Source organism: Lotus japonicus, chromosome 1, assembly GCF_012489685.1.
Source record: "Lotus japonicus ecotype B-129 chromosome 1, LjGifu_v1.2".
Lineage (NCBI taxonomy): Eukaryota > Viridiplantae > Streptophyta > Magnoliopsida > Fabales > Fabaceae > Lotus > Lotus japonicus.
Genome location: NC_080041.1, coordinates 122,218,507 through 122,289,603, shown reverse-complemented (window position 1 = coordinate 122,289,603; position 71,097 = coordinate 122,218,507). Strand labels below are relative to the sequence as shown.

General features: G+C 35.8%; 6 protein-coding genes, 1 non-coding gene and 1 pseudogene across 9 annotated transcripts; 6 read left to right on the top strand and 2 right to left on the bottom strand.

Annotated features, from left to right (window-relative positions):
- The first annotated feature begins 3,319 nt into the window (after window positions 1-3,319).
- LOC130730062 (protein PSK SIMULATOR 1-like) lies at window positions 3,320-6,101 on the top strand. Its single transcript, XM_057581947.1, has 2 exons — window positions 3,320-3,604; window positions 4,388-6,101. Exon 2 carries the CDS (start codon window positions 4,442-4,444, stop codon window positions 5,795-5,797), a length of 1,356 nt encoding a protein of 451 aa, XP_057437930.1. The 5' UTR covers window positions 3,320-3,604; window positions 4,388-4,441; the 3' UTR covers window positions 5,798-6,101.
- A 2,429-nt stretch (window positions 6,102-8,530) lies between these two features.
- Window positions 8,531-12,868, top strand: LOC130730061 (protein ARV 2-like). Its single transcript, XM_057581946.1, has 9 exons — window positions 8,531-8,922; window positions 9,015-9,062; window positions 9,163-9,252; window positions 10,213-10,258; window positions 10,366-10,448; window positions 10,549-10,643; window positions 11,536-11,602; window positions 11,724-11,799; window positions 12,493-12,868. The coding sequence occupies exons 1-9, from the start codon at window positions 8,836-8,838 to the stop codon at window positions 12,648-12,650; spliced, it is 750 nt and encodes a 249-aa protein (XP_057437929.1). The 5' UTR covers window positions 8,531-8,835; the 3' UTR covers window positions 12,651-12,868.
- A 2,681-nt stretch (window positions 12,869-15,549) lies between these two features.
- Window positions 15,550-20,512, top strand: LOC130730060 (general transcription factor IIH subunit 2). The gene is made up of 5 exons (XM_057581945.1): window positions 15,550-16,057; window positions 17,034-17,323; window positions 17,893-18,354; window positions 18,565-18,940; window positions 19,967-20,512. The coding sequence occupies exons 2-5, from the start codon at window positions 17,039-17,041 to the stop codon at window positions 20,110-20,112; spliced, it is 1,269 nt and encodes a 422-aa protein (XP_057437928.1). The 5' UTR covers window positions 15,550-16,057; window positions 17,034-17,038; the 3' UTR covers window positions 20,113-20,512.
- A 12,057-nt stretch (window positions 20,513-32,569) lies between these two features.
- LOC130730059 (transcription factor bHLH106) lies at window positions 32,570-34,640 on the bottom strand. Its single transcript, XM_057581944.1, has 2 exons — window positions 34,199-34,640; window positions 32,570-33,352 (listed from the first exon to the last, which is right to left on the bottom strand). The coding sequence occupies exons 1-2, from the start codon at window positions 34,502-34,504 to the stop codon at window positions 32,930-32,932; spliced, it is 729 nt and encodes a 242-aa protein (XP_057437927.1). The 5' UTR covers window positions 34,505-34,640; the 3' UTR covers window positions 32,570-32,929.
- Window positions 34,641-36,684: 2,044 nt separating this feature from the next.
- Window positions 36,685-36,757, top strand: TRNAA-AGC (transfer RNA alanine (anticodon AGC)). The gene has a single exon. It is a non-coding gene; the product is annotated as a tRNA-Ala (tRNA).
- A 9,093-nt stretch (window positions 36,758-45,850) lies between these two features.
- On the bottom strand, window positions 45,851-48,818 carry LOC130730058 (probable auxin efflux carrier component 1b). Its single transcript, XM_057581943.1, has 6 exons — window positions 47,476-48,818; window positions 46,912-47,185; window positions 46,739-46,824; window positions 46,492-46,649; window positions 46,301-46,377; window positions 45,851-46,155 (listed from the first exon to the last, which is right to left on the bottom strand). Exons 1-6 carry the CDS (start codon window positions 48,590-48,592, stop codon window positions 46,089-46,091), a joined length of 1,779 nt encoding a protein of 592 aa, XP_057437926.1. The 5' UTR covers window positions 48,593-48,818; the 3' UTR covers window positions 45,851-46,088.
- A 10,324-nt stretch (window positions 48,819-59,142) lies between these two features.
- On the top strand, window positions 59,143-62,543 carry LOC130730057 (uncharacterized). 3 transcript variants are annotated; one of them, XM_057581941.1, is made up of 5 exons: window positions 59,143-59,333; window positions 59,665-59,703; window positions 59,911-61,334; window positions 61,408-61,804; window positions 61,894-62,543. In XM_057581941.1, the coding sequence occupies exons 3-5, from the start codon at window positions 59,917-59,919 to the stop codon at window positions 62,284-62,286; spliced, it is 2,208 nt and encodes a 735-aa protein (XP_057437924.1). In that variant the 5' UTR covers window positions 59,143-59,333; window positions 59,665-59,703; window positions 59,911-59,916; the 3' UTR covers window positions 62,287-62,543. The 3 variants fall into 3 exon arrangements, with proteins under 3 accessions (XP_057437924.1, XP_057437925.1, XP_057437923.1); XM_057581942.1 differs by having other exon boundaries at window positions 59,143-59,569; XM_057581940.1 differs by having other exon boundaries at window positions 59,143-59,703; window positions 61,894-62,542.
- A 3,478-nt stretch (window positions 62,544-66,021) lies between these two features.
- On the top strand, window positions 66,022-68,903 carry LOC130730056 (uncharacterized; annotated as a pseudogene).
- The last annotated feature ends 2,194 nt before the right edge of the window (window positions 68,904-71,097 follow it).

Here is a 71,097-nt window from a genome sequence, read left to right as displayed (position 1 = left end):
CTCTAAGCTGGCTAGCAAACTTCCAAATGGGGTGTGAAAAGTTGAGTACCATTCCATTTTTTAGTGAAAAAATAATTGGGTTGTTTTCTTCTGGCCGTGGGTTTGTTGTGGAGGATGCAGACAATGCCTAGTGTTACTTAAATGGAGTATATTATAGTATTAATCAATTTGGGTTATCTACTTTAAGGTGTGTATTGTCAGTGCATATATTATTGATATTGATTAGGACGTTGAAACTTGAAGCCTCAAATTTACTTTGATTAGCTTTTAGTACAGAAATACCATAATAGCACTTCAGTGAGAATGGATTTTGGGAGGCTTGGCCCCACTTTATCTTCATCATGGTGTATCAAGTAGGTGACCCACCATAAGAGAGTTCTCATGTTACACCAAAAATACTTGGAATTGCTCTGACCACTGACCACTGAATTAGAGAAGAATAGAGGGAAATGGAAGAAAGGGACACCCATTTGGTTGTTTTTGATCATTGAGGAAGACCAAGGCATTAGGTTGTTTCTTTTCCCCACTCTCTTATTACTCTTTTCTCTTCTATTAGTTGCATGAGTTTAACAACTATGTATTGTCTCTATAATGTCAAAAATATACGGAAAATAAAATTCAATTAAATGTCGACTCAATTGGTAAGAATATATCACTTTTACTCATAAAATTGTGTGTTCAATTCTCATTATTGATGTGAATGTTGTATTAATGAACAATTTATAAATATCTTTGTAAGTTTTTTTTATAGGCTTACGTTAGTTGTTAATTGTTAGTAAATTATTTTCTTCGCCAGGATTCGAACCCTGACCATTCACAATGCAAATCCCTTCATTCCCTTAGCTTACCAAGCGAGCTACCCTTTCCTCCCAAATATCTTTGTAAGTGATTTGTGATCTCCGAAAATACGTCCTAACCCATGGTGATGACAAGTACCGAATGTACCCAAATTTTTATAACCCTAAAGACATAAAACACATATAATACTAATTGAATTAGTTTAAGTGAGTGATGATCGGCAAACACATGTCAAAGATTGGTGATTGGAATCTCTGACAATTTCTGGGGCAAAAGATTGTGCTTTACAGAACTTTATTAGGGATTGGAGAATCTCTGGCAATACCTTCTTCCCAAAGTGAAACTTTGATGTTCTCTTTTATTTTGATACTATTCTTCTATCCTTTTCTTGCTAGTCTTGTTCCGGATAAATTACTATACCACTTAGTAATGTGGACCCACGAACCCAATGGGGAGGCCCAGCCCAATACCAATACGGGCCCATTTACGATTCTTAGCTTTGCTTTAGTGCTGAAGGTTGGGTTAATTCGTTTCTTTGTCTACACAAAAGTGACGGTTATTGACCCAAAAAAAAGTGACGTTTGACTTTTGCAAAACGGAGAGTGGCTAGGAACGGTTAAAACTTTGCTGTTGCTTGATGTGATTCCAATGAGTTGTGATAGGTAGACAATTTTAGTAATAAATCTTAGATCTTAGACACCTAAAACATGCGGAGAAATGAATGATGAAGAGAGACTTAAATCACATCATACCTTCTTAACTAATGTCGAGACTTAAGACCTGTAATTAAATAATGTCGAGATTTCTCTGGGGTGGTTTAGATGAGGTGAGAAAAATTCATTGGGTCAGTTGGGAGCAAGTGTGCAGACCAAGAGCGGAGGGTGGACTTGATGTGAAAATTTTGGAGGTTTTCAATAAAGCTTTGCTAGGAAAATGGAGATGGAGAATGCTTCATGAAAAGGACCAGCTTTGGCGTAAAATACTATTTGCCAAATATGAGAACAATCAGAGGTCAAATACTTCTATTTGGTGGAAGGATTTAAATGATATATGTGTTGGAGCTACTGCTGGTTTCTGGTTTGAGAACTGTTTGAATCGTAGGCTAGGGGAGGGAGATGATACTCTTTTCTGGGTGGATGAATGGTTGGGAGTAGGTACTTTTAAAGTTAAATTCCCTGCATTGTTTGCATTGTCTACTCAGCAAGATAAGAAGGTAATTGAGATGGGTTCGTGGGGTGACAATGGTTGGGTTTGGACTTTTAGTTGGTCTGGAAATTTGCAGGGAGAAACTCAATGCCAGTTTGAAGCCTTGAATAAAATCATTTCAAGTTTTAATCCGGTGAGGGGAAGGAGGGATGCTTGGGTATGGGTTAAAGAGAGTGAAGGCCGATTTTCAGTGAGTTCAGCGTATGAGGCTATTATTGATCATCATCCAGAATTGGAGGAGGAGGCTTTTAAATGTTTGTGGAAGATTTCAGCTCCCTCTAATGCTATTGCCTTGGGATGACGCGTTTTACTTGATAAGATTGCATCAAAAACTAATTTATTCAAGAGGAATGTTCTTGTTGGTGAGGTGCTTTGTTCTTTATGCTCTAGTGCTGCTGAATCTACCTTCCATCTATTTTTTTTCTTGTGCATGCTCTTCGCAGGTCTGGTCCCTCGTGTTGAAATGGCTGGGTTTTAAATTTGTTTTCCCTGGCTCTTCGCTGGATCACTTCAATCAATTTGTGGGTGCTATGTGTTGTTCAAATAAAACAGGTCTTGCATTAATCTGGCTGGCAGTGATTTTCCAGATTTGGAATGGAAGAAATGGTGCAATTTTCAGGGGAGTTTCCTTTGATTCTACTGCTGTCTTTGATATGATTCAACATAAGGCTTGGGAATGGTTAAGAGCTAAAAATAGGATGTTCCTTCATGCCTATTCAGAGTGGCTCTTGGAGCCTTTGGCTTGTCTTTCTGATATGTAACTACTTGATTTGGGCTGCTGGTTTTGAGTATGTGGTTGCTGGTATTGTATTTTGATTGAGGAGGTGGATGGGGTGCTGTGTTGATTTATGAAGGAATTTTCCTTAGGTGCTGGAGTTTTGACTTTTTCGAGTATCTATGTTGGTTATCCTTGTCCACAGCTTGGTCTTGGTGCTCTTGTTTTGGGTGGGTTTCTTGTATTTGCTCTTCATGGAATTCCCTTTGATCTTAGAAAATAGTACTCTTTTTCCTTCACTAGGTTTTTCCAAGGGGGTTTTTCCTAGTAAGGTTTTAATGAGGCTATTTTCTTTGATCTTTTCCATGTAGTTGTAGGGGTGAGTTTTTGTGTGTGTGACTTGAGGCTTTGTAGGCACTATTTTATTATCTCTACACTTTGCTAGTTTTCTCCTTTTCTTCCTCTTTATGTATTGGGATTGAAGTACCACTTGTACTTTCTTTCAATATATTTTTCATTGCTTATCAAAAAAAAAAATACCTTCTTAACTAGACTCATTATTGGATCGTTGTCAACATTGAGCAAAATACTTAATTTGATTATCTTTACGATTTTAGGGACCTAAATCATATTTAAGCAAAAAAAAATTTAGAAAAAAAGGAAACCCCAGCGAAAATGCGGAGGATGCTAGGAGTTGGAGTCTTCGGTCTTCACCCGTTTGGATGTCGTTGGTACTTGGTTTCACTCGTTTTTTTTTTTTGCTTGTGTTTCTCTGCAGCTTCTCTCTTTTCTCTTTCCTTCACATTTTCCTCATCTTCCACTATTATATGTTCGTTGCTCCAACCTTTTATTACATTCTTCAGCTGCTTCTGCCTTTTCTGATCGGTGAGTTTCTCTGTTCTTCCATTCAGCTGTACTTCATCACCATGTTCTACTGTTTGGGTTTTTTTTTTTTTTGGGTTGCCACAATCATTTCATTCTGTTAAGATTTTAGCTTTGACTGGTAAATTTGCTTGCCCACATGAGCAAACAGGTTGATGAAGTGATTTAAAGCATGTTCGTTGGCAACATGAGTGTACATTTTTTTATAAGCCAATAAGTAATAGAACTCATTTTTGGGTTTATGCCATGTAGCTTTCTTTCTTTGTTAATTATTTATTCTTCAGCAATAGTTACCAGAAACAAATACTATTATTCCCTTGTTGCTTCTCAACTAAGCATTTCTATGCATCAGAAAGTAGAAAGCCTAGGACACAATCCAAAAAGAGTAACAAGGGGGAATATAATTTATAACTATGAACATTCTTTCTAGGAATTAATACATCTGTTAGAGTTGTATGCGTAGGAAAAGCATGTAAAACAAAGAATATTTCCTTTCTTGTTTGATTTATAAAACTAAGCCTTCTATAACATAATGTTTTTGTCTATGGACTCTTTTCAACTAAAATTTGAACTCATAATTAAGAACATCTAGAGCATTTGAAAGCATATTTCGTTTCCTTTCATCAGTTCATGCAAGTAGTGTGTATATTGTTTCTGAATTATCCTTAGATATTTACATTGACCATCTGAAAACATTTGATAAGGTTGAAATTCATCTGAAATCTATATGATATATTTAACAACCATCTTAACAATCTTTTCATGTTTATTTGCTGGGTATTACAGAGCTATGATGAAGGACTTGTCTTAAAGAGCGTAGTCTTTTGCTGTTCATAAGCAATGGTTGCAGAATCATGGTTCCACAGACTGTGGAGGATTCCTCAGAAGTTTGGTGCTGATTCCCCGAGAATTTCAATATCCTCATTTGAAATAGGAAGCTTGATGTTGAAGGTGGTTAATTTATGGCAATCATTGAGTGATAAACAGATTTTTAAATTGAGAAAGGAGATCACCAATTCATTTGGCATAAGAAAGCTTGTTTCTGGTGATGAGTATTTCATTAACCGTTTGATCTGTGCAGAGTTACATGAGAATTTGGCACATGTGGCTGACTCTGTGGCTTGGCATGGGAAGAAATGCAGCGATCCGATTTTGAAAGGTTTTGAGAAGGCCTTTAAAAAATTTATCACTATGGGTGATGATCAATATGGGTGGGAATTCCATGGCGAGGTGATGGAGAAAAATATTAAAAAGATGGAAGGATTTATATCAAGTAATGGAAGTCTGTTTGAAGCGTTAGTGGAGCAAAATCCTATAAGATTGACGGATAATGGTGAGTCAGGTGTGTTAAAATCAATTGCGTATCAGAAGATCTATAGATGGAAGAGACAAGAGGTGAAGCGCTTGAAGAATATTTCTCTGTGGACCAGGACATATGATTACACAATAAATCTTTTAGCAAGATCGTTATTCACAATATACCGAAAGATTAACCATGTATTCGGAATTCACGAGATGGTACATCTTGGTGGAAGTGTCTTAAATTCAGATTTAACTTACAGAAGTCAATCGATTTCTGCATTATTGCAATCTTTATCCCACCCACTACAAAATATACTTCCACCGAAAACCCTTGGTGCTGCTGCTTTAGCACTGCACTATGCAAATATCATCATAGTGATTGAGAAGCTGTCAGCTTCTCCGCACTCGATCAGTCTTGAGGCAAGGGAAGACCTGTACAACATGTTACCAAGATGCTTGAGAGCTTCCCTTAAGGCCAAGTTGAAGCCATGTACCAAGACCATGGCCTCTTCATCACTCTATGACCCAAGTCTAGAAGAATGGACTCAAGAACTGTCAGGCATATTGGAATGGTTGGCACCACTTGCTCATCACATGATAAGCTGGCACTCTGAGAAGAGTTTCAACCAGCAGATATTTGTTTCCCAGAGGAACGTGTTGCTGGTGCAGACCCTTTACTTTGCAGACCAAGAAAAGACAGAAAAAGTAATCACGGAGCTTCTTGTGTGTCTGAACTATGTCTGTAAATATGGTAGGGAGCTCAATGCAAAAGCTCTGGCAGAGTGTGGCAGCTTTAAGGTAGACAATGAATATCCTAATCTGAATGGATACACAAGTTCTCTTAAGGACCTGGCCAAGGAGTGTAGTTCCATAAACTGGGATGAGGAATTGTAGAAACACCGGTCTCCTTCAGATCAACCAACGTGAATGAAATGGTAGTTATGGGAAAATTATCTATATGCTCAGTATTTTAGAAATTTAGTATCTGAATGCTTTCTTGGTGAGAATTTTTTGGAACATTTGTAGTTAGTTTTCTTTGATTAGTTCCAAGCTGCTAGAACTTGGATGGCTGGTCTCTTTTTTGCAGTGTTGGCCTTCTTTCCACCTTTTCTCTTTAAAGAGTTTTGATATCCTTGTTAGTCCTGTTTTGGAGTTAAACCCTTAAGATTCAATCACAGTAAGTTAAATACGAGTTTTATTGTCCTCTAATGAGATAAGTAATACTCCCTCCGGTCCTATTTATAAGCAACAAAAAAAAAATTCACATAGTTTAAGAAATGTAGTTAAACTAGATAAAATGCATTAAATTTGTCTTAAATTAAAATGAACTTCCAAAATTGCCCTTTGTTATTAGTGTTGGAAAGTGAAAAAGAGAGAGAATAATTAATGAGACACATTTTACAAGTTAGAATTAATAAGGGCATCATTGGAAAAAATTAATTAATATAGCTCAAACTTTCATTTGGTTCTTATAAAAAGGACCAAGATTTTTCTTCTCTTTCATGCTTATAAATAGGACCGGAGGGAGTACTTATTAACTTGATATTATACCCGTGCGTTACACGAGTTTACTTATAAATTTTTTTAACATTATATAAAAATTATTATAGTTTAACTAAACAAAAAATAAAATATGTTTTAATTATATAAAAATATAAAAAATTGTGTTAAGACATTTCAATATATGTTATTATAGTTATTTTTGTATAAATAATTAATATTACTCAAATTTAATTATTAGCATAGAAATAATTTTAACAATTAAATTTTTTATTTATTTAATAATACGAAAAATTATTAAGTTAATTTGAAATATTTAAATTACGTAAAAAATGTTAAGTAATAGAGTTTAATGGATATGCACTGACAGTGTAAAATAGTTTTACACAGTCATCCAATCAAAACATGCCACATAGGAGAGATAATTACATTTGACTTTAATTTTAATTAAAAGAATAATATATTTTCTGATTTGGTGGAATTCAATTGGATGTCTGTGTAAAACTATTTTACACTGTCAGTGCATATCCATTAAACTCTAAGTAATAAGTGTTTAATGTCATGAAATAAGTTTTAATATCATTTTTTATACTTTTTACCCAGAAAGTCATTTGTTGTAACATGTCAAGACCAAGAAGAATAAATTAATATTAAATTTTTGAATTATAATAAGTGATAACTTAAATAGTCTTTTGACAAAAAAAATAGCCTAAAATAGCCTTTCAAATTATTTGGTTTGCGAATGTTTTCTCACAACCGATAACCATGAGAGATTGCCCCCATTCCGGCGAGCTTTGGCTGAGGATGGGTGCGACTTCTTGGAGACACTTTACGAGCGCTAATTTGGAAGCCTGGGTGTCTTCGTTAGCTAGAGGTCCTTATGCTACGGCCTTCCTAGCAGGAGTTTGGAGCGTGTGGAAATGGAGGAATAACATGTGCTTGGAAGAGAGTCCCTGGACAATTGACGAGGCTTGGAGGAGATTATGCCATGACCATGATGAGATAAAACAAGTGCTTCATGACTGGGTTCCGGGGGATACTGCTGGGTTACTTAGCATGAGATGGTCTCCCCCTAATCCAGATTGGCTCAAGCTTAATGTAGATGGGAGCTACTTGGAGGAGGCGGATCGCATGGGGACTGGGGGTCTGCTTCGTGACCATTCAGGCCTCTGGGTCCAAGGTTTCACGTGGGCTGAGGAAGGTGGCAGTGCAGTTTTCACTGAGTTACATGCACTTCGTCTCGGGTTGGAGATGGCCTAGAACTTAGGCTACAGGAAAGTTGTTTGTGAGAGTGATTGTGCCAACGCTTTGCAGCTCATTGGGGATCCCAACAACTTCCAACTGATTCCGTTAGCCATGGAGGTAGCTCATTGGAGAGACCGTGACTGGGAGGTGGAGATCAGGAAGATTCCTCGTGAGTGTAATAGTGTTGCGGATTGCATGGCCCGATTTGCTTCCAGGAGCTCTAGCCAGGGATTCAAAATCTGGGATAAACCATTCCACGATCTCGAGACCATGATCCTTAGGGATTTGTTAGATTGTTAGTTAGTGGTGCCTTAGGTTTCTTGTAATCTTCCGAAGAAGCAAAAAAAAAAAAAAAAAAACAATGCAACACTTGAGTTTTACTTATTATTTAATGCTAAAACTCAAGTGTGCTTTATATAAATATATAGATTGCACCAAATGAGAGGTGTCTTTTGTGTTTGTAACATTAACACACCTCTCATTTAATCATGTGAAATTACTAAATACAATACACATAACATTATTATCATGTTTTATTATATTCTACCATGTTTCATTACCAAACGCCACCAAAGAATATTTGGGACAAGATGTTATATTTCCAAGGTTGGATTAAAAGTAAAATAAAATCAAAGAGTTACTTTGCTCACATTCACATATAAACTTGCACTGCTTGAGATGTGTCTTCATTTCATGCAAAAATTGATAATTTTATAATAGATGTAATATAGGAATAAAAAACTTATAGTGTGTTTTCATTTCCTCCACTATTCAAAAATGTAGTGATAAATTAATATATTGCATCATAAAATGTCCAATCAATAAAAATTTATTTTAATTCTATTCTTTTGTGTTCCATTCTGTCCTAGCTTCATGAAGAAAAAAAAGTCCCAATAGCAAAGCCCACAACAGTTTGTACATCAAAAAAAAAATCCCCATTTCATCTTCTTCTTCCCAAGAAAGCTATTACAGACCAAATCACCCATTAACCCTAGACCTCAATTTCTCAATTTCCATGTCCAGTTTCTTATTCACCATTCAAAATTGAGCTGCTTTTCTCTCTGTTTGTAGTAGTAATTCAAAGTTCTCCAGGTTCATGAAATGCCATTGGCCATTGCTGACAACTAACAAACTGCAATTCTGAACAAAAGCTTGGTTTTTTCCGGATTGCAATTCCATTACCAATAATGGGTTACACATGCATTCAGTGCGGGTTTCCCATCAAAACACTTTACATTCAGTATTCACCAGGCAACATTCGCTTGTTGAAATGCGTAAGCTCACATGAATCATGATCACTCTTTCCATTTTTTCTGAAATTGTTCAACAAATTGTGAATTGATTTTTCAGAATCTTTTGACTGTAGGAGAATTGCAAGGCTGTGGCAGATGAATACATAGAATGTGAAATCATGGTGGTGTCTAGTTACCCTTTATGCTTATGGTTTAAAAGCTGAAATCTTTTGTGTTTTTTTATTTATTCTGAGATTATGTTTTTCAACTTCCCTTTTGTAGATTCTTGTGATAGATTTATTGCTTCATAAGCCCAAGGCCTATAGACATCTCCTTTACAATGTCATCAATCAAGAAACCTTGAAGTTTCAGGTATGAGTTTCTCCATAACTCACCCTCACATTCATATTGTATAAAATCACTTTATTGTGTGAGTCTAGTTTTCTTTAGTTCTTATTTATGTGTGTTCAATCAATCCCAAATTGTCTTCTATAGTTTTGATTGCTGCAATGATGATATTCCTTCTAAAACAATTAGGAATCTCATTAGTTTTAGTTAGCATCATTGCTGACAGCTGTGTTGTTTTATTTGACGGTAATGAGAGCTGCTACATGTCTGGTAGCATTTGGAATTTTGAACTGGATAATTAGATTCTCAAAAATGTTAAGTTGATACTTTTGAGAAGTTCAAAATGTTATAAGAAAACGTGAATCTTCATTTTCGTCCGCAACCTGAAGTCCTTACTGTAATGATGAAATTCCTTCTAAAAATAATTAGGAATCTCATTATCTTCAGTTACCATTATTTCTGAATTCTGACAGTAGTGCTATTTGATGGTAATGGGCAGCTATTATATGTCTGGTAATGACAAAGCATTTGAATTTCAAAATGGATAATTAGAATCTCAAATATGTTAATACTTTTGAGAAGTCCAAAATGTTATAAGAAAGGTTAAACATGTCCTCAATCTTGGCATGTGTTGTCATATATGTATACAGTTTCTTGACTTTGACAAAAAAATGTCCTTAACTAGTTTTCTGTCATCCCAATAGAAGCATAGTTGAAGATCCTTTCGTGTTTCTTTAGTAGTACTTTCTTGAATAATATGCATTGTTGTTTGAGAGAGAATGCATTTTGTAAACAACTATTCACAAAAGAAATTCAAGAATACATCACTTGCTAATAAAATTCATTTTAACACAAGGCATACATAGTGCTCAGAATAAGAGTTCCAATTTATCTACCTGATGTTTTACTTGTACTTCATATTGGTTTCATCAGTCACCTTTTCCAATACTAGCAAGTGATTCATACTCTTTTGTAATTTTGCAGGGACTACTCTGGAAATCAGCTATCACTTTTCTTCTTTTTGATGCTTGTATCCATTCTTATGAGGATTTTATTCTTGGTAATATAGGAACATAAAGTATTATATTCTAGCTTTTACTTTACAAAACCATATGAGGGCCTTACAGTTTGTTGAAGACAAATGTTTGATCTTGGAAAACAGCAAGGGAAAAATGAGTTCATCAATGAGCTTCTCTTCGTTGATTTCAATATGGTGCAAGGTTCAGATAACTGCAATTATTAAAATCACCCATTTCTTCTAATAACTTTGGATTGAATTTCCATGCTAATTTAGATTAGTGTTTTATGGTTAACTGGCAGATTTTGATAGATGTCTTCTTCGGAAACTTTATGTTTATCTTAGCTTTCTTCTTCATGATCAAGATGTTTCTCCACACATCAATCAGCATCTCCAGGTATATATACTTCTGATGTATTTTCCATATCTCAAACTTTTACGGGCCCAACCTCCAGGCCCAAAATTACCGGTCTATGTAAGACAGAAGAAAGATGCAGTGCACTGAATCATTCCTTCAAGAGTGACGAGGGAGAGGATTAATTAATTTCCTGCTGTGGTGGCAGTGGGAGGGATCTGTGGGACCCGTGGGTCTGTTATGCATGAGAAGTAGAACGAGTAATGACTATAAGCATGTGAGGGAGTGCGTATTCAGAGAGTATAGTCACTCTTCAATTTGCCTATTATCATTTCTTGCTGTAAACTCTCTTACTGATTCTGCCATTCTGGTTTCTATCAGGATCTGACATGAATAATCCAGTCATACATCTTAATTCTGTTACTGATTTGGATACCTAGCACATACTTGAAATGAAGGAGGAACAGTTACTTAATATCCATTTAATTTTGCAGAAAACAGGAACAATACGTTTGTTATTTTATCCTTTTGAAGAATGATTAATAAATTGTCCGTTAGGAATCTCATGAATCTATCACCATTGAATTCTATAGTTTTTCTTTTTGGTTTGAAGTATAGAATAGGAGATGTGGAGAATAGTTTCTCGAGTCTTGTCTATCATGAATATGAGTTATGGCTATACTGTTTAAGTTGTGAATAAATTGTATATTATAAGTTATGGACTTATGGTTTATATGAGAATTTCAATTCGATCAACTGATGTAGTTCAGATGCACAAGTAGGCAAGTAGCCAAATAGGAATTGACATAGAAATTATTGCCGCCAATTTTAATATTATGAAAGCATTATTAAGTTTTTTATACTTTTATCCATATCAATTTCGGGTTTATAGGCCATCAAGATTACTTCAACTCAAATGTATTCATCTATGCAGGTGCAATGACCTTTTGCTTGTACTTATGATTTCATGTTATTTCAAGATCTTTCTTGTTGCCATGATGGTAATGTTTGCAATGAAGCAATCCAAGTTGGTTCTTTCAGTTTTTTGTTGACCACTTCTTGACTATGATGTGTTTGTTAACAGCAACATGTCTCTTTAATGTTCAAGTATGTATCCTGTAGGTCTGGGAGTTTCCATCATCTGCGATCTTCATCATTGAATTATTTTGTTTATCGTCTAATGCAGTGGCATTAAAAGGTTAGTGATTGACATTGAATCCTTGGAAAAACCTGTAATTATACTTACCTAAACTGGGAGCACAACTCTTCTGATGCTTCACCATAATTTGGCATTATCAGTTTTGGGATTCACAGAAATTTCATTATTATGTTTTATGTATTATCCTGCAATGCCGTATATTCCATCTCCAACTTTGTTTAAGACTATAAGCCATTTTTCCTGTGGAGGTTATTCCACAATGCACATAAATGGTAGGGTGTTATTTGTGGTTTAGTTTGAATAGTCATAATATTTTATTGAACTAACATGCGCTGCAATGTGTGGGTGTGTCATTACTGAAGGGAATAAAAATGAAATTAAACTATTGTAGTGTTTCATCTAACACGTAATGGTTGTATCGTGTTTATATTACTGTCATTCTGTCAATCCAACTATTGTTTCAGTCGATTGATTTCACCTAGTAGTATAAATATAGCTTTTATTATGCAAATAAACATAGTTTCTTTTCCTATATCTATGATCTGAATGTATGTCTACATGATCAAAACCATATTTGCTTATATTTTCATTTGGATAAAAAGTGCTAACATGCTTAGCTGCATTTTGGCACTCTTATGAAAGATTGTCTCTTGGTCTTGGATGAATTATTGTATTTAAATTATGACCACCATGCTTACCATTCGACTCTGACTAACGTTTCTTGTCAACTAGTGATGACTGAATCAACGATGAGCCGATGTGTTTGTACCTGCCTCTGCGCATATGCTACAAAGTTTTTGGTCACTTGTGTACCGGAGCTCATGTTGTTGGGGGAATTAATTCAAGGATGGAGTCATATGCCCTCCTCATTGTCTTTAAAGCCTTCTTGATTTAGCTTTTGATTTTGTCATGCGAATTGTTAGTAGCAGAGTTGTGTGGCGGATGGCAATGGCGTTTCTGAACTGTATATATGATCCTTCACATTTTTTATTTTCTTTCTTAAATTTGATATGAAGCTCAAATTATTAGTGTTCATTGGCATTCTTTTTATGATGCCTGTTTGTATCCAGATTATGATTTTAAATTGAACTGCATAGCATAACACTTGTATTCATTCATTTTTTTTTCGACACTTTTTAGCTATTTTGTCCAGACATTCAGCGTGTTATCAGAAGCAACATTTTACTTGTAATGGCAATGAAATGCAAAAAGAAAAATGTAAGAGGGATAAAACTTATGCGTCATTATACAATTGTGGAAAAAGATCATTGAGTATAGACTAAGAGAAGAGACTAGGATGATAGAAAATCATTTTGATTTTATGTTCGAATGCCTAAAATATTCTACCTCGGGCTTCTACGAAGCTAATAAAAAGGTACTTCAGTAAAAAAAAATTGCATATGGTATTTTATTGATTTGAAAAAAGCATATGATCTTTGTATCAAGATAAATGTAGTGGAGTGGAAAGCTATGAAAAAGAAAGTGTTTGCATGACTTATACGCGAGCTATTAAAGAAACGCAAAAGAGGGTAACTATTACACTATATTTGGTAGGGTAGAGAGAAATAGAGAAGAGAGTAGAGAAGAGAGAGTTTGAGTAGAGAGAAATAGGTGAGAAGTAGAGTAGATTTAAGAGGTTGTTTGGTATGATAGAAATAAAGTAGAGAAAGATGAGAAATAATGAGGTGGAAGAGAGAGAAAAAATTAACTTTTGATTAAAATAATATTTTTATAAAAAAAAAGTAAGATAGTGGCGGTTAAAAACCGCCACTAAATAGGCCACATGCAGAAAAAAAAATTAAAAAACACAGCCCTGTTCCTCTTCTCTTCAAATTGGAGAGACCCAAAAAAGGGCTGGGTTCCACCTCTGCAGCCCCCCCCTCCCTCTCTCTTCTCTCCCACCAAACAAGGTAACTTACCTCATCTCTCTCCTATCTCTCTCTTGCATCTCTCTCTCTTCTAACTCTCTCCTAACAAACAAAGTGTTAGTGTGAGAACTCCTTGAGGCGTCTAGAGATAGAATTACACTTCATCAATAGGGGTGATCTCCCCCCTCAATGATTTTTTTTTTTTTAACTTGGACCCTGTATGAGAGAAAAGTCATTATTATTAGAATGAAATTGTATCTGCCTTTACTGCCATTTATCCTTAGAACATCTAAATCGTGAAAGTGTTTTAGCCCTAGTGAAACTTGAAAGTATATGTAACTTCTGCGCAATAAGCTCATAACCACAAGTAAACACTTTTAAACTACATTTTAACCTTTTACAAGTGATACAAAATAACCTAAACTCCTCAATTTTTTGTTACATCGAAAAATTATCTGAACTCCTCAAAAGTTAACAAAGATATAACTATAACTCAAACTCAAACCTCTTTTTAAAATTTTGTTTAAATCGCTCTTGAGAGTAATATAACTTCATCCTATATTTAAAATAAGTAAATTAAAAATTTCATAATTTATTTATGGGTTAAATATGTTTTCCGTCCCTAGACTTTTAGCGAGTGCTGGTTTCCGTCCCTCGCCGGAGTAAAAGCTGACTTTAGCCCTTGAACATAAGGAAAATAGCTGGTTTTCATCCCTGCTGGAGTGGTGGCGCTGACCACCGTGGCCACATGTCACGAGAAGCCTATGTGGCATTGCCACATCAGTTAATGAACATAGCTGGATTTTTTTTTCTTTTTTTTTTTTCTTAATCTCAAATCACTAATAAGTAATAACGATAACTAAATCTTATCTAATCTAATTCTTAAATTATTTAATCTTATTGTTTTTTGTAATGATGAACTTTTACATAAAAATTGTTCAAATTTTTTATCTCTTCCTCTTCAACCTCGTCTGCATCTCATCTTCTTTCTTCTTCTTCTTCTTCTTCTTCTTTTTTATTCTTCTTCTTCCCACCACCCCCCATCTCCCACACTCTCCGTCACCCCAACCCCAGCCCTAATCCTTTTCCCTTCCAGAAATTGAAAACCATCAACCCAAAATCACAAAACTAAAAAACAACCTTAACCCATAACACCCAAAAACCCAAAAAACACTATCTATATCATGTATGATGGAACAACCCAAAATTACCACCCAACCCCAACGTGCACCGCAACCCCCACCCCTTATTCCCCAAAACCCCAATCCTCACCCAATAGCAACCCCAATCCCTAACCCAGACAAAAGTTATGAAACCCAAAAATCCCAGAATCCAGCAAAAGGGGAAGAAGAGACGAAAAATCAAAAATCAGATCTTGATGATGGGTAATTGGAGAAGAAGAAGAGGAGAAGAAGATGAACCATAAGCCCTGCTGTAACACCCCCCACCTAGAACCAACAACCACCGCCCTCCACCAGAAACCGAGCCCCCACCGCTAAAAAACGCAACCACCACCGCCCAAAACGCAACCACCACCACTGCTCATATACCATCAGATCGGCACCACCTTTACCCAGATTCGAAACCCAAATCCAACTAAAGTTCCTTCCTTTTTACAGAAACCAATCATCATCTCCCAAACTTCTTGTATGTTGGCATTCAGATCTGAAAGGGAAATAAACTGAGGTTAGGGATTTGGTGTGTTGTTAAAGATGAAGATGTTGATGATGATGGATGAGGTAGATGTTGATGGTGGGGGAAGATGCTGATGGTGATGGGTGATGAAGATGTTGATGGTGGTTATGAAGATTAGGAAGATGTTAAGCGTTGAAATGAAGATTTTATTTTAAGATGTTGAAGGGTTTTATGTTATAATTATTTTGTTATTTTTATTTAATATTTTTCATAATTTAATAATTAGTTAATTTAATGTGGAATTAAAAAAAATAAAAATCCAATTAGACCTCATTAACTGATGTGGATGTGCCACGAAGGATGGCCGATACATGTGGAGACGGTGGTCAGCGCCACCACTCCGGCGGGGACGAAAACCAGCTATTTTCCTTATGTTCAAGGGTTAAAGTCGGCTTTTACTCCGGCGAGGGACGGAAACCAGCACTCGCTAAAAGTCTAGGGACGGAAAACATATTTTACCCTTTATTTATTTACTTTTATCGATAATTCTATTGGTTCACTAGGATGGGTTAAGTTATCCTGATGAATCAAGATTAATTTAGACAAGCCATTCTAAAACCTTGGTGCCCTAACCTCCCACCCAGTGTCTTCTCTGCACTGCATCTCGTCCCTCTACTCCTCTGTGCCAGAACCGCTGTTCGGTGGACGAAGTCACGTGCTCCACACTCCTCTCATCGCCTTTGCACGTGTCTGGGCTTCACCGTGTTCACTTCTTCAAGCAAATCCCCAGATTCGTATGTGGTTTTGGTTTATGCACTATGATTAATTGAAATTTCTGTGTGTGTATTTGAATTCCATTTGTTCTCTGTTTTCTTATTATTGGTGGGTAATGTGCTATCATCATGTTTGGGTGTGTATCTGGGCAAGTGAGAAATGATTCATGTTTAAATCTTTATGTTAGTATTAGTATAAATATGAGCAATGAGTCTATATGTTGGTTCTCTTAGAGCTTAGCAATTCAACTAGTAGTAGTAGTAGTTATTTATTTATTATTTATTTACTTACTAATGCTCTATATTGTTGAAATCACAAATTGAAGCACAATATTGCTTGATTCAATGACCATTTTGTAAGTTGAGCAATCATGATCCTAGCGCGCGCTTGACTCATTCTGTTGTGGTCACAAGATTGGCCAATCAATGAAGTTGTACACGCCTGTAGAGAAACCCTCATTTCTTATGAGATTTCTTTTTGCACCTCCATCCGGGGCATCTTCTGATTCTAGACTTTCAGGAGCATATTTGTCACACCTATTATCATAATGGAGTTTACTCCTTGTGAGGGACTTCCAAATTCATAATAATTCTTAAAAGCATAATATGTGTGGAGTAAAGGTTGTATTGTACATGGTTCAAATATTACTGTGTTTTTCAAGTATAAATGTCTTGTATGTCGTGCGATGCTAACTGAATGAAAGAAAGATGACTCGAAAGAGGGTCTTATATCATTGCTAACGTGTGTGTGGAATGTGGATTAAGTATTTCACTGACAACTACAATGGAATATTTATCACATGCCTTCTATGTATGGATTAAACATTCTGTGCCAATCATTCTGTTGCTTTCCTAGCTCCTTTTGTTGTGTGTGAATGGTTCATTTCTGTACGTGTCATTGCACCAAAAGGTCTCTTTCAAGTCCTGATATTTCAGTGTGTTCCATGATTTATCATTGCTGCCCTTGGTTCACTAACTGTATTATTTTTTGGTGTAGAAATTATGAATAATATTTCTGGAAGACCACTTAATGGAGAAGTAGAAGATGATGATGAAGATGAAGCTAATGGTGGAGGCCTTGAAGCCTGGGAGAGAACTTATGCTGAAGATAGATCATGGGAGTCTTTGCAAGAGGATGAATCTGGACTTCTTCGCCCCATAGATAATACAGCCATTCACCATGCCCAGTATCGCAGGCGCCTTCGTGCCCTTGCATCCAAGGCAGCTACTGCACGAATTCAGAAGGGTCTTATACGATACCTTTACATTGTTGTAGACCTGTCCAAGGTATTTGATTGATTACTTTAGGGTTTCTGTGGTTGCTTCTGAGTTCCCTTTGACATGGAGCTTTGCTTTGATTGCTTGAAATTTGGATTCCAATTGAGGATGGGGCGTATGTGTTAAAACTCTTCATGAATAAACTTGTGAAAGTTGAATTGACTTAGTTTTCTCGGATGGCTTTTCTACCAATATCTGTAATTCCTTTCATGGGCCCAAGAAACCTTTACTTTTTAGATTTTCATCTTTTTCCTTTACTAATGCATTCATATTTGTTCAATAAATTAGCACTTAAAACTTCAAATCAACTAGATTGTTCAGAAGCACACATCAATGTCAAACTGGTATTTCCATGCTGAACAGTTCTTATCCTGAAAAAGATATTAGGAATTTCTTATGGCCCTACAACTACAAGTATCTTATTCATCTTGTGATTGAGATAATGTTTATATTAGAAATGAAGTTACTGGGAGAAATATATAAATATGGACTACAAAAATGTTGAATCTTGCAGTTTGATCTATATCCTGTTAATCTTTTTCCCTTGTATTTATAACTCTTTCTGTCATCATGTTAAGGCAGCTGCTGAGACGGACTTTCGACCAAGTAGGATGGCTGTGATAGGGAGACTGGTTGAGACATTTATCAGGGAGTTCTTTGATCAGAATCCACTTAGTCATGTTGGCCTGGTTACCATAAAAGATGGGGTTGCTCATTGCTTAACAGATCTTGGTGGCAGTCCTGAGTCCCACATCAAAGCTTTGACGGGTAAACTGGAGTGCTCAGGTGACGCATCCCTACAAAACGCACTAGAGCTTGTTGTTGGCTATCTAAATCAAATCCCATCATATGGTCATCGTGAAGTTCTGATCTTATACTCGGCTCTAAGTACATGTGATCCTGGTGATCTCATGGAAACCATCCAGAAATGCAGAAAGAGTAAAATAAGGTGCTCTGTCATTGGTCTTGCTGCTGAAATGTTTATATGCAAACATATCTGCCAAGAAACAGGAGGAACTTATTCTGTTGCACTAGATGAGGTTAGTTTTTTGATTATGATTGAAACCATGTAGATGCAGTACAAATTCAAATTATCCGTGTCTGTAAAAGGGATTTGAGTTTTTACAATCATGCAACCTTAATCTGAATATACTTTTAGAATATTGTTGATCAACTCTAAATGTGTTTGTTCCAAATGCTTGTAAATTTATGAATCTATACATTGATACAGATATTTACTTCCCATGCAGTCCCACTTTAAAGAGTTAGTTCTAGAGCATGCTCCACCACCTCCAGCAATAGCAGAGTATGCTACTGCTAACTTAATTAAGATGGGTTTCCCACAAAGAGCAGCTGAGGGTTCAGTTGCAATTTGTACTTGTCATGAAGAGGCTAAGACCGGAGGGGGATACACTTGTCCAAGATGCAAAGTTCGTGTCTGTGAGCTTCCTACTGAATGTCGCGTCTGTGGATTAACCCTTATTTCTTCACCCCATTTGGCAAGGTCATATCATCATCTCTTTCCTATAGTGCCATTTGATGAAATCTCTCCATCGTCTCGAAATGATCCAAGCCACAGTTTCTCCAATACTTGTTTTGGTTGTCAACAAAGTCTTCTTAGTCAGGGTAAGTTTGTGCAGAAAAGTTGTCAAGGTTGAATTCCTTCATACATTTATGATTTAGCAATTTGCAATTTTATCATGTTGACCAACATGCTATGTCAAACATAGATGGGTTAGTTTAAGGTTGAAATATTATTAAAAATAGTGAATGGTCTAATTTCAGAAGTTATTCCCTGAGATTTTATCCTTAAAGCCTTATAAAAAATCATAAATGGGTTAATTTCAGTGTCTTATTGCCTATCAATATTTATACGTTTGAGATGTTATGTTAAGTTTTTTGTTGTTGTTTGAGATGTTATGTTAGCTGTAGTCAAAGAGATTAGCAATAGTCCTATTGAGATTTGAGAGATGGGCGGGCTTTCATTTTGTAAATACATATCTTGGTCTTGGTAACTTAATACAACTTCCATTGGGAAGCTTAAGCATTAAAAAGAGAGGCGCTAATGTCGCATCTGTGATTAGCATCCCTGTTAACCACTTTGAACGTGGTGGCGTACCATTACATATGAAGTACATACTATGGTTTTTATTAGCAATCAAACTATTATGCAAAATGCTAATCATATAGTGTCTTACTGCTAGTATCTTGTCTATCAACTGTGATATCACGTACATGATAATAGGGAATAGTTTTTGCCAGACATAATTGCCTTAGCTTTCTTGTCATCATGATGATGATGCATCTATACTTTCAAGCTAGAGTTGATGGTAAAGTTATGCAATTGATCCCAAATTTGAGGAATATAAAACTATGGCTGCTTAAGTAACATGTGGACAATGGTGGATTCGGATTACGGTGTGTATGCTTCAATCATACTGATTACAATTGTCAAATAATTTTAAGTTTTTGAAGGAACATGATTTTAAATGACTGGCTGTGGTCATATTTCCGTGAATATACGGCAGATGGCTCCTTTGGGTTAAGGGTATCTATTTTTTATGTGATTAGTTTTTTCCTATATGTAGTATAGCATATATAATATGTTCTTGCTTTATTTTCCTACAACCCCATTGACTGGTTGTGGAACAGGAAACGTGCCTGGAATTTCGGTTACTTGCCCAAAATGCAAACAACAATTCTGCCTTGATTGCGACATCTACATTCATGAGAGCTTACATAATTGCCCAGGCTGTGAGAGTTTCAGGCATTCTACGTCAGTAACTGCTGCCCAATGATTGCATACCTTCTGCCCTGAAAAAGTTGCCATCTAAATGGTGTTAATATACTGTCTCTCATTGCTATATTACATCCACCTACCTGACTCATGAATGAGTTCTGGTGCAAAGTGACTGACTAACATTATCATCAATGATCACAATGATTTGGGCTTGATGCAAGTTCTTAGAGAGTCAACGCTTCACAGGCAGGAAAACATTAGTGATATTATTTATACAAGGGTGACATTTTTCTCTTATCATTTTAAATTCTTATCTTCCTTTTCCTTCTTTTGTTCTTTGCTGGAAGTTGAGGCACATGTGAGAATACCTTTTATTTTACTCCATGTTAAAGTTGAGCATGAATATCTCCATCAGCAGTTTTTTTATCAATGGGCTGACACCACCTTTCTTGCTAGCAGATTAATTTTGATCATTAAATTGTCATTGCTAAATTTGTATGAGATATTTATGTGTTTTTCTTTTAGCAATCATTTTTGTGAACATCTATCCTTAGCTAACATTTCATTGATGTTGTATGGTCATAGAAAATTTGGCCTGTGAAATACCTTCAGGGAACATATATATGATAGAATGCCATTTGATTTGAGAGTTATGGCTTCTAACAGAACTCAAAGAGGAAGAAAACTTATTGCATACTGTACTTGGTGATATGGGCCAAATCACTTATGAGGTTCAAATTGGATTCAAGCCAACACGGCTCAACTGAGAAGAAAAAAGCAAACCAAAAATTATCCTAACATCTTTTTATCTTAGGTTTTGGCTAGTCGAGCTTCAGAAAATTATTCCAAGTTTGGATATCCATTGAAACATGTGCAAATTAACATTAGCATACACTTTAAGGTAGCGTTTGGTAACGGAACGGGACAGGACGGAACGAGATGGAACGGAACGTAACAGGACAATAATGTTCTGTGCATTGTGTTTGGTAAACAAAGCATAGAACGGTACCATTAGATCAATACCATAAGATTAATTACATATATACCAAAATTCAAAATTTTGTAAATAATTAATTAAATCATAATAAAAAAAACACATTGTCCCTTTAACAGGAAAAAATTGCAGATGCCAAACCCAGAAAATTTCTACGCATCTTTTGTTGTGAGATCAAACAAATTCTAAATTTCTTATATCTCCAAATTCGTAAAATTTTTAAGAAAACACGTTCTCACCATGAACAGTTGTCCCCAAATGCACAATCCAAAAAAATTCTAAGTTCTTTAACCCTAATTCTTCTCTGCAATTATTGTTCCCCTATTTTTGCAACAGTGCCTGTAGAAGCCGCCTCCATCCATCACTGTTTGAAAGGTATTGAATAGAAAATGAATTGGACTTCGCTGGAAAAAAAAAGAGTTACGTGAATTACTTAATAGTTTGTGTTGCTAGATCATAGAGAAAATGATGCACACTTGCATATGGGAGAAAGGTTCAACGACGAGGACAAGATTGAAGGGTACGAATTAGGAAAAATATAGGATAAACCTAGGGATAAATTTGTCAATACAAATATTTTTAAAAAGTGTTCCGTCCCGTTCCCTTCCGTTCCACCCTTTTTTAGAGAACTAAAGTGTTCCGTTCAGAAGCCTTATGTACCGTTCCGTTCCATCTTAAAAACATGACAAACGTGGAACAGAACCCAGATGTCCCGTTTCATTCCCTTCTCAATTGTCTACCAAACGCTACCTAAGGCAAAAAGAGAACGGAACTTCGTATACAAACACAATTAACTTACTGACAAGTGACAAGGTTATTCATGATACAAATCAACCTAAATATAAGTAACTACATATAATTAAGAAATTAAGACATTAACCAAAATATTATGTAGTGGTTTGTCCAATCCAGGAAACGATGAAGCGGGACTAGACACCATATATATACTATTCATAACCAAAACAAGGGAAGCCATGCTAGGTTTAAGATGTTGCCTTAAGGGTTACTAGACTATTATCTACATATATAGTGCATATTTCAAAAAAAAAATCTACAGTTGATTCTAGAGGTGAAATCAATTATTTGGAGGATGCGAGTAGTTTTTTGGTGTCATATTTGATTGAGAGAAAGAAAAGTAAAAAAATAATCAACAACAGACGCACAAGGATGGAAGTGTTAAAATATAGTGGCATGAATGATTGCATAGGCAGAGCAAGCATGGGTTCTTTTGACCCTTAACATATGTGTGAGATAAAAAGATATATAGGTAAGGTTCAGCTGAAGGTCAGGCACATATATTAGTACATATATAGTTTGTGGTATGTATAAAGGAAAGTGAAGCACGCCAACAATGGCAATGGAGGCAAAAAGGGATAAAGAAGCAGGGATAATCGAGAAAGTCTATGCAATTTAAGCACGTCTCCGACAACTCACTCCATGCACAATGCATTTTGTCTGCACCTTTTTATCATTGTAGCACCATGTCTGCATTTTGGGTGAAACTTGTTCTTTTTGTTTGAAGTTTATTTTTTTTTGGTCAAATATTGTTTGAAGTTAAACCACGTATATTTTTGTTATCATGAGAACTTGAGAAGTGAAAGCCTTCATGGACCCCATACTGTCAGAATTAATTTTGGTAAAAATGATAATCGTAAAAGTTAGTTGAAAGTGCAGTTTGAATCAATGTTGTTAATTGTGGATAGCGTCGCGTAGCGGCAAACCTAAAAACCGCAATAACGCTATAACGTGTACCACTACTTTGAAGGAGGGAGGAAGAAGGAAAGAATAGATCTATGTTTTCATCGGGAAAAACATAGATGAAAACATATGAGAACGCAAAGGTAAGGTTGAAGAAGGTCCAAAACGCAGTGTTTCAATTAAACATGTGAAAGCTCCAGAATGCCTTTAAAATGTTTGAAATAATGTTTAAATTTGGGGGCTTTTTGGGTTTTTTGCCCTAAACAATAGGGTTGTTATCGCTCACGCGAAACGCTGCGTTTCATTAAAGAAAGGAAAACCACAAAATGCCCTTAAAAAGTTGAACCTAATGTTTAAATCTAGGGGCATTTTAGGGTTTTCGCACCTGAACATTAGGGTTTTTGTCCATCTTTCTTCCTCGCGTCGCTATTGTGCCATTTTAGACACGATTTTGGCCGCGATCGCAGCTGCTACCGCTGCCACGCGATTTCCGCTTCACTACAGCCTCCAGCGTCGCGACCAACCCTTGATCCGCCACGCTCCGCCGTTATTGCGCCGCAATAGCCCGCTATTGACAACCCTGGTTTGAATACATATATAAGAAAAACAATTTCTGTTAGCTAATATTGTATATTTCATTATAAAACTTCATAAATATGATTATGCCTACAATTGAAGTTAAGTTTTGTAACTTCATCTCATAATTGATATGGGAGCTAGAATCATTTGTAAAAGAAATCATCTAAACCAAAAATGGATTTTTCACACAATGGAGAATCAATTTTCATTAAAAGAACAGTGGAAAATCAATTCTAATCTTCACAGACCAGTATCCAAGTAGCAAGCACCCTCTAAATCTAACTATCTTCCCCCCTCTCTCTCTCTCTCTTAAACTTTTCCTTTATATGATTTGCTGTGTTCCAACTTTGAGTCCCCTTGTTGCCTTTTGTCAGCCTCCTTTATGCACGCTTCTCCCCTTCGTGTTCTTAGGTAGTGGGTGCAATAGCTACCGATATATTTTTATTTGTTAAAAAATATAGCTTATTGATTATGCAGAAGAATCAGACGTAGAGGTCAATACAGAAGCAGCAACAGGAGAGCCCCCTCAATAGCTTCCTCAAGCCAAACAAAAGTACCTATAGAAAAAGGAAAACTTAGCCAAACAATCAACAACTACATAGTTATCAGATTTACGAACAAAAGAGAAATTAAAACACATCAAAATTTGAAATTAAATCACGACACTTACGAAAATAAAAACTAAGGGGTATTTACAAGCCTCAAATAATTGCAGACAATCGATTTCAAAACAAACTCTCCAAAACTCTAGATTTGAAGCCATGGTCAAGGATAAAGTTATTCGTTATGTATTAATGAAAATGTAGATAAACATGATAAAGTTTTAGTTACTAAAAACATTGATAAATAAAGTGAGATAAGAGCTACGAAATGACATGTCACACACTCATATAGAATGACATATCTTTTTTAGGCACATATATATGTATATACCTCTATAGTGGACAATAGAACAGGCATGCATATTCTTGTTACCAACACCAGCTAGTCAATTTACCTTTTTTCTCTTTAGTGATTGCTTTTCATTCATTTCCGACCTACAATGTTTCTTCATTTCGGACATTGTTTCCGAGTTGTAACAATATCAAAAGTCTTCAATCTTTAAGATACGCCCTTTCAATGGGTTCTTCTTTTGCTTTCCAGCTTTTAACTGTGGAAGCAGTGCAACTAAAATTTGGATAACTTTCAAAGGAGATTTGTGTGTTCATATATTATATATATAAGTTAAATAGATAACAATAAAGTGTCAAATTTACAAACTATATCTTTCCGTATGTAAACAAAAAACAATTAACAAACTATATGATAGATCCAACGTAAAAGAACCCTTCAAAACATGAACTTTGATTAGCTCTTCTACGATTCTCCCTATCCTTTTTGGTTTTCAAGCTTGAACTTCATAAAGAAAAATATATAAAATTATTCATGTAATCTTACACTTTTGGATAATTGATTTCTTGATTGAAGCCTCTAGAATCAAGCAATTTGACTGTTCTAATTCTTCTTATAATAATAATAATAATAATAATAATAATAATAAATGAAAACACATGGTATGTGGGTGTGTAAATATTTTACACTTCAAACCTAAACGAGCTCTTACATGACAATTTAATTTTTATTTGAAATAATTGATTTCTTGGACTAGGAAAGCTACAAAATCTCTCTCAGTGGTACCCTTTCATTCCTTCGCCCTTTATCTCTCTATTTGCAGTATCTTTGTTGATTTTTGTCGTTGAACTTCGATTGGTTCAGCATACACTTTACTGGCACAATACATCATTTTTCCGACTCCATTAAATAACCCTTTTACCATTGGTGGGGGTGGGGACGAGGCTTGTAAATTGCAACTTTTTTTTCGGGAAATGTTATGAACTACATTGCCACATAGAGTTGCTTGATTTGCAATTTCCTTTGATGCTATCTCTCCCTCTCACTCACTCTGGCTCCTTTATGCACTTTTAATATATTGTTTAGTTTTATTTGAACACAATTATTGGTGATTGGACGAGTCCAGTCAAATCACTCAGAAAGTGTTGATTGAAGGGAGAATAACGGGCCTGTGGATAGATGAGTGTCTCCGCCGATGAGGAGGAGGGATTCCGTCGTGAGTAGAGCTTGAGGGGACCTGCAAAGAGACTTCAACGGCTAAGTCAGGAAAATAGAGTTGCCAGGTCATAAGGGAAGAAAATGGGATGAATATTGCGTACCTTCGAAACTTCTAAAACTTGCCCTATATAGGAGATGGTATGTGAATTTCGAGGTTGTAATGAGTATTTGGTATGGTCCATGGTGGGGGCAGTCAGATCCTTGGATTAATGTGCATTGATCGAATGGTGGGGGTTGCTTTGTGTACTGTCGCTATAACCTTGAGCTCTGCCCTACATCTTGGTTGTTGGGCATCTGTCAGTTGATGCAACGTGATGATAAGAGACATTAAGCTAAGGAACTTGATTTAGGGTAGGGGACATCAAAACATCGATAGTCTTCTCATGCCCGTAGTCGGGCGAAGGGCCGAATCGATCTCGGGGGATGGTGCATTCAGAAGAGGTTTATTGATCGTCGGCCACCTAAAGGTGATCGTCGTGCGGTTTCACCATTAGGCATGTAGGCCTCCTCTTGTGAATTTGTTGCTTGGTCCGCACTTTCTTAAGTACCCAAGAGCACCTCCATGCTCAACGTACGTAGAAGAGACTCAGAGGGACTGGGGAGGCTAATAATTTCGAGCTCATGACATTTTTGGTGTGTATGATTCAACAAAACCAGTTTGACAGTTTACTTTATGAAGACGTACCCCAACCTTCATCTAGATATTTTTCATGACATCTGTTAATTTCCGTGAATACCAAGTATTTAATACAATTCATTCACATATACTCAAACTTGAGACTCAACCCCTTGCTTGCTTAAGCTAAATCAAATAGTTTAATAACATATTTTGACCAACTTAATTATTTTTCCTAATACTAAACTATCACATACACTCAGCAACTACTTAATCAGTCATTTGATATATAGATCCATCCGTATGTGTTTGTAAACCAGACAGGTATCAATCTCAAAAGTTATAAAATCAAAGGTAAAACACTGCACTCTTATCCCTGCGCTGACATCTGGAGCCATATGGGCAAAGCTTTCTTGCAAGCAAGTTTGTTGTTTTCTTTTCATCTGCATATAATATATGTTTGATCACTTCACCTTATTAGTTATTAATGTCGACACAGATATTGTAGGTTCAGATTTTTACAGTTTATCCAACAGCAGTGCCTTTTGATTCGGATCTCTCTTTCTCTCATTGGTTATTACACTCTTTTCTCACCAAAAGCAAAATCTGGAATTAAACATTATTCTTATTCTTCCAGTTGAAACTGAAACCCCTGTCCATTTACAACCCCATTGTCATTTCACTGTCACACACAAACACAAACACTTCAACATTTTTCCTTACAGCATCATCAACCTGACCTGGTGTTGGCTTCCGTGGGTCAGTGAAAAACTGACCCACCGTGGTACATTCTATTCTCCACCGTTGGATTTATTGGTTAAATATTAGGTGATTCAGATTGAAGGTTTAAAATAGCACAATAACAAAAATACCCTTGATCTACTTCCTCATTGGTAACAGTGAACCCCTCTTCCGTTCTCACTCCATCTCTGTGTAACACCCCGATTTCGGTGGCGTCACTTTAGTAACCAAAAGTAAACTTAATGCGGAAAACGTGAAATATTTTTTTTTTGATAATAACTAAGACAAGACTGAATTAAATAAAACCCAAATGCGAAAGGTAACAGAACTAATACACAATACATATAACATTCCCCGCTGTAAGTAGCGACCTCGTCACGAGTAACCTCCAGTGACGGAAAGTAGAAAAGTGTAACGCCCGTAGGCAAAATGTACAATCCCAAAATGTTAGGTCAAGTGTCAGCAACACAAGCCCTCAAAAATAAGAATAAGTCAGAGCTAGGACACTAACACCCAACCTTAATAGACTCTAATCACCCATCCCCCATACTTCCATCATCGACTCCCATCTGGTCATGCATGAAGTCCGGGTCCACGTCGAAGGCTCAATAGTAGTCATTTCGCTCCGGGTCTTCCCCGAACGACGAGGAATCACGGAAGAATCCACCAACGACATCTGACAAAAAGGGCATACATAGCCCCCCAAACACAGGTAGCACGTGCAAGGGTCAACTTACGGAATATAGGATAGAGAATACAAGACACCAGATAAAGTATAAGGGGTATATATATATATATATATGTTGTCTACATACATATAAGTTCTGCATTGTCTACCCTAAGGTTTAAACATAGCATGTTATCAAATCTCTAGTACAATTCCATCATCAAAGCACATAGCGATATCTATCAACATCTACTCATCAAAACACATAACGATGTTTATCAACATCAACTCATCAAAACACATAACGATGCAATTAGAGTGCATGATATGTCAATGCAACGTCACTCTCGACGGTTCCAGAAAGAATAGGCTGGGCACGTTTGAGTTGGTCCTAACACTGGCATTGTGTCGACCATAACCCCGGAGTGTCACTTACAACCTTGACATAGCCGGATCAGTCCTAACCCTGCGGGTCGACTTTTCCCTCCGCTATGCCCGACAATCAACAGGTCGATCCTAACCTCACGGTCGATCATATCCCCCGTCGATGTCCGAATTACCCGAAGGTATAAACTGTACCCGAAGGCATAAACTGTACCCGAAGGCATAAACGGTACCCGAAGGTATAAACTGTACCCGAAGGTATAAACTGTACCCGAAGGCATAAACGGTACCCGAAGGTATAAACTGTACCCGAAGGTATAAACTGTACCCGAAGGCATAAACGGTACCCGAAGGTATAAACTGTACCCGAAGGTATAAACTGTACCCGAAGGCATAAACGGTACCCGAAGGTATAAACTGTACCCGAAGGTATAAACTGTACCCGAAGGCATAAACGGTACCCGAAGGCATAAACGGTACCCGAAGGTATAAACTGTACCCGAAGGTATAAACTGTACCCGAAGGCATAAACGGTACCCGAAGGTATAAACTGTACCCGAAGGTATAAACTGTACCCGAAGGCATAAACGGTACCCGAAGGTATAAACTGTACCCGAAGGCATAAACGGTACCCGAAGGTATAAACTGTACCCGAAGGCATAAACGGTACCCGAAGGCATAAACTTAACTCATGATGATTCCTCGAATCATCCGACTCATCTCTATCCGATGGTCAACACTGCTCAACGAGCAAAGAGCATCAACATGCTCGGAAACTACCCGTTTCCCGGCTTATCTCTCAGATAGCCCAACAACACAACTGCTCCCAGAGCACAAGAGTATCAACATACTCAAAACCTCTCAATATCTCAACACTTGGATCCGACGACACTTCTCGTTTTTCCAAAACTAAGATTCGACTCCTAAGCTTCCTTCGAGATTATTATCATTACTTAAAGATTTAGAGGTTGTTTAAGGTCTTATGAGTTTTCTTCACAAAATAATATCCTTTTAGCCTTATCGCAATTCTTATAAGTTCTCGGGATCTCCAAATCCCCAAATGACTCCAGAGAATGTCTCGATCCATAAAACACCATAACAAGGCCCGAATCTCATTCGTCCTATCAAACTTTCCCCAAAACTCTCAAAATAAAATCGACATGACCTGCCCGCTATTCTCACTATTCAGAAACTCAGATTTCATTGCTAAAGCATAAATACTCAGCACCATCAATCAACATGTCATATATCAGCATAATAAGCAATAACCACATAGCACTTAGCATATAAGGCATGCACCACACATCCTAGATTACCCACATAGCACATAGCATGTAAGTCAATCTCCAAAAACATTCAGGAGATGAATCATCTACATTGTCAGCCGAAGCCTCAGAAAACATTTTCCCGATCATACACAAACAAGTGCATAAACAGTAAATCAAGTCGAATGCGTCGACACCTAAAGCATTAGCTAGTAAGGTAAGTTGCCCTTACCTCTAGTTATTCCAGCGTTCTCCTCAAACGTTCCTTCACAATGAGCTCCTTGATCTTCAGGAAATTCTTCAAAAGAACCTTTAAAGTAAAACCACAGAATTCTATCAAAATCTATCGGAAACTAAGCTATCAATGCTCACTAAGGTTACACGAAGTAGTTCATACTCCGAGGTACGATAATCTAGCGCGAAAGGACAAGTTTTCGGAAAAGGAAATTTTCCTCCTCCCCCCTATAGGGCTCGGCCACTTTGGTTAATTGTGGGGTTCGATTTTTCTTCGATCAAACTTGGTTCCTATGCTTTCATAAGCCGTAACTAAGGGTATTCTGAACTCGGAAAAATTATCGGATCAAAAACTGTCGCAGGGGTATTTTGGTCATGATTTTTAACTTAGAAATTTCAAAACTGAAATCCCAAAAACCAAATTTTGCAGAGACGTTACTAACGACGTTTATGACAACTAATCCTACTAACACTAAGCTAAGGCGATAGTTTTTAGCCTAAGGGTTGAAGCTTTACCTCAAAAACTCCAAAAATGGGTATTTAAGGCTAAAATTGATTCCGGCGGAATTCCGGCAACATAACGGAAAATCTAATCCGGCAGAAGTGATCTTGGGCACATATAGAAGAGGTTTAGAATCAGAAATGAAAGATTCAGGATAGTTTTGCAAAAACCCATAAACTATCCACTCAGAAAACTCTACAGAAAAGCTATGGAAAAAGCGATCAGAGGTAAGGATTAGCGACTATACCTCGAAACCTTGAAGCAGCGACTAACAGATCAACGATCAAGCAAGTAATGAAGAAAACTCTTCTTCCTTCTTCCTTGTTGAAGCTCGCGGGTTTGAAGAGAGAAATGGAGGAGAATTTGAGTTTTTCTTCCTTTCTTTGCTATATATAAAAGGTGGAAATTCGCGGGAAAATGAAAGTTTCGCGAATCTGATTTTTCCGGCATCATTCTCCATGAATTCTAAGATAGGTTTTGGCAAAGGAATTCCTAAGCTAAGAAGATGTCTCCTTGTATTTTTGGCAACTAATGCAAAGTCGGTGCAAAGTCGGTGTAAAACTATTTTACCCGATAAGTTGCTTTTTGCATCGAATGTCGGAATGGAAAACTTCCTTCTGAAGAAAGATTGAAATCATCAAGAGAAATGGGTGTACGTGTGTAGAATATTCATTTGAAGCTCTGAATAGATAAAGTCTTCATTGTCGAGAAATTCTAGGGTTTTGAAATACCAGGGTTTCGGTTTCGGCAAACTTCCGATGATTGGAATCGGACGTGCGTAGATCCTAGAGTTTCGCCTCGAAACGGTTGTGATATATGGAAAAAGAGAAGTTCTAACATTTCTCTGAAGATTTTTGGAATTAACTTCCGTCGTGCCTAAAAGTGAAAATTAGCTATATACTAGGGTTTCTGACCTAGGTTTAAGCGTACAACGATCGTACTATAACTTTTATCGATCATGGTGTAATCCTTTGACTTTTCCTGAACTTTCTCCTTCATAAATATATTTCATTTAATAAACTTTCGTTCAGGTTTCCCTTCACATTACATCAAGCCTAATCGTAAATGGAAATCTCTTCCACTTATTCTAAGCTTAAAATCTTGGGTCTTACACTCTGCTACCAAGCTCAAGGCATACCACTGTGCTTCCCACCTAAGCCACCACTCCATCTCTTCCGGTTCATCTCTTTCATCCATGAATTTGCCTCTTCTTTTACCCCCAAATGTTATTATATTGAAATTACTCAAAATCCTAACTCTAATCCCAAATTGGTACCGAATGATTGAAGCACTTAACTAGTTAATTATTGAAGCAAGCATCGTTGAATTGCAAACCCAGGACATAGAAAGTCCAATAGAAGAAGTGTGTTTGGCTCTGATTTTTTTCTTTTTTTTTAGATGGTGGTTATGGATTTATTGTTAGGTTCTTCAGAAGGCCTTTGTTCTTCCCATATCAGAGCTTCTTGGGATGAGATTTCACTTTGCATGTCATGTTCCTGAAGATCTTCGTATGGAGAAGATAAAGGAAGCTGAAGAGAGGGCCGAGGTTCGACATAGTTTGGAGGACATAGAACGAAGGGAGGTGAAAGGAAAAGAGATGGTGTGGTGGTGCGGATGTGAACAAAAAGAAGAAGATTTTGAAGGAAGCCCAGAAATTGATGTGGATCTGAACAAAAAAAGAATAGATTTTGACGGAAGGTGCGAATAAGAGAGTGAACAGGAGAAAAATGAACTGAAGACACGAATGGTGGGTCTAGTCCATGGGATGTGTTTGTTGAGGTAATGGACCAATTCCATGACTGGTCAGAGGGTATAAGCCTCTTCAGGCATTTTCGCTGACAGTGAAAGAGGAAAGATTGGAGGAGGTGGTGGAGGGGCGGAGGTCGTGGAGGGTGACAACGACACATGTTGCAAGAGACAATCTAGGAGAGACTGGGAGTAGAGGAGAAGGAAGGGAGGTGAAAAAAATAAATGGGCATTTTAGTACTTTAAGTGTGGAACAGTACCTGCACCATGGTGGTTCAATTTCAAACTGAACCACCGAAGACATCGTCACCTGACCTACAATCCATTCCAAAACCCACTTCCCAACAAGGCCTCCCATCTCTTTAGAATCAGTGTAAAGCTCAGTTCAGAAAGAGAAACCAAAGTACCCAAAAAACACAGATAAACGAATATGCCATTTTCTATAGCTTGGAAACTCACAGAAGCATTGCTTTTACAGAAAAGACAGACTCCTTTTTCTTCTCTGTCACAAAGTACTCACTCTCCACTTGCACAGTAAGTAACTATAAATAATAAAATAAAAATCACATTTCTTAATTCCTTCATTACCCACCGGAAATATCCTTAACCTCCTGTTTCTCCTACTTACACATGCAAGACTATAAAAAACTCCACATGCAAAAACCCTAACTATATAGCTATCCTAACTAACTATCCAACATAACCTTATAGCATGTTTGGATCTATTTTTCTTTCTTGAAAATCAACTCTTACATTCAAAAGCCAAGATATTAAAGGTTAATGAAATAAGTTAAATCTAACCAACTGAGTTTGTTAACATCAGTGAGATATTTACTAGAGTTAAGGAATTAACCATGTGTTAAACAATAAAACCATTCTCATGGCTAATTCTTTAACTCTGGTAACTAATTAACTCATTGATGATCTTAACAAAATCATAATGTATTTAACTTATGATTCCACTAACTTCTTCTAGAAGGTTTCTCATCAGAATTGATTTTATGTTTGTGATCAAATTTCATAAATATTCTCAAACAACATTTATTGACCACCTTTCCCTTTACATGTAGAGACCTAAAAATTAAAACCCATGAACACATCCTACTCAAAATACCTAAACATTACATTTGTGCTCGGATTCTAGTTGAACTCATACTAAAATTTTGCTTCTCCATCTATACTTTAGCATGTATGTTTTCAAGTTTGAGTCACATCCTAAAATACGAACAAAGAAGCAAAACTTTGTGAGCGTTGAGGTTGGACAAATTCAACGAAATCCAAATACGCACTGAAATGACACATAATGGAATGAAAATGTCCTCATTTTGCATGTTGGTAAGTCATGCCATCATTGTTCGGTCTAACCCACGACGACGTTTTGATCTGTCGCCGGAGCTGGACCGGTCCAGCAATGATCTGAGCGAGTTCTGAAGGAAATGGATGGATTCAATGCTGTGGTCTTTCTCAGCTGCGACGATGAGAACGTTGCGCGTTCTTCCTCCGAGTGTGGCCATTTCAGCTTTGAGGGTCTTCAGATGAAGTGACTTGAGGATCTCAATGAGGTCCGGGATGAGGTCGGAGCGGTCCTCACAGCACAGTGATGCCTTGAATATGAGCCTACCATCGCCGGCGCCACCGCTGGAGAGGACGCTGATCTCGTCTGTTTCGGATGGAACAGTTTCCAGGTTGGTGATTTCAGATGTTTGCTGCTTCAGCTCCTTCACTCGCTGGACAACCTTTGCAAGAAGTGAAGCCTTGTCTGTCTGAAACATAAACAATTAATCACACATTTTTATTTTAATTTCTTCAGAACCATGGATATTAAGTGATTATTTTCCCCTCAATTATTACTAGTTTATAGTATCTTGCTATAAACTTATTTTTTATCAAAATCAATTTGGCATTCAAATGCTAATTACAGAAATTTCTCACCAAAATTGATTTCGGTTGCATAATCAATTATATAAAAAAAAAATGCACTTTTAGTAGTAATATCTTATATTGCTGAAGTAGAGGGAATTTCACAAAACACAATAATGAATTGAAGCTTTTGAGGAAGCTCAATGAATCATGATATGAACAAGAATCTTAGAGAAAAGCAAATGAAAAATGAGGATGATTCATTATTGATCATTCCACTTTATTTCTATAGAAACTAAAATTTCAGTCAAACCTAAACATACATTACATTCACCTTTGTTGGTCAAAAGTGTGCTTCCTTTGAGAAGAAAAATTCTACAGACAACTAACCCTTTTTCTCAACAACCAAAACTCAACAAGCCCAACAGTGAATGAGAACACAATTACTCAAAAAGGAACTCTAGCATGTTTGTAAAGTCAATGGTGCTTTTTTGAAATGGCTCATGGAGACAATACTTTAAACCCTTTGAATAGTGATTCCAACCATCAAAACTTATAACCAAACATACTTAGTGCAAATTTGGTGCTATAAAGCTCACGCTGTTCACGGGGTTTAAGGAGGGGCCGAAACCAATTTATGTATTTAATAGGCAATGTAAGTCATTGATTCCACGACTCGAACCTGCGTAGCGTCGATATTTGCCTCTAATCTTACATGTTTATGTTGTGTGCATGCATATGATTGTTACCTTGGAATTACAAGGGAGAAGGGTGCGAAGGGCATCGAGGTGGGAGTTAATTCTCTCCCTCCTCCTCTTCTCAGCTTCCTTGTGGTTCCTCATAGCTGCTAGGTTTCTATCTTGCTGGGAGGGTGCTGCTTCTGTAATTTCAGACACTTCCAAGGGGTAATAGTTGTTATTAGAGGAACTGCAAAAGCTGTTCTGCACCGATGGTGGCTGAGCCTCAAAGAAGGAGGCGTTGTTGTTGGTGCCAGTAAGGAATTGGAACAGCTCTGATGAGTTCTCCATATTCCCAATCTGATGCTGCTGCAACATGATGATGATGATAATGGAAGTAGCTAGTTAGGGAGTGCTTGTCTGAGTGGAGGGTATAGTGTGTATAGTGTTGTAGGTACTAGTGGTAGGTAGGGGAATGGTGATGGTGTCTATAATAAGGAGGGAGTGAGAGAGCGTGGTACAGTTTCAGTTTTTGTGCTTGTGAACGTGGAGTGGTGCTTATCATTACACTTTTTGACTGAGACCCCAAAGGGTGGAAATTGAAATCAAACCCAATATTACCTTTCGGTGCATATACCCTTATTTTTCTTCAATTGTTAATATGATATGAATACTAATTATGTTCGTAGATAGAATTTGTCATTTATTGTAGTGATATAATCATCTTACTTTAGTACCTCTGGTCCTTCTTTCTTTGCCTAACATGTGTCAAATAGGGGTGTCCAACAAGACCCGCTCCGCCCCGAACTGGACTTACTGCCCAATATTTGTGTCATTGGGTCTGGTCAGGTCAGCGATTTTTGCAAGACCACAAATTTGATTTCGAATGAATTTGGACGGTTAGATCCCGAACTGGACTAACGGCCCAATGTTTGTGTCATTGGGTATGGCCGGGTCAGTTGCGATTTTGGGAAGACCACAAATTTGGTTTCAAATGAATTTGGACGGTCAAATTCAAAGCTGGTTCAAATCGACCAAAGTTTCATATGCATTTCACTTGAGGGGCGGTCCATAAAAAGAAAAACCTCTCTTGAGTGAACCTTTGTGACCTAACCTAGCCTCTCATTTTTTTCTCATATACTTCAGGTCTTCTTCAACGATGCTTAACCCTAGCGCAACCTTCTCTCTCGATCTTCTTTATCACTTGAAAAAATAAAAAAACAACCCCAGCGATGTCCCTTCATCTCTTACCCCCATCTCCTTGTCGATGATCCATCTCTAGATCTAGCAATAGCTCCTCCACACCCCTGGGTGTAGCGTCTTCTCACGTTCTTCGCTTCCCATGTTTCATTCTCTAGGAAAAAGACCCAGGGGTGGATCCATGTTGAATGAATGGAGGCAAATGACCCCACTTGATTATCAAATATCTTACTAATAATAGACCTATATCAAGATTTATACTGCCCCAAGGTGCAACAATTGCCCCCATGGCTCATAAGACCTTACCTTTCTAGAGTTCCAACGTTTTTACTGTTTAAATTTTATCATCTATTCTCAAGTTTTATATCCACTATTTTCTTTTATCTCCCAATGTGCAATATTAATTTTTTTTTCTAACGGTACAGTGCAGCTCTCATAATCATATAAAAGCAATTTTGAGCAAATTTTTTGGAGAGCTTTACTAAAGCTTATGATCTAACTATAAGTTATTTTGAGCAAATTTTTTAAAGTGTTCATGATTAAGAATAATTTATGTTTGTTTATAACATATTTTCAACTTATTTCAATAAATTTCTTAAAATACCTTATGAATAAGCTTTTATGTGATAAGCGTTTATTGTCATAAACACTTAATTAAACTGTTTTCTCAAACACACCCTCAATCTTGGTGCTACCCATTACCCATAATTTTCTAAAACCATTTTTCTTTTTACTGCTTTACATTGAGAATATTGAGCAAAGCTTCTAAAAGTGTACGGAGTTTCTAAAATATAAAAACATAAAGAGAACATTTATATTGTATTTTCAAACTCTGAATAATAATATTTTATGTTTATAACGTTATAAATTGATATGTATATATTGCATTGCCCCCACCCACGACTCAACTTCTGGATCCGTCATTAAAAAGGTCATATATGCTCTGTTGCATGCTCCTCTCATGGAGTTAGAAGGGCATTCAGTTCCCCACAGACCACAACATCCCCAAGGAACTACCCTTTTATTATCTTCGATTAACCATAATCTGTAGACCAATGTGAACGGTTAACTTCCAACTCAAACCATTCGCAAGCAGTGCAACACCAGGCTAATCAAAAAAAATTAGGCTGCATATGATGCAAGTAACTTCGTGGAACATTGGATCCCTTGGACACCATTTTACCCCTTTTGATCTCCCATTTAAGGCTAAAGCCCAATGGGTTTCGTTTCCCTTTTGAAATAAATGAAGCTTTAATTTTAATTTGGACCAGTACCAGGCCCTGATAACAATCAAATCAAGTTTATGTCGAAGAAACATTATGAGATATAATTTATTATAATGAAGAAACGAACAACATGGGGATGTAGCTCAGATGGTAGAGCGCTCGCTTAGCATGCGAGAGGTACGGGGATCGATACCCCGCATCTCCACTTTTTCGCTTCTTTTGTCTGATTTCAGCCAATTTTCAAAATTCTGCATTATTTCGTTATTTTTTTTGGAATGGATATTTGACTTTATAAATTGATTAAAGGAAAACGATTGTGTTTGCACTAATGTTACATTAAATACTTCAATTTTGCCCTTAATTTTTTTATGACTCTTTCAATAAAAATTGACGCAACTTTAAAAAGTCTGTATTATTTTCACTACTTTAGGACTAAAAAATTAATAATGTAAAGATTAATTAAATTCAACTAATTGATTTTTTTTTTTTTAAAAACTAATTTTTGTTTTTGTTTTTTATGCATTAAAATTGATTAAAAGTATTATAAACAGGTAGAGTATTAATCTAAAGTAAGCACAAAAGCTCTCGGAAAATCATACATGCATAGAATCTTTAATTTAAAAAATTACTTAATGACTAAATCAATTGTACAAACTTTGAAGTAGTAAAGTTCAAAAAAAAAACTTTGAAGTAGTAAAAAAATAGAAATTAGAAAGAAAAACATTTCCAATTGAGAGTCCATGACAAGAAAAAAACAGAATTTAGTTACAAATTAAAAACCCTAGACAAATTTAAGAGCCAAAACTAAAGAGACTACCCCACATCTAAATTCATCATCTTCAATTTTCTTTTTTGGAATTTAGTTATAGATTCACTCAATTATGGTTAAATTTTATTTATGTGACTCACATGTGTTTTTTATGTAGGTCTTTTAAATCATTTCAACTTCTTCAATTTTTTATGTTTGAATTTGTACTCGCGAGAGAATTGTTATTGATTTTTTTTTTTTTAAAAAATAATTTTTGTTTTTGTTTTTTATGCATTAAAATTGATTAAAAGTATTATAAACAGGTAGAGTATTAATCTAAAGTAAGCACAAAAGCTCTCGGAAAATCATACATGCATAGAATCTTTAATTTAAAAAATTACTTAATGACTAAATCAATTGTACAAACTTTGAAGTAGTAAAGTTCAAAAAAAAAACTTTGAAGTAGTAAAAAAATAGAAATTAGAAAGAAAAACATTTCCAATTGAGAGTCCATGACAAGAAAAAAACAGAATTTAGTTACAAATTAAAAACCCTAGACAAATTTAAGAGCCAAAACTAAAGAGACTACCCCACATCTAAATTCATCATCTTCAATTTTCTTTTTTGGAATTTAGTTATAGATTCACTCAATTATGGTTAAATTTTATTTATGTGACTCACATGTGTTTTTTATGTAGGTCTTTTAAATCATTTCAACTTCTTCAATTTTTTATGTTTGAATTTGTACTCGCGAGAGAATTGTTCTTCTTCTTTAAGTTGTTTTCTTAACAACTTGTTCCCCGTACGTTTGAATCAGTACTCATCAAAGCATTATACTTCATCTTCAAATTGCCGGTGAACAACTTGTTCTTTGTTTTTCACACTTGAGTTACATTCTAGTTGTTGGGTGTAATTCTTGGATAAAAAATCTTAACTCTAAAATGTTTAAATCTATTCAGATCACTAAAAGACCAAAAAACAACCGATCATCGGCATTTGAAACGCATAACAAGGTCATAAACCACTGGACTTTAGAAAATTGTATCAGGATAAGATTTGTTGGAAAAAGTAGCTTATATTCTTGTGGAGGCCACTGTGTAATGCTCTTATTTATGTTGTGCCTCTATCATCACCTTCACTACCACCACCTCCACCATCACCTCCACAAGCGTCATCATCATTTCCACCGCCATCGACACCACAACCACCACCACCACCTCCTCCACCTCCACCTCCCACCACCAACATCATCCACTGTTGTCATCGTCACGGCCACCATCATCGTCATTATCACCTCCATGACAATCGTCGCCTCTATGTAACACACCCACCTCCACCATACCACTAGCTCCAGCGCACCATCGTCGCCGCCATCACCATTCAACCACCACTTTCCAACATCATGCCACCACTGTCACTACTGCCACTTTCATCTCCACCACCATCGTCTCAATCCTCCTGGCCACTTAGTCTTAAATTATTATTAGATAATTTGTTTATTTTTACACCTAAAAATTATAATGTAATAAAGTTACAATATAATAAGTACATATTCATATCACCTGAATTGATTCGGACAGTGGCCAAAAGAGACAATTAAATCATGAGTCTTTTTTTTGTTACAGGAGGAAAATATTAAATCATGAGTCTACTTGTTTCTATCATGTCTTAATTAATAATTAGAATGATATGATAATATGTATTATAATAAATTAATTATAATCTTTTTTTAATTATTTTGAAAATAAAGAGTCAAGTTTAGTTAATACTACAATATATTTTTAAACAAAGCAGATGAGCATGAAAACATAATTAAGTTATGTTAATTAAAACATATTAATTTAAGTAAAATACTATTATATTTTATAATTATAAATTTTATAGAGATTATAAATTTTAAAACTAGGTCATATATAAATAAAGTGAATTTGAGAGCGATAGAGTTGGGTACATTCGTGTATCAAATCTGCTAGATTTGTACCACTTTGATACAGTAACCAATTGGTATTCCACTATTCCTTTGTATATCAATTGTTACGACCAAATTAAAGACACTCTCAAATGTACAAGGACCTAAAATTGGTTCCTGTTCAGCCAATGACCATTGCATTTGATCAATCACAGTCCATCTCTGTTTTGTCCATATTGTGAAATTTCAGATCTAATCTCGGACACTGATCAAACCCACTTAACCTCTAAACCAATTATGTACCATAAATGACAAAATTAGCAATAGTGCCTGCCTCACTATCGTTTACTTTCATTCTTAATTATTTTAAAACTAAAACATCCATCTTCATTCCACTGCTATGCATGTAGTAATATATAATCTATATCTTTTCATAAAAACCACACCCCTACTAAGAGGTTATTGGTTCATGTAATATTTCCTTTAGGTAACTAACATCTCATGTTTGATTATTATGTATGAAAATATTTTGTTAAGTGTTTGTTCCACGTGTTCTGGTTGGCCAAAGTGCTACTAAGTTTAATAACATATTCTGTGGAGTACTCAAATGAGTTCACAAATAAGTAACACTATTTTGGCCCGCTAGAACGATTAAAGTAAAATTTACCTTGTTCAATAGCTATGTAACTGAACAAAACAAAGTTGGCAAAGTCGGCACAAACATTAAGTAGTTAAAGACTTCCCAAGTGTGGTCATTATCTCGGAAGTTTTCTTATAAAGCTTTAATTACTAAGTTCAAACACCTCAATTACAAGTCACATTGTGCTCTATAAAAATATATTTGATAGTTTAATAATCTTAACTATTATCATACATTCTCAGAGTGCATTTACGGAAACAATATTCCTCATCGTGTCCTACACTAGACAACCATAAGATTCCCGTAGTGCTATATTTGAATACATCATTATGCTTATACAAAAAACCCATCTAAAACTGTGCATTATCACTGAAGCTTGAGAAAATCTTCTGTTTAAATTCAGGAAGAAAAATATAAAATATAAATATATATTTATTGATATACATTTCGTGAATGATATATACATGTGATCACAAGAAAAAAAACATCTCACCTTTTCTCTTAGTCGTTAGTATTTCTTATATTTATATATATATCTTGATGGCTTCACATTGGTTATATTAGTTTTTCCTTTGACTTTACAGGTACAACCAAATGTTTCCTAATCACTAGGGGTTGAATTATTTTTGTGGGTTTGGAAACAGTTAATTTAAGTGTCATGTAAAAAGATTTTTAATTTAATTTATTCCAATTCATAGTAAGAAATCTGTCTTTTTCTTGAATTAGCGGTTACTCCCTCCGTTCCTTTTTATTTGTCTTTCTAGCACAAAGCTCTTCCACCAAGGTATTGCACTTTTAGAGCTAATTTTCCCATTTTACCCTAATTCAATTCACTATTTACTTTATCTTCATTCATAGAATTTCTCTCTCCAATAATTAATTTCCTAATTTTCCCACAACACTCTCTCTCATATCATTAAACTATTTCAGTTTTCAACAACATTAATCTTACATTGTCTCATGCACTTCTCAAAAAAAGACTAAAAGACTTCAAAAAAAAAGGAAACGCAGAAGGTTTATACAATTATACTCCAGCACTCCAATTCCCTCCAAGAAAGGACGTGTACATTTCACTCCAATTCCTTCGAATTCCAATTTAATCAAAACTTAATTATTTGAATTCATTTATTTTTTAAATTCAAAGGCCAGTTTCCATTCAATCAAATTCTACTGCAGTTTTTTTTGAACCACTAAGTATCATGCAATTTTATGATGTGATTATATGAAATGTACTCCATAATTAACCGCAAAGTAACATTGGAGTATGTATTTATAGTCAAGTTGAATAGTCATATAGAATAATTAAAGCTAAAATCAGATTGGACAATGAAATTTTGAAGCAAGAAAGACAACACAGTTTTCAGGAAGCTCATTAAATTCAAATTTCCACTACTAAACTTTGAATGGAATAAATGAGATTGTGTTAGGGGTATAATTGGTACAATGTAACCTTAAATCACCAAATGACAAATAAAAAAAACAAAAAAAATTGTGCTAGAAAGACAAATAAAAAGGAACGGAGGGAGTAACATCCATTTGCACCTGTATCAACGTGCAAGAAACCTAACCAGAATCCCACATGCTAATCCATTTGTTCCACTTATCACTCAAGAAAGTAATTACCTTCACTATAAACAAAACATTTAATTTGAACAGAAAAAAGGCCGAAAGCATCACAGCGCCTAACGGCCTAAGCCTTAGTAAAGACCTGAGTGGCACACGCATGTGCTGCACATCCATTGAGTAAAATATGTGGGAAATGAAACTGGTTTCATCATTATATTCACAAACTTGTGATAGTTTATTCAGCCTTTTATCACTGGAGCTAATCAAAGAAGAAGGAAAAAAAGCTCATGGCCCTTTAATATACCAGCACGACAGACAACACTTGCTCTGATTGAGATTGGTGTCATACACACATAAAAGCACTTTTTAGTTGATCACTTTCAGCTATCATTGACTAAATCTTGCGGGTCAGGGTGGAATTACACTATTTAGTATTGCTGTACTTGTCACACTGTTTTCACTGATATTAATATTTTCTTGACCAACAATGATACATACACACCTCTTATTTTATACACTTTATTTCCACCAATTTTTATCTTTATCTCTCTCCTCTTATCATTTATCACATCTTTTACTTTCTCTCTCTTACTATTTTCATTTCTACCTATCTCTCTCTTCCTCCACCTCATTCCACCTCATTTTTTAGGTGTCAACGAATCATTATTCTTTCTTGACTTCTCGGTTCTTGTTGTTTCATGAGTTCAGCTTGCTTTAACAGAAAATGAGGCATTTCAGAATGAATAAAATGATGCAACATCATTAAAGTGTGGCTTTAGTGATGCAGGTAGGGGTGGCAATATGGGTTGGCGGGCCCGGTTGGGTCCAACCCGCTACTAACCCGTCGAAATGCGGGTTGGGTTGGGCTAGCCCACTTTTGGTATTTGGGTTCAAAGTCTCAACCCAGCCCATATTTTGACGAGAAAACGGGTTGGCGGGCTAGCCCACTTAGAAAATGTAGTGAAATAAAAAAAGAAATGCAATGAGAAATTTTAAGCAATCTTTCACTTTTTATATGTTGACACATGAAAAAAGTAGAATTATACTTGTTCTTTATCTTTAAATGTTATGAGTTCAACTAGAAAGTCTCACCAATAGCAATAACAAAAAAATATTTATCATGTGTGGTTATTAAAAGTTGTAAAACTGTAACCTCACTAGCAAAAAGAGTTTACTTTAGCCAATAATAGTCAATCAACAATTATAAAATATAATGTCGAGTAGTCATGAAAGTTTTAGACAAAACATAACCTACGAATAAGAGCAGCAGCTTATATAGGTGAATCCATTGAAGGGAGTTTTCAAAATAATTTTTTTTTTAGTTTAGGTCTATCATATTATATGCGCACCTTAAAATAATCTACTGAAAGAATAAAAATAGAAAGAAATTTTAAAAAATTTCAAAAAAAAAAGTGAAAAATGGGTTGGCGGGCTAACCCAACCCAACCCGTCATTAACCCGCCAAAATACGGGTTGGGTTGGGTTGACCCACTTTTAAATTTGGGTTCAAAATCCCAACCCAACCCGTCAAAAAAGGTGGGCCAAACGGGCTGGCCCAGCGGGCCAAACCCATTTTGCCACTCCTAGATGCAGGTATTATTACCCAAGAACAAGGTGAGGCCATTGCATTAAACAACAAACAAGATTGTTGGTTCAAATAAATGGAATTAGGGACTAGCCTATGTGAATCGGATAAGCAATCAACATGTGGTTTTTTAATTAAAGAGATTGCTTGAGAAATAGACTGTTTTTCAATGTAGGTTTAAAAAATGCTCCTAAAAACTCTTAATGAGGGTGTGTTTGAATTGACATTTTAATAGGTTAACTTTCATTAAGTCACAATTAGCTTTGTGTCAACATGTCTCCCGATTTAATTTTCACATTTAGTTTAATGGAATATTAACCCTAAACAAAGTTAAGTCCAACCCAACATATATTTCTCTTGGTTATCAACCACTTTGCCCTTGGCCAGTTTGTCATCACACTAGAGGAACCTTTCTATCTTGAAGGGAAGGTGTTTGATATTCGGCCCCCTTGGAATTGGTTGTTCATAAAACAATTGTCTAATATGCCTTGATACAAGTTGTGCAACACTGACCAAATTTTAATCAATTTCAAAACATATAAAACATCAAAGATATATTTCTCAAATTTTTAATAACAACTATTCGTTTTTCCTTGACTGCGATGAAATCACCATTCCTAATTTTTACTCGGAAACTATGGATTTGTCAAACCTTAAAGCTTCTTGTCACCGGTTATGTGGTTTGTGCATCTTGTACCACCACTCGCTCTTGTACTCCCCAAGATGATGGTTTAAAGATCTTTTAACTCTCCCATTGTTGATTTTCAGGGATAGTTAAAAGATTTTTTTTTTCACTATTCTTTTATCATAATAGTCTCTATTGAGAAGTTCCACTTTATATTCTATGCTTAACAATTTTTTAGCATAGTCTTAATGGTTTTATTCTCCTTCATGCTCTGCATCTCAAATTCTATCTCTAGGTTGAGCATCTGCATGCCTCTAATTCTTTTAGAACCTTGATATTCAGCTTTGAGATAATCTCAAATATCATTGGCGGATTTCAAACTCATATTTATTGATTTTGGAGAAAATAGACAATTTTTATCCTTAGCCCTCTTAAACTTCTTCTCTTTGCTTCATCTTAGCAACTGTATGATTTGTAGATAGTTCAGAAACATCAATCTTTTACTACTGCTTCCCAAAGACCCAACGCTTTAATATAAATAATAATTTTTGTCGCTCATAACTCATACTTCTCAGCATCAAAGAATGGTGGTTGACCAATCAAAGTATGCATCTCCTTCCATTATGTTATCTTTTGACTCGGAATCCCTTAAAGATAAGAGTTTTACCACTTTATTGTGTTTTTTGATATGAATGTAGATGAATTTTTTTATTTGAAGAATATAATTTTATTGATCATTGTATGCTCTATATACAAAGAAAATACATAATAATAATAAAATAATAAATCTACGAATAAAGTGATATAAGATAATATTTAATTCATAAAATTAAGAGATAGTATCTCAAAAACATTTAATAAATTTAAGTTTAAATGTAATATTGATTTTAAAAATAACTAATAGTGTCCTAATTAATCAATCCTACAAATTACAACAATATTTTAAAATAAAAAGAAAATTTTAAATATATTTCTCATATTAATTAAAGCTATTATAATTATATAAGCACATTATCAACAATAATCACTATTTTGTAAAAAAAAACATAATCACTGTATATTGGGTTTAACTACCTTGGTAATTCTATCTAATTGGAGCATATCTAATAAAAGTAATAATATTTGCGCTTCCAAAAAAATTTAGCTAAATGACTCATGAGAAAAATTGAGTTGAACAACTCATCATTCAATCACATTAAAAATAAGTAAATTAAAATTTCTATATTTAACTCCTCGTCCAATTTCACATTGAAGATAACTAACTTAGAATTTCTATATTTATTAATTTATTTATAAAAAAATCCTATAGGTATTGAGCGGTGGGTCCCCATAAATAAATTCACACCAAATAATATAACTTTACTTTAATTTTTCCAATTTTATTTCTTTGGTTTACTATTTGTATTTTGCAGTATACAACTACAAATAGCAGTAGTGACTAGTGAATAGTGATTTCTGATTACTGATTGGACAGCTTTGGGCCCCTAGCAACCCCGTTCCAGAATTAATTGAAGATATCATAGTAAACGCCAGTCCAATAAGTGCTCCTCCACTCCTCACGCTTAAGCCAGTCCAACAATGCCAAAAGTTCAGCAAGCATAGTATAAATTCTAACACCAAAAAACTATTCATCTTAAGATCAGCATTTTTTCCTAGAAACAAATCTAACAAATACTATAAATTACCCACAATCATTTCATTTTTCCTTTAAAACCAATTGCATGAACTAGTGTGACAATTCTAATCAAAGCATACAAAACAAGACACACAACAAGGAACAAGTGCATGTGATTATGCTTTAGAGTAAAGACCAATTCCTCCTTCCCCTCAAAGCTATAGTACTAGTGTCTAGTACTAGCATCAATGTGATTTAAACCAAGAGCGGCTACACACAGTGGTTGTGGCAGGAACCATAATTTCAACCTTAGCCATAGCTCTGCTCTATTTATCTGCCTACCTAGCCTCAATTCCCAATAATACTCTTCAATTAAATTCAAACTACGTGGAGGACAGCATGTGGCCCTTAAATTCTAAAAAAACACACCAAAACAGACAACCCAACAAAAGTTCTTGTTCCCTTACCTTTCCCCCTTCAAAAAGAAAACCACTTGGTTGCCTCAGATGATAAATCTTACTTGCATTTGGATACAATACAAATTGGGATTCTCAATTGGGCTTCAGTGTCCTTTTAGCCAAGAAAAGTAAATAAAAGAAAGAGAAAGGTGTCGACAACTAAAAACATGCTCCACTTTCTCTTCTCATTAATCCAACCAAAATGCAACACAGTGGTGGGGTTCACAGTTAAAAAAGGTCACATACACATTTTCACTCCACTCTTGCTACCTTCCAAAATTCTACTACATTGTTAGAGGTTACCAAAGAAAAAAAATTATCCTATGCTAACAAAAGGACATGTAATACACTTCAATTAGTCTTTTTCTTCCTTCCACCATCAGCATTGCTTCAAAGCCCCAGCAAAATGTAGTAAACAAGAGTAATGGGAAGAGCAATCAGCATTCCAAATATAACCCTGCATCAAAATAAACCAAAAACATCAACTTTTTACCATATCAATACTAGTAGTGGGAGCTAAGTGGTATGATAATTTGTTATGCTATATGTTCCATAATCAATCACTAGAATGCAATGAAGAATAGAGGAATAAGAGTTCTAACCCAGTGCTGAGAATGTCAGGATGAACATTGTATTCCTTAGCAAACACAAATGGGACAATTCCTTGAGGCAGAGCAGCCTGAAAAACAAAAAAACACAATACAACATTGATTCAAGTAATGAAACCACAAGATAAAACAAAGCAAAAATTACAAGGAAAAAACAACATTTTGAACCCTCTATCTTATTGTACCTGTACAATAGCTATGTGCAACAGAACACCCCTGAGCCCTACAACAATTGAAGCAACGGCCATGACTGCAGGGCCAGTGAGGAACCGAACTGCCATAGTAAATGCAGCAACCGAGTTTCCACAAGCAATGATCTTTGGCTGCAACGCCATGAACAACCCTACACAAATCCAACAACAAATTCAAATCTCCATAGAGAAAAACAAAGCCAAATCAAGCTTATAAAGTAGTAAGAATTAATAATTATACCAAGACTAAACATTGCCATTCCAAGGCCTGCATCAGATAGAATTGATATTGATTTAGCAACAATTGCTGGCATAACAACATTCCACCTGCAACATACATCAAACATTAGAAGCTACACACATAAGATTCAAGGCTCAAAAGAAGTGAACCTAAAAAATGTGAATGTTGCATACTTGAATGAGACCAAAGACCAAGTGAGACCAATAAGGCTAGAGTAAGTGTTAGGATTCCTAATCAGCTTTCTCCACACCATGATCAAAATGAGCCTAGTCATGACACTAGCAGGTGGCATGTTGGTGGCAGTTTTGGATTCTCCCTGTGCTTTTGGGTGAAGCTCAGTGGTGGAGCTTGAACCAAGCTTAGACAACACAGGTCCTTCCTTGTCCACACCATTAGCAACAGTTCTGTTTCCGAAGCTAAACTCATCGTGACCAAACTCATCATAATCTAACAACAAACGTGGAAAACAAGTTAGACAATGACACAAACCTACACAAAACCATTGACATTATTCAATGAGAAAAGACAACACAAGCAAAAGTCAAATAAATTATAAACCCCACTTCCACTTTAATTCCAACAACCCATTTAGAAGAGACAGAACAGAAAACAAAGCCATGAAAAAAACAGAGCAAAAATTGTGAGAATTTTAACTAATTAACACCACACCATGCCAAATTTGAACAAGAAAAACTTCAAAAACCAAACAGTTTGTCTATGAAATATAGAGTCAAAACCTTTTTGGTGTGAAGCTACCCCACCAAGCTGGTCATTCCCATAATCAGCACCTCTGAAGACATGGATTCCACCTTCAGAAACAGGGGAAGCACTTGAACTCCAAACAAACATGTGAAGATCCTTTCCTCCGCCGCCATCAGCGCCGCCACCGTTGGCCTTCTTCTTGCCGGTCACCGGAGAAAAAATCCCTGCATTGTGAGGAGCAGGGTACCCACCACCGCCACCACCACCATTAGCCTTACCCATTCCACTTTCCTCATCAAAACCCAAGGTTCCACCAAAGTTACTCTGCCTCGGACTCACGTTTCTCCCATTCACCATGGAGTAGAAATCAGTGTGGTTGAAGCTAGACCCTCTTGGAGTTGGATTCCTGGAAGATTGCAGAGAGTAAATCTCAGCATTGGTCAAGTTTGAAGGACGAGGAGTGAGTGAAACACCAGAGTTTGGTCCATGAGAACGCCGAGAGAAAATCTCAGAGCGTGAGCTGGTAGATTTCCTGACAGTAACATGAAGCTTTCCATCTTCTCCAACCTCAGCCTCAGTCTGCAGAGGCTCTTTCCCATCAAGCGAGAGAATATCAGAATCCACCTTGAACGAGATAATCGACCCTGCAGTGTCAGGAAACTGCTCCACAATGAGAAGCCTGGCTCCTCTGTATTCAAACAAGAACAGCATCAGAGTGTACCAGATGATACACTGAAGCACCACGATTTGCACCATCAATGTCCCTGATGCATCACCATACATCCCCTTCAGCAATGGAATCCCCATGACCAGAGTGTTGGGCAGTGTTGACAGGGAAAACAGAGTGATGGACCATTCCAGAGAGCCTCTTGAGCTTGTTCTTGACCAGATTAGCAGAACTGCAAGGACTATGGTTTTCTGAAGAGAATCAGCAGCGATGAACCTGTAGTTCATGGCGTAGGGGTTGTTGGTGGAGATGAAGTGGAAGGAAAGCAGAGGAACTGCGAACAGAGCAACAAAACGGTTGATGCCAGAGCACTGGTCTGGACTGAAGATTTTCCACCATTTCACTGAGCCGTAGGCGAGGATCATAGCCACGTAGAGTGGCACCACCGCAGTGAGAACATGGTACAAGTCAGAAGCGCTTATCATCTTGTTTTAGCAGAAACAATCACTTTTTAACTCTGTTTTTTTCAGATGAAAGGTCTTAACTTACTATCACTTGAAGAGGTTAGAGTTAATGGGGAAGTAGAAGGATTGAAGAGAAGAAAAGGGTCATGGTTGTTTTGAGAGGAGAGGGTTGAGGGAGGGAAATGAGAGTGTGAAATGTGAAGGGTGTGTTTGGTTTTATGGGATTTTGATGGCAGACAAGAAGTGAAAAAGTTAAGTCCTTTTGTGAAGCTTTTATAAGTCTTTTCATGCGGCTACAATGACAGAAAGAACCTCCTCAACTCAAACCCACTTTCTATTCTTCTTTTTCTTTTCTTTTTAATATTGATCAAGTCTTGGTTTTTGGTTCAGCAAAGACAATGTGTGTGTGTGTGCGTGGGAGAGAGATGAAAAGTGATTTTTATGAGGGGGAAAGGACCAAGGTGCAGAAAGGGAAAAGAGAAAAGGAAAGAGGGAAAGTGGTAAAAGGAAAAACTCAGATGAGTTCCTAAAGATTCTCTTCACTTTTTGCAGTTTTATATGCTGTCTTGTTGCACATGAGATGCAAATTGAAACAAGACAGAGTAGGAAAAAGAGTGGAGGGACATAAAAAGAAAAATTCTCCAGCTCTTTCATGGATTCATTTTATTTTTTGTGTCGGGAGAGAGATAAATAAGTGTTGCAATGGAATGGGAATCAACCCTTTTTCTTTGCAAATTACAAATGTTTGTAGTGTTTATTCTATAGGGTGCTTGGGTGTTGATTTTTTTTCAATAATTAGTCTATTTTAGACCTAAAAACAAGGGTAGATTACATTTATTTCTAAGATTTTGTACATGTGATATAGCTAATGCATTTAGGAGAGAAAGTTGGAGAAAGAAAGTGAGAACATAGAAAGTGATGAGAAAAATAGTGAATTTTATAGGCGGTTTGATACGGTGGAAATAGAGAAGAATGATAAGAAAATTAATGAAGTGGATATTCCTCATTTGATTGGTTAAGAATGACTTTTTTAACTTCATTAATTTTTGTCCCCGCCCTTGGAGTGGTTCGTGCTCGCCGCCATATGTGAATCATGCCTCTCAGGTTGAACATCATCTGAATGGAGAAGGAATTTGTTGACCATCATGACTAATGCCTCTTTTAGAGTTAGAGTATCTTAATGTATTGGGCTCAATAATGTTCTTCCGTGAGATGAGCTTAGCAAGAATAGGTGAATTCTTGTATAAGGAAGGGGAAGAGTTACTTCAAAGAAAGGTTGGAAGAATTAGTCCCTTTGGAGGTTGTGGGTCCTATTAGGGGATTCTTTTGCCCTTTCCTTTCCTCGTCAAGCAGTCAAGGCCACTGATGTAAGGTTGGTTCAAGGCTGAGTGTAGGGTTTGTTTGGACGATGGAAGTAGGCGTTTGAGAAGAAAGATGTTTCAAAGTTGTTGTGGTAGTAACCATGGCTGTTATGGTGGAGGTGTCATCAAAAGTTGATTGTTTTATTAGGTCTCTTATTTGTTTCTTAAAGGAAGGAGGGGAGTCATTGGTGCGTCGTTGCTTCTTATGTTACGTGTTAGTAACTAAGGTTCAAAATAAACATTACTTTGATGATAACTATTTCTCTAATTAATTTTTTTATAATTAATTAATCAATATACTTTAACTTAACTAGTCATATATCTCCCTCCGGCTCTTACGGGCATTAGCCAAAACCCCCCAAAATCTCATCTACTGATTTAAATAATGATATATCTAACGATTTTCACTAGTTTGGGCAAGCCACCCAAGTTTTTCGGGTGTTGTATATTGACAATCCCTTTCATTATTAACAAAATGATTTGAACTTGTGAAATGACCATTTTACCCTTCTTGAAGCCTAATTAGTGGAATTGTGGGTTTTAAATTTCTCAAAAGTGCAGTTTGATGATTTTGGTTTCTTTCACAAATTAAAGTTTGAAATAATTTTATTGGTACATCGGAAAGATAAATTTCACCCGCGAGGTATTGATCCCTGTATCTCCCCCTACCCAACCCATTGTCCCCTAACTCCTACCACTTGAGCTATTCTACATGGACAAAGTTTAAAATCATTGAGTTTGGTTTGGTTTTATTTTTAACTTTGAAAACTCAATTAATTGCAAATAACATTGGGATAACATATCAAAGTTTATTTTAACGCAGATTTGTGTATTTAAAATAGGGATAGACATCTAACATCTGCAATTTGTGACAATTTCTAAAACATTTGAATAATTCAATTCAATTCATCTTTCCACTGAACAACTTTTCTTTTACCCTATAAAGAACATCGACATTTATCACGTTTGCATGCTAGTCAAGGATTAGGTGGTGCTTTTGGACATAAACTCGTCTACACTCTACACCAACCAATCAGAAAACCATATAGTTCTTAATCAACAATGATATATACATTAATACATACCTCATTTTTTATACACTTCATTTCCACATATTTTTATCTCTATCTCTCTTCTCTTATTACTAATTACATCTTATACTTTCTCTATCTTATTTTTTTAATTTCTTCCTATCTCTCTCCTCCTCCACCTCATTCCACCTCATTTTTGAGGTGTCAATAAATAATTATCCGTTCTTAATTAGCGAAACATGCTTGGTGCCAAAGTGAGAAATACCAAGACTGATTAGTATCTTTGTTCAGTTTGGAATTTGAGAATTTGTACACAAATAAAGGAAAGCAAAATCAGAAAATCTTATGCAGCAGTTGAGAAGTAAGATTGTCAATTATCTGGAAAATAAAATTGAACAGTCATAGTGAAGTTGTAAGCATTAATGTATGCAGTATGATGCTGGTTGCGTCATCCATAATCAATATGCCCCGTCCAACAAAAGAAAAAGATCCTACATTAATGGATCATATATGCAGTTCAGAAACTAAGCATATTTGAAGGAATGAGAATATTATTATATGTGGAAAGAAACAAAGAAGAAGAATATGATGAGTAAGAAATGAGAGTGAGAGTGAGAGTGAGTGGGAAGAATCCAATGATAAAGATAAAGACAATGCTGTTCTGGGAATGTCCATGCGCTAAGCTAGCTACGTAACCTTCCCAATGGTGTGTGATAAATAGCACCAAACGCTCAAATGATGTGTGCTTATATTAGCATTTGCATAATTGATTATGACTTAATGAATTCTTGACATGCATGATTGAAATTGTTAACATGAGTTAAAGTAATATAGTGATTTATATTTAGATATCCTTATAAGAAAAGTGATTTCTCTTGAAGAGAAAATAGTTCGAATAACTTAGATTAAAATTTGTTTTGCGTGTGTAATAACCACAATGTATATAGATATTATAATCGCATACACACAACAATAAATTAAAATGTTTAAAAGCTTTAGTAAATAGGTATGGTGTTTTGTTGGGTTTCTAAGAATCAAGTTGATGGGAGGGCCTTAAGTTCTCAAGTAATTAAGCTTAACAAGATGCGTGAACCTAAATGTTTCATTGCTCATATGGAATAAATAAATCTTCCTCTCTTTGAAAGGAGAATCACAACAATTTAGAGTGGAAGTTCATGCATGAGGCGATTGGAATTATCTTTGTTGTCTGGTGATTGAATCAATTAAGTAATGGTATTGTGTTGCTTAGTAGGCCTTGGAACAAGGCCTGCCAAATCATTTCTAAATAATTCTAAAATAAGTTGGGGGTCCTAAGCCCTTTCATGCTTTATAGATCTTCATGATCTCATAAGGATTTTCTTAATTAAGCTGGTTGAGGGAAGTTGGTCTAAAGCTAAAGTTCAGAGTTGAAAGGATTATGTGATCAAAGAAAGATTTTAAGATTGAAATAAGAACATATATGGTATGAGTAGGTCTGGCAATTTGCATTCAAATATTCAAATGATAGATATAAAATTAAGTGGTATTGATAGAAAGGCAAAAGTGGAAAGCTTATTGAGGATGAAGTTATGCAAAATAAAAATGTTTATCTTCTGATCTGGAGGTGAATGGGAAATCTACAAGAATTTTAATTTATCAACAATCAAAATTAAGTGTGTTTAAATTTTTGTTGAACTCAACATGAATTCACACGTAAAAAGTTGATGCTTGCTTCAAACATAACACAATTAAAAATCAGCGTTTAGAGTTGGATTCATTACCAACACTAGAAATGCGTTTGATTCAACTTAATTTTAGAAAAAATCTATTTTGTTATGAAATATACATTTTTTTAATTTTTTTTTATGCTTAATACAAAGAGGACAAAAGCAAAAACAAAGTATAAAAAATCCTCTACTGTCTAACTACCATGGTACCCAAGGAGTCAGCCAAAAGCAATGCCTCCATGCCAGAGAAGGGATCCTGGACATGGAGGAGTTGTAAATCTTGAGATGGACCCGCCTTGGCCAGAAAGTCAGCGCAAGAATTTCTTTCATGAAGGATATACTCCACTCAAGTCACCCAAGCTCTCTTCAACAACCCACAATATTTGCTAATGAGGACTGCAAACACATGATGCCGTGGAGGAGGTTCACGCACCAGGGAAACAGTCAGCATTGAGTCCGAGTAACAACATTAATGCGTGTGGAAGGAGACTTGATAATGTGGTGGTAACTCACATTTGAGGAAAAGATTTGTTAAAATTTTAATGTGAGTTTAAATCTCACATCGGTCAAGTATGAGAGATGAAAAGACTTTACAGAAATATGATCAATAAATCTAACGCTTTAAAATTTTGGGTTACAATGTAACATTGATATCTTTTAGAATCGTACTCTTTTCCTAATAGGCTCCCCTCACTCCCTCAATAATGTATACTGTAATATTATCCTCACAAGTCACAACCTCTATATTATTTGGGTGGGTGGGATTTAATTGTTAAACATAAACGTATTGTAATTGACTAGAGTATAATGAACTTCAGAATAGACATTGGACAAATATAAAGGGCACAAGTGTGAGGTAAAAACTGGTGAGGCAGTACAATAGTGACGAACATGGCAGGCGGCGCCGCAGTCCTTTTCAGTGTCTCCTGCGCCTGGGACACGCTCTCTCTCCCCCTGACAACACTTCTCTCTACACGCTACAGTCTCTCACTCTCTTGCCTTTTACTTTTTTCAACAAAACAAGTTGTATTTCAAAGGGAACAACATAACACAGAAAAAACAAAAATTAATTCTAAAGGGGATTCAAATTCAATGATTATTATTTACCAAAATAATATTCAATGATTATTTATTCCACTCTAAATTGTGGTTAGGAAGAACAAAAACTAAAAGGGTACAAAATGATTGGTCGCTTTCTTCAAATGGGAATAAAAATTGATTCCTGCCGCGAGAAATTGATTAATGGGAAATGGAGAAGAACCAAGCAAAGGTTGCAGCAGGGTAATCCAATTAAATGTGAGGAAATGTGAATATCAATAAAGTTAGAATTGAGTGTGACGTCTTAATGATATGACCACAAGCAATCAAACCAAACATTGATTCATATTTTTCATTTTTCAACTTGGTTCATTCATAAGGAAAAGATGCATATTAGTAGTATATATTTATATACTCCAAACCATATATTAATATTTTTATGAGTAAAGTACACTCACCCCTCTCAAGGTTTGTTAGAATTACACTCCACCCCATTCTTGTCTAAAATCTACACCCCACCCTATTTTATATAGATGCAAATTTAGTGACGAAAAATATTCTTCATTAATAATTAGTTATTATTTAAATTATTAATCAATAATTTCAAAAAATATTTTCAATATAATTCAACAAATTTAAAAATGAAAACATCACAGTCCTCCTCATTCTCTCAATCGCGGTCTTCCTCCATAAATTCACAATGCAAATTCTGCAATAGCACACCCGACCGGTTTACAAACCATATCTCGAACATAGGGAAACATGCTTGTGTTTTCATATTTGATAATAATTCAATTTTAATCAAAATAATCTCTTTATACCTCAAATTTTGAAAATTGGATTGTATACCCAAAAAGCAAGACAAATGGGTGAAGAAAATAGAGAAACAAAATTAAGAAATATAAAGTGGATCGGAGGTTATTAGAACCCAACGATGCGGTGGAGCACCGCTTTTAACAAAATCCAACGACATCTTAAACCAACAGAGCGTTCGCTCGCAACTTAAAGGGGGTGAAGTTCACAAGAAGTAGTTGAACAGGTAGCTTTGGGAATGTGCGATTCACGTTCTGTGGTTCAGGTCGCAACAAAACTTTGATGCATGGTGGTACCATGGGGTTTCACATTCTGGGACAGTGGCCGTCGTGTTAAAGGGAGCAAAGGCTAGGTGGTGACCGTTTGTGGTGAGAAATATGATTTGGAGACAGATGGGACGTGGACTTAACAGACAGAGTGGATTGTTTTTTTAAATTTAATTCAGTAAAATTATTTTCATAAATTAATGTATGATAGTGTATATGCATTAAACTTATTTAAATTTTAACTAATTAGTAATTATTTTTTATTAGTGACGAATTTGTTTTCGTCACTAAATTTTGCCTTTATAAAAAATGGAGTGGAGTGTAGATTTAAAAAAAGAATGGAGTGGAGTGTCATTCTTACAAACCTTGAGGGGGGTGAGTGTATTTTACTCTATTTTAATTTATATATGTGTATGGGATTAAAGCCGGAAATTGTGGCATTGGGTTAACCCCACTTACTCACTCATCAGTGACTTCACTCTGTTCTCTCTTCCTTCTGATATCTGGGAAACACAAGGCTGATCCATTGCCATTGCAAAACGTAAAAGCAAGCAAGATGCGCAGCATAGAGAGCTCTCTGTCCAATCATCAACGCCTCGATCCAGCTCTTTCTTTTTCTTTGTCGGGTCTGTCTTAATCTAAAGCTGCCCAAGTCTGTATCATACCCATACAACAACGTTAATGCGTGTGACTCCTCCTCCTCAAAAGAATATGGCTTAATTGCAGTTTTGGTCCCTGATCTAACATGATTGTGCAAAAGTGATCCCACATGTTTAAAACGAGCGGTCAATGTCCCTAACGTTTGTACCGTGAGTGATTTAAGTCCTTCCATCCACTTCTGTTAGTTGACTAACGGAATTGCTGACGTGTGCTTCATTAATTGACATGCCATGTTGTGTCACCCTGCCACATAGATAAATAATTATTAAAATATTATTATGAATTAAAATTTTCCCAACCTCTTCTTCATCCCAGCAAATCTTATCCGAGCAAATCATAACTGTCTTTAAATCTTCATCTTCATCACCCTCATCATACTCACTCATCTTGATCTTTAGAAAAAGGAAAAAAAAACACTAATAAATTCAAACACACCCATAATTTATGCGACTTATCCACCATGAGTATCCTTCCTTCTCCATGGCTTTCCATTATATAGGGGGCTTTTACATTAAAATGGTGAAATGCTAAAGATAAGAAGCCAATGATAAAAAACAGACAAAAGGCTTGCTACAATTTGCTTCAATATATGTTAGGAATTCTTACAGTAAAGAAACCATAAACCCATATACACCCAGTATACAGACAAAGGGAAAAAACCAGAAACCAAAAACCAAAAACCCATACCCACTCAGAAAGTACCAGAATCCACGTCCTTGGCAATACCCCCATCGCTCCAAACCTCCCGAAAAATCAATTGAGATCCCAGAAACCTGTTCGTTCAGACTCAGAAATCTAAATCACCACCAACATTCACGCATAACACATAAAATTTGTACTTCCAGAAATCCAGATTGAGACCACAAAACCCTTCACCCAACCCCCTCTCCTTCTAGAAATCAAACACAAATCAGAAAATTAATTTTGTCCACCGAACCTTCACATCGCTCCTCCATATCCTCACCCTAGCCATCATCTTCCTCCTCTCACACCCACGCGAACAGATCTGGGACTCCATTATTCTCTCATAGATTTGCGACTCCATCACTCGATCTGTTGTTGTTGTTGTCGTTGCTGGGGTTGGGTTCTTCCCTCTCACCCAAAATGGTTTCATTATAGGGATTGGTGAGAGAGGGGACAAAGGTGGGTGCGTCTTGTTAAGTGGTTCCATATCTGAGAAGAAAAATATAACAGTTCTTTCAAAGGTGCAAGAGCCGATTTTGATTTCAGATTAAGTTTTCTTTTGTGCCTTTGGTTGAAGAAGGTGAAAAATGGAGGTTGAAGATGAGTTTCTGGTTAAAGAAGATGGAAGATGAAGGTTAAAGATGAAATTTTTAATTTGGGGAAAAATATTTTAATAATTATTTATCTATGTGGCAGGGGGACGCAACATGCCATGTCAATTAATGAAGCACATGTCAGCAATTCTGTTAGTCAACTAACAGAAGTGGACGGAAGGACTTAAATCGCTCACGACACAAACGTTAGGGACATTGACCGCTCGTTTTAAACATGTAGGATCACTTTTGCACAATCATGTTAGATCAGGGACCAAAACTGCAATTAAGCCAAAGAATATTTAGTTTTTCTTAAGAGAGGGTTGTTTACCTCATTGCTTAGTTATAAGCAACATTAAAAAAAAAATTAAATTGGAACATGTTTAGGTGAAAATTTGATTGTTTAAAAGTAAGTTAGGTTTGATTTCTCTTAATTAAGGTCTTGAGTTTGAATTCTATAAATAGAAAAAAAGTGTTGGGAGAGTTAGTCTTATTATGATGTGAATGTTTTAAGTTTGGAAAAAAATTTCTTTTGTGTAAGACATGTAATGCGAACATATTAAATTTATAAACAAATATTTTTTCCAAAATCAAAATTATATTGATGAAGAAAATGTCAAAGATATATAACCCTCGTAAAAAGGATTAAAAGAAATGTTAGAGACAACTCAACCAAAAAAGAGCAACCGCCAACAAAGAAAAACACCAAAGAAGAAAAAAAAAGCCATCAAGCCATTAAACAAAACCCTAACGCACGAATCACAACCCCTCAAAACACCCCGAAAACCAACCAACACCCAAGACCCTCTCATTGGTACCCTAAGAAGACATGTGCGCATTGACCTGGGTTGCAACCTTGAAGAAGGCAACATCATTTTAGCGATCATACTCCATGCCTAAAAGTTCTCCCATCAAGATGACAATCCACACCATAGTTAAAATGTCATAAGACTCTGACGACTACACTGGCAAGACCATTAACTTTTTCCCTGTTGGTTTCGCTCAACTTCTTCCACTTTCACAATCTCATTGAAGCTCTCAACAAGGTCCTTTTTCTTTCTTCTTCATTTCTCAGGTTTCTTGAGCCTTCCCTTAGCCCTTGGGGTATTCACTTGATCCCTAGGTAAGGAAACACACGAAACACCCTCTACAAATAGCAAAAGATATTTATGGGAAGAACATAGTGAGAGGATAGCATGAAGACGAAGATGAATCTCTAAATATATCATTAATCATCGGTTCTTCATCCTCAAATAAAGACATCATTCGCCAATCCTCCACTTCCCTTTGTTAACAACAGAAACCCCATCGAGCTCCCATCCTCTAAGCTTTATTCGTCTTCGCTCTTAATTAGGTCATCAAACCTGTGCCGCAAGAATCTCGCCAAAGTCACCAATAGGAACATTCCACCTAAACGAAAACCATCAAGGAGGTTAATCGCTTGAGAAGTAATCTCCAATGAAGAAAATATAAAAAAACCAAAACGGTATAGCTTCCCAATCTTTCTTTGCCTTTGGACGAACACATTCACAACCCTCCCAATTTAGGCAAAAAGCCCACAAACCTAATGATAAACGACAAAGAGGGTGTTTTTGTTTTTTTTTTTACAAAGAGGGTGTATATTGAAATGTGAGGCAAAAATGTTGATGGGAAACCAGAATGTGAATAATGAAAGAGTACAACTGCGCATGTAAATTATAGTTAGGGGTGAGAATAAGTCATACCGTTCGTAAGAGCCTATGGTCTTAACCCACCTCAGGTCTATGGTCCAAATTTATAAATAAGCAAGACCTAGACTTTTTTCAAAAGTCTATTTAGTTAAAAAAAAATGCTAGACCCATGCCACTTAAAAAGCAATACAAGCCTATTTAAAATAAATGTCATTTACCGTAAATATATTTTATCATTTTTTAAATAAATATATTTTATTATTATAAAACCCTAAAAAATTAAACACAATCGATTTACTTTTATCTCTATTGAGTAGCTTATAATATTGTTAGTTTATTTATTGAAAGATTTCTTTTAGTATAATTTAACACCTATGTTTGATAGTCTTTTTACATATATGTTTATCGTCAAACATAATTGTCTTATTATGAAATATGCAATTAAATAGGGTATCAGGACATATCATATTTTCAGTCAGGTTTGATCAGACTCGGAAAAAAAACATATAAAAGATAACAAGTGAAACTAAAACCTTAAATTTTTTAAATATACCGAGTTTATTTAAACAAAATCTATCTTAACCTAACATATTCCAGCTTAATTGCAGTAGTACATCCTAAAACAAAATTATTAAATGAACCTAGTCCTTTACACATTATTACATTTAATTTAATAAATTTGAAACATTATGGTAAAGTAGCAACGTTTGTCCTTATCTAACTCACTTGTTCTTCTATTTCAAAAAAACTTGTTGTTTTTCCCTCCTTAATCCAACAACACTGATCGTGAAACCATGATTCACTTTGCTTCCTCTCCAAACCAATTCCAATTGCAAGTGCAGGAGGGAGGGATTATGCATAAGATTGTGAGAAGTTGGAGATTCTTGAATCCTCCACCAGTTCATGCTGCAATGGACACAGCTCTCTGCGTTGAATCTCGGTAATTCATCCTGTAACCCATTTCAGTTCATTGATTCTTCTCTGTTTGATTGATTTCTTATTCACCATTATCATTTGATTCTGAGGTTGGTGCTGCTGCAAGCACAAAATTGAAAATTCTAGATTTTGCTTCATGTTGTCAAAATCGCGCTTCAAACCGTAAAAGCGTACGATTCTACGCTTCTGTCCGATTTCACGAGTTTCATTCACATCAAAATTCATTTTGGGCTTCAACGGGTCGGGTTTTGCTAAAAGCTTGGAACTTCATAAAAACCCTAGTTTCTTCACCTCTTTGAAACTGAATCTATCTCTCTCTCTCTGTGTTGTCTCAGCTCACAAGTTTGGTGGTTCTGCTTAACTGACTCCATCAGGTTTTTTTTTTCTCTAACTCTCTATGTTTTGTTTAGCTGTGTAGTATAAATCTTCAGGCTTCAATCCTGTTTGTATGTTTTGATTTACCCCTTTCTGGTATCTGTTCTGGTTTTGCTGAAGCTCCTCAACCCAAAGTTCTTATCTTTTTTATCTGGGTGTGTTTGTGTGTGTTAACTTGCTGTTATCTGTTTTGGTTTGTTATTTAGGGGAAAATGTCATCAAGTGCTGGTTCTAGAGGGTCTAGTGGCTGTGGTGATGGGGGTGGTGGAGGTGTTGTCCTTGGGAGTGGAGTATCTAAGGTGCAGAAGAGTGCTTGTGGGAATAGAAGGGCTATGGGATGGGGTAATGATGATTCGGTTGGGGATGCGAGAAAATTTGAATGTGAATACTGTAAGAAGGTGATATTAGGAGGCATTCCTGGATTGAAGGGTCATCTGGAAGCTGCACATAAGGAAACTGGAGCTCATAGGTTTGTTAGTTATGAATTTGAGCTGGGCAAGTGGGAAATGGTGCCCTTATTGCAAGAAAGATGGATAAATGAGTTAGGGGAGGGTGATGAAGGAGCAAGTAGCGAGGGTGGGAAAAGAAAGAGGATGAAAGGGGTTGATAGTCCTTCCACCAATATCATATTTAGGAAGAATTTGAAGGGGGATGCATGCAAAACAATTGCTTCGTTTTTCTACAACAATGCTATACCTTTCAGTGTGGCAAAGAGTGATGAGTTCAAGGAAATGGTTGACTTGATTGCGCGACATGGGATAGGATTTGAGCCACCGTCTGACCATGAGATTGGAGGTAAGTATTTGGAGCAACAAGTTATTTCCACCAAGAAGATTGTCGAGGAACATAAAATCTTTTGGAAGAGAACAGGATGCAGCATATTGATTGATGGGTGGACTGACCAGAAGAGGAGGACTGTTCTGAAATTCTCGGTAAATTGTCCTTATGGAACCATTTTTTTGAAGTCTATTGATGCATTTGACATAAATAAATCAGTTGACAAAGTCTTTAAGATGATGGATGATATTGTTGAGGAGGTTGGGGAAGAAAATGTTGTCCAAATTGTCACTGACAATAATGCAAGTTACAAAGCAGCTGGAAAGATGTTGATGGAGAAAAGGAAGAAGCTATATTGGACACCTTGTGCTTCGCATTGCATCGAGTTAATGTTCGAGGATTTTGAGAAGAAGATACCGCTTCACAAGGAGACAATTGCACTTGGAAAAAAGATTACAGCCTATATCTATTCAAGGAATGCTATCATTTCGTTGTTACATCAATTTATTAGAGGAAAGGATTTGGTTAGACCGGCCATGACTCGTTTTGCCACATCTTACTTGACTTTGGGTTGCTTGAATGACAAAAAGGGGGCATTGGTAAAGATGTTCACATGCAAGGAATGGAAATCCAGCCAGTTTGCAAAGACAAAGGATGGAAAATTTATTGAAAATCTGGTTGTAGATGGGAGGCTTTGGAAGAATATCGGGATTTGCCTAAGGGCAGCTCGTCCTCGACTCAAAGTGCTTCGTTTGGTGAATTTAGATGAGAAGCCAGCCATGTGTTTTATTTATGAGGAAATGCACCAGGCTAAGGAGAAGATACAAAAGTCCTTCAATGGTGTAAAAAAACGGTAAATAGTTATTTTCCATTAGTTTTGTTTTTATCTTTGTTGGTAAACTAATTCCGATTTCTCCATTCTTTAGTTATATGCCTCTATGGGACATCATAGATGAAAGATGGGACAACCAACTGCATATGCCTTTACGTGCTGCAGGCTACTACCTTAACCTGCAAATACATTATAGTCCTAAATTTAAAGCTGACTTTGAAGTCACACGTGGACTATATGATTGCATAGCAAGAATGGGGGGAAATGTTGAAGAAAGAAATAAGATTCATAGTCAACTTGAAAATTTCAACAATCGATCAAATTATTTTGGTAGTGATCTTGCCATTGGGCTGCTCAGGAAACATACTCCAGGAACGTGGTGGGACTCTTTTGGATTTGAGCATCCAGAGCTCGAAAAATTTGCTATCCGTGTAACAAGCTTGACATGCAGTTCGTATGGTTGTGAGCGTAATTGGAGTGCCTTTGAGATGGTAACTTTTGAAAATTTGAAATGAATTATATTTCATTCTTAAAGTTACAGTAGTACCTACTATGTGTTAATTGTTTTGTATTTGCTTAGGTCCACTCAAAGAGAAGAAATCGCTTGAAACAAAAGAAATTGAATGATGTTGTTTTTGTGATGGCTAATTCAAAATTGGCCAAGAAGAAGCAAGCTAGGTGGGTTGCTAGGCCCGCTAATGAGCATAACATTGATTATCTTTCTTCAGATGATGAATGGATTGTGGATAGTGATGAAAATTCAGATAACTTTGATTTGGATACTCCAAATGAACACATTTTTGTTCAAATTGGAGAGAATGCTGGTCGTGTTGTTGGTGGCTCTAAAGATGATTTGGAGATTCCTGATTTTGATGATGACGAGGATAATGATGATGAGGATAATGATGGAGAGGATGACATGGAAGATGATGACTATGATGGTCATGACTTGAAATATCTGCTAGATATCTAGGTTCCAGAGTTGGGATATTTTCTTTTGGTGTTTCAATTTTATGTGTTGTCAAAAACTTCTGTTATGTGACTTATGGGTTGTATGTGACCAGTGACCTTATGAATTTTCAATTCAAGTTTAATCAAATAGTTATTGCAAGTTATTGGTCATAATCCCTTCTATTAACATGTTTCCCTGCCCTTCCTATCTTAGGTAGGATACCAATTTTGACAAGCTTGAATATGGTCACCAAGTAATACTAGATTGAAGTTACCTATAAATAAAATGGAGAAATGGTTGGCTTTTTTAGCTTTATTCATGAATGTTCTTTGCTTGTTGCTGTGTGGGATGATAAAGGTAACGTTTATTGAAGATGTATATTTGTTGAAGGACTTGAATGTATACACTGTTTGCTTGCACTCCTTCCTGATTTAAATCATGACACTTTGCTTAAATTTTTCAAGGAAATTATGGGCATTACCTTAAATAATGTGTTATTTACATTGCTGATCCTGAATGCCTGAACTGTACTTTGAGGCAAAATGATAATCTTCATACTTCCTGCTATGGTAAATCACCATTTAATGTCTGATCACAATGATGGATGCACAATGGAGTGCTCAAGTAAGGTGCAGTTATCTTATATTCTTATTTATACTTTTTTCCCTATTGTTATGTACTCTAACTTGAATTTGTTGGTTAGCAAGGAAAATAACACATGCTTAACCATTTAAATAATTATAGCAGCCAAGTTGAAGCTATAATTTTCATGTAGTGAAAAACGTACTCCATTTTTATTTAAAATTTCCACTTTGTACATTTAATGCTGATGTTTTATTATGTTTAGTATGTCTTATTGAGCTTTTCCTAGCTTCTTAAAATTATTATAGTCTTTGTAAAGATGGTGGAGGTTGGTCCAAGGGATGGATTGCAAAATGAGCAGGCTACTGTTCCTTCCGATGTTAAAGTTTAACTCAGTCTCTTCTGGGTTGTTTGTTGTGATTTTCCCCTTAATACTGTCTGATACACATGTAATATTCTTTCTCGTTATTATTTGTCTTTGGCACATTTTTGCCATATTTACATCAAGTTTGCATTAGATCCTATACAGTCTGTTATTTATGAGTTTAATATATATTCAGAGCTTCTTGTCTGGATTACTGTTCCCATAATTATGTTGTGAGGGTTTTATTTTTCGGTCATGTTATCAAGAATGCCTATTGACTCACTGAGTCTTTTCTTTGCTTGTTGCATGAGTTGTTCAGGTTTCTTGTGCACATGTTATAATCTGTACCTCATTTTGAAAGTTGTTCTAAAGGCAGACTATAAATTATTATTTTTATTATGTAGAAGAATTTGTAGGATGTTGAAGTAGAGGATATAATATTACCCTATATGATGCATCAAAATTAATTTTTAGAACAAAACCATGAGAGCAAAGCCAAGTCTATTAGGAAGTGAGACTGCTGGTTCTGCAGAAGAAATAAAGAGTAAGAAGTAGAGTTGAGAGGCCCATAAAAGAGTGTATTCCACTGTGGTTCTTCTGATTAGCAAAAGAATCTTATTCTTTCTCTCCCGTAAGCATAAGCAACCATAGAGAAACACTGAATGACATCTTCATCAGTAGCAAATATAAAATGGTTAACAAAAGAAGAGAAATAAACATTAGCAATTATGTTAGTCTTGAGACTTAAAGATGATGCAAACCATATAGCTTAAGCATCAAGACAATAAAAGAAGTGCATGAGCAGTAGATTTATGACTTGAGTTGCACACTGAATGAACAAGATGGTTCCACAAAGATACCTCTATTATGTAGATTAACTCTAAATGAATATCCTTTGTTTGCTCGCCAAATAAATTATTTATACCGGGGCAGAGATTAACCATTCCAATTTTTTGTCCAAAAGGTATATGAAGGATTTGAGAGGGAGCCTGCAAACATTGGTTGATAATAAAATTGTAGCCTGACTTTGTACTTTGTAGGATACTGAACTACACTTATGCTTATGCTTGTATATCCGGTTCCAAGTCCAGACAAAGGAGGAAAGTTGTGTTAGGTCTCGGCAGTCAACGTAAACTCCATCGATATCTTTAATATGGACTTTGTAGAATACTAGTTATAACTTATAAGAAAAGTGTCTCTATATGATTTCATCATCTGTTCGACGCAATGATTGAAGAATGGAAACAATTTTACTTGCGAACACTGGGTTAAAGACGTTAAAAATATGCTCCCTGTTGCAATCTTCCTTTTAATTATGTCCCCACTCTAGAAGGAAAAGAGAAAACAAAACTACTAGTCATGGATTCTATTTGGGAACAAATGTTGTTGGGTAGATCAAAATAAGACATAATATAAGATGGAATGACTTGGACAACAAATTTAATTATAATTCGCCACCCCATCCTCTAGATCATACACGCGGACCAACAATGTGTCTTTCTTTCATTTTCCATTAACTTTCGTTTTCCACACATTTCGAGTTACAAGAATGGAGATGTGACAATTGGTAATGTCTTGTCACATCAACTCTTTATCACACCTACTTTATGTCCTTCAATATTTAAGGCATGATGATCAAAATAACTTATTTCTTTCATGCTCTTTTATTTCTTCAAGACTTGTTCTTGAATAGAGTTGAAAATTTGAGTCTTTCATTTATTGATAATATTTGGGACACTCAAAGATTTATCATAACTCCCCACTCTTTAGACTATTTAAAGCTCAATGTAAACTCATTAATGCTGATACTTGACACATTTCAGCTACAAGAAAAGTGATTCTTATCAAGATTAATCTTTTGATTATAAGCTTGGTCATAATAATTGAGAATACCCTTTAATACATTGAGCTTCTTGTATTTATGATATGACAAAAATAACGCTACCATCTGAGAAAAAAAATGTGAGAAATGGTCCAGGGGAGCGTGCTATTCTTATCCCATGAAGACAACTAGACAAGATGACTCAAATGCATACATCAACATTGCAGATAACACTACCACAAATGATAAAAAAAAAAACAAGGTGAAAGTGAATCTCCATGTCTTAATCCACTTTCTGGAAAAAATTCAGAATAATATTGACAATTTAATAAAATAGAGAACTTCACAGTGAAATATATTGTATAATTAAAGAAGGAATTATATTTGATGAAGTGTACTATGTAAGAAATGTTATTTCACTCTTACATAGGCTTTTGACACATTTAACTTCAAAGCCATCATTTCTTTTTACCTAAAATTTTCTTTTTCATATAATAAAAACACTAAAAGGCTACAAGGGAAATGCTTGTTGAAGTCAACGTGTCAAAATTTTACTTTTCTGATCTACGTTAAACTCAATGTAACAAATTATAGTAACTTCTTTATTAGTGCATTGAGATATGTGAAATCACGTTTGCGTCAGCTTCCATGTAAAAAAAATGCACTTGATGGATCTTATATGATTTTAAGTTTTGTAAAAAGTGAGTATTTTTTTTTGGCATTTCTAAATATTTAAAACATGTCAAGCAAGTTCATCTTAGTCGTTGTTTCCCTGTATCCAGATGCAGTCAGGGATTCTCAATCGTGCGATCAAAGATTCATTGACTCAGAATTGAAGTGTTAACTATAACTTAAAATAATGTGATTAAATTCGAACCGGGCGATTTGGATGACTTAAAACAATGCGATTAAATCAGAACCGTGGGATTTGATCCAAGGGCTATAAAGTGGTAACTTCCCTGAATTCAACTGGCGGGAATCTGAATTTTGTTTCCCTCCTTATGGAGCCATTAGGGTTCCTTCTTCTCAATCCTAAATAAGAAGGTTTCCCAATTTCATTCTTCTCATCAATTCTTCTCCAAAGGGTTTATCATGAAAAAGCCCTAGATTGTGCAATCGCTTTGTTGCTACATTTCCCCCCCAAAAAACCCAATCTTTGAAACTGACTCTACCAGGTTTGATCTCTATCTTACGCTTTGCCTCAAACATTCTCAACCCTAAAGTTCTTATCTTTTTCTCTCTTTGTGTCTGAACCTGCTTCTATTTGTCTTGGTTTGCTATTTAGGGAATCATTGTCATCAAGTGCTGGTTCTAGTGTACTAGTGGAATTAGGATCGAAATGGGAGACAATCGCGGCGATTCGATTATACTTTTCGAATGCGAATACTGTCAAAAGGAGATAACCGGCGGCGTTCCCGGATTGAAGATTCATCTGGAAGCTGAGCATAAGGAATCTGGAGCACATGAAGAGGTTAGTAATGAATTTCAGAATGGCATGTGGAAAATGGAACCCTTATTGCAAGAAAATGAGTTAGGGGAGTGTGATGAAGATGAAGCAGAAAGTACTAATTGTGGGAAAAGAAAAAGGAATGAAGGGGTTGTTGAAGGTACTTCCACCAATATCATATTCAAGAAGAATTTGAAGGGGGATGCATGCGAAGCAATCGCTTCGTTTTTTTACAACAATGTTATTCCTCTTCGCGCTGCGAAGAGTGATGAATTCAAGAAAATGATTGAGTTGGTCGCGCAACTGGGCAAAGGATTCGAGCCGCCGTCCTGCGATGAGATTGGAGGTAAGTATTTGAAGCAGCAAGTTAATTCCACCAAGGATATTGTGGAGAAACATAAATCTTATTGGAAGAGAAAAGGATGCAGGCATGCAGCATAATTATTGATGGGTGGACCGACAAGGAGAGGAAGACCATTCTGAAATTCTCGGTAAATAGTCCTAATGGAACCGTTTTCTTGAAGTCTATTGATGCATTAGACATAAATACATCAGTTGACAAAGTCTTTAAGATGATGGATGGTATTGTTGAGGAGGTTGGAGAAGAAAATGTTGTCCAAATTATCACGGAAAATAATGCAACTTACAAAGCTGCTGGAAAGATGTTAATGGAGAAAAGGAAGAATTTATATTGGACACCTTGTGCTACACATTGCATTGAGTTAATGTTGGAGGATTTTGAGAAGAAGATACCGGTTCACAAGGAGACAATTGCGCTTGGAAAAAAGATTACAGCCTATATCTATTCAAGGAGTGCTCTTATTTCTTTGTTACATCAATTTACCAGAGGAAAGGATTTAGTTAGACCAGCCATGACTCGTTTAGCCACATCTTACTTGACTTTGGGTTGCTTGAATGACAAAAAGGAGGCATTGATAAAGATGTTCACATGCAAGAAATGGAAATCCAGCCAGTTTTCCAAGACAAAGGATGGGAAGTGTATTCAAAATATGGTTGTAGATGAGGGGCTCTGGAAAAATATCAGGATTTGCTTAAGGGCGGCTTATCCTCTACTCAAAGTGCTTTGTTTGGTGAATTTAGATGAGAAGCCAGCCATGTGTTTCATTTATGAGGAAATGTGCCAGGCTAAGGAGAAGATACAAAAGGCCTTCAATGGTGTAAAAAAACGGTAAATAATTATTATCCACTAGTTTCAATTTTATATCTTAGTTTGTAAACTAATTCCAATTTCTGCATTCTTTAGTTATATGCCTCTATGGGACATCATAGATGAAAGATGGGACAACCAACTGCATATGCCTTTACGTGCTGCAAGCTACTACCTTAACCCTGACTTACATTATAGTCCTGGATTTAAAGCTGACTTTGAAGTCAAACGTGGACTCTATGATTGTATATCAAGGATGGTGGGAAGTGTTGATGATAGAAATAAGATAGATTCTCAACTTGAAGATTTTATCAATCGATCAAGGAATTTCGGTAGAGAACTTGCCAATAGAGTACTTGGGAAAATCACTCCAGACTTGTGGTGGGATACTCTGGCATGTGAACATCCAGAGCTCAGAAAATTTGCTCGTCGTGTAACAAGCTTGGCATGCAGTTCCTCTAGTTCTGAGCGCAACAGGAGTGCCTTTCAGATGGTAACATTTCTAAATTTGAAATGAATTATATTTCATTCTTAAAGTTACCCAGTACAGTAGTACCTACTATGTGTTAATTGTTTTGTATTTGTTTAGGTCCACTCAAAGAGAAGAAATCGCTTGAAACAAAAGAAATTGAAAGATGTTGTTTTTGTGATGGCTAATTCAAAAGTGGTAAAGAAGCAAAAGCCTGCTAATGAGTATAACACTGATGATCTTTCTTCAGATGATGATTGGATTGTGGATAGTGATGGAAGTTCAGATAACTTTGATTTGGATTTGGATTCTCCAAATGAACAAGACTTTGTTCAAATTGGAGAGGACGCTGGTCGTGTTCTTGGTGCCCCTAAAGATGATTTGGAGATTCCTGATTTTGATGATGACGAGGATAATGATGGAGATGAAGATGGCATGGAAGATGATGACTCTGATGGTGATGAGTTGAAATATTTTGTAGCTGTCTAGGTTCCAGAATTCGACTGGACTAGTTTATTCTGGTGTTTCAATTTTTGTGTGTTGTCAAAAACTTAAGTTATGTGTCTTATGGGAATTGTGTGCGATCTTATGAATTTTCAATTGAAGTTTAATTAGATAGTTGTTGTGATTCATTGGTTACAATCCCTTCTATCAATATGTTTCCCTACCCTTTCTATCTTTGGTATGATATTGATTATGACAAGCTTGAATATGGTCACAGAGTAACATACAAATTGAAGTTACCTATAAATAAAGGGGAAAAGATGGTTGGCTTTTGTAGCTTTATTCATTAATGTTCTTTGCTTGATGTGTGGGATGATAAAGGTAAAGTTTGTTGAAGATGTATATTTGTTGAAGGACTTGAATATAATTATATGCTGTCTGCTTGTACTCCTTGCTGATTTAAATTATGACTGTTTGCTTAAACTTTTCAAGGAAATCATGACCCTTACCTTCAATAATCTGCTATTTACATTCCTGATCTTGAATGGACAAGGTAAATCACAAATACAAGGCAGCTTAGAGATGCATTTTGCAAGTTCATTGTAAAATGTTAGTCTCGATCCCTGAACTGCACTTTGAGGCGAAATGATAATCTTCATACTGCCTGCTATGTGGTATATCCCCATTTATGTCGGATCTCTTTAATAGATGCGCAAAGGAGTTCTCAACTAAGGTGCAATTATCTTATTTATACTTTCCCGGTTCCCCCCCTATTTATTATGTATTTCAACTTGCAATTTGTTGCTAAGCAAGGAAGATGACACATGCTTAGCCATTTAAATAATTTTAGCAGACAAGTTGAACCTATTATTTTCTTTTGATGATAAAAACAAGTCCATTTTTAAATATTTTTTTCCATTTTGTACTTTTAATGCGGATGTAATATGATGTTTTCATAATCGTCTTCTTGAGCTTTTCCTAGCTTCATTAACATTCTTTTTTGCCCTTTTGTTTGAAAGTTTATGACTAACAATACATCCAATACAATGCTTCAGCTTCTTAAAACTATTCCAGACTTTGTAAAGATAGTGGAAATTGGTTGCAAAATGAGAAGTTAACTGTTCCTACCGATGTAAAAAGTTGAATTGATAAAACTACGAATTTCTTCTGGGTTGTTTGTTGTGATTTCCCTCTTAATACTGGCTGTATCCCTTGTAATATTCTTTCTTGTAATCATTTGTTTTTGGTACATTTTTTACCATCCAGGGATTTGTGTTGTCTTTAGAGCCCTTAGTTAAATTACATTCTTCAATTCTTTTAGAGTTTTTAATTGTAAAAAAATTCGGTTCTTTCCTTTATGCTTTAGTTTGTTAATTTTTTGATTTGATATGTTATTGCTCCTGTAACTAAGATCAGTCTGATTTCCTGTATAGGGATTTCCATAGTGGTAAATGCTGAAGGAGTGTCCAAGTAGAACATCCTTTGGTTCTTTCCTATGTTATATCTACAAATTAGTCAGTTTTCTTGATAATCTTTACCTTGGTTTTTCGAGAAACTGTTTTGAATGATGTGGTCAGTTTCTATTTCTACATGCTACAGCTTTTTCTACTGCCATTGTTTTGACCATTTTCTCCAAGATTACCTCAGTTAGCTGGCTAGCCAGGCACCAACGTTGTATATATAACCATTTCCAAGGCTTTAAGATGGTAGCTTTTGTGGGCTGGTTTCTTAAAAAAGGGTTTCTCAATATATCTTTTGTGGTTTAATATCATGGTTTTGGGTGTTATCCTTGCTTTTTCCAAGCCTAATTGAAGAATTTTCAATTTTGCTATAAAATTTGCAGATTCTTCTAAAAAAGTAGTCTTTCTATGTGTAGTTTATATGTTGGGAAAAATTTATTTACAAATAGTCCAGAAATAAATGGTTGTATTCTTTTTGAAAAGGTGGATTTCACTCTAGCATTGTCGATTGAATGATAAAATCAAAAGTTACTGATAGAAGAGAGCCATAAAACAGTTACTGATAGAAGAAAGAAGTAACGTTTGTTTACAGAGGGTAAGTTTGGAAATGTTGAAGAAGTGAAAAAATTAGCATTAAAGGTAAAGTACTGAAGAAATTAATTTTCAGTATCTTACATTTCTTTCAAGGCCAGAGGGAAAGTCTTAGCATTCATTTTTGCATTCTTTTTAACTATTTGCATACCAATTGTGGAGCTCAGATAAATAATTTGAGGTCAAAATAAGATTTCAATACATAAATTAAAATATATTTCTTTTTAGTTATGCACGCACGCACTTTATGCGCACATGAACGCACACAAAGTTATAAAAAATAAACTAATTCATATACATCATCATGTAAAATTTACTAGGTAATTTACTATAAGTTATTTTAAGAACTTTGAAATATACATGAATACTGAAAATCTATTATTTATTATAGTATATAAATTCTGAAGCGCAGCTATTATGCTGCCACTTTATCAGTCTAATTATTTGTGTGTTGTTGCCAGTCTAATTAGGAGGTTCGGCAATAT

Excerpts from the sequence above, each read along its gene's own strand:
- LOC130730062 (XM_057581947.1), top strand. The coding sequence starts at position 4,442 with ATGGTTGCAGAATCATGGTTCCACAGACTGTGGAGGATTCCTCAGAAG.
- LOC130730061 (XM_057581946.1), top strand. The coding sequence starts at position 8,836 with ATGGGTTACACATGCATTCAGTGCGGGTTTCCCATCAAAACACTTTAC. Across the intron at positions 10,259-10,365 it reads TTTTCTTCTTTTTGATGCTT|ACAAATGTTTGATCTTGGAA; the intron begins GTATCCATTCTT and ends AGTTTGTTGAAG. Across the intron at positions 11,800-12,492 it reads TAATGCAGTGGCATTAAAAG|TGATGACTGAATCAACGATG; the intron begins GTTAGTGATTGA and ends CTTGTCAACTAG.
- LOC130730060 (XM_057581945.1), top strand. The coding sequence starts at position 17,039 with ATGAATAATATTTCTGGAAGACCACTTAATGGAGAAGTAGAAGATGAT. Across the intron at positions 18,355-18,564 it reads ATTCTGTTGCACTAGATGAG|TCCCACTTTAAAGAGTTAGT; the intron begins GTTAGTTTTTTG and ends CTTCCCATGCAG. Across the intron at positions 18,941-19,966 it reads ACAAAGTCTTCTTAGTCAGG|GAAACGTGCCTGGAATTTCG; the intron begins GTAAGTTTGTGC and ends GTTGTGGAACAG.
- LOC130730059 (XM_057581944.1), bottom strand. The coding sequence starts at position 34,504 with ATGTTGCAGCAGCATCAGATTGGGAATATGGAGAACTCATCAGAGCTG. Across the intron at positions 33,353-34,198 it reads TTCTCCCTTGTAATTCCAAG|ACAGACAAGGCTTCACTTCT; the intron begins GTAACAATCATA and ends TTTATGTTTCAG.
- LOC130730058 (XM_057581943.1), bottom strand. The coding sequence starts at position 48,592 with ATGATAAGCGCTTCTGACTTGTACCATGTTCTCACTGCGGTGGTGCCA. Across the intron at positions 47,186-47,475 it reads GGTAGCTTCACACCAAAAAG|ATTATGATGAGTTTGGTCAC; the intron begins GTTTTGACTCTA and ends GTTTGTTGTTAG. Across the intron at positions 46,825-46,911 it reads TGGTCTTTGGTCTCATTCAA|GTGGAATGTTGTTATGCCAG; the intron begins GTATGCAACATT and ends TGTATGTTGCAG.
- LOC130730057 (XM_057581941.1), top strand. The coding sequence starts at position 59,917 with ATGTCATCAAGTGCTGGTTCTAGAGGGTCTAGTGGCTGTGGTGATGGG. Across the intron at positions 61,335-61,407 it reads TTCAATGGTGTAAAAAAACG|TTATATGCCTCTATGGGACA; the intron begins GTAAATAGTTAT and ends TCCATTCTTTAG. Across the intron at positions 61,805-61,893 it reads ATTGGAGTGCCTTTGAGATG|GTCCACTCAAAGAGAAGAAA; the intron begins GTAACTTTTGAA and ends GTATTTGCTTAG.